Source organism: Alexandromys fortis, unplaced genomic scaffold, assembly GCF_014885135.2.
Source record: "Alexandromys fortis isolate MF-2015 unplaced genomic scaffold, M_Fortis_MF-2015_v1.1 scaffold_139, whole genome shotgun sequence".
NCBI classification, from domain to species: Eukaryota; Metazoa; Chordata; class Mammalia; order Rodentia; family Cricetidae; genus Alexandromys; species Alexandromys fortis.
The window spans coordinates 1,267,538-1,337,442 of NW_026068020.1; the positions used below are offsets into that span (position 1 = coordinate 1,267,538).

General features: G+C 48.3%; 3 protein-coding genes across 3 annotated transcripts; 1 reads left to right on the top strand and 2 right to left on the bottom strand.

Annotated features, from left to right (window-relative positions):
- The first annotated feature begins 17,881 nt into the window (after window positions 1–17,881).
- Window positions 17,882–44,335, top strand: Ilkap (ILK associated serine/threonine phosphatase). The gene is made up of 12 exons (XM_050163058.1): window positions 17,882–18,065; window positions 27,116–27,181; window positions 27,643–27,699; window positions 29,925–30,044; window positions 31,062–31,188; window positions 33,943–34,049; window positions 34,588–34,681; window positions 36,007–36,094; window positions 36,994–37,115; window positions 41,880–41,999; window positions 43,821–43,902; window positions 44,089–44,335. The coding sequence occupies exons 1-12, from the start codon at window positions 18,011–18,013 to the stop codon at window positions 44,227–44,229; spliced, it is 1,179 nt and encodes a 392-aa protein (XP_050019015.1). The 5' UTR covers window positions 17,882–18,010; the 3' UTR covers window positions 44,230–44,335.
- A 962-nt stretch (window positions 44,336–45,297) lies between these two features.
- On the bottom strand, window positions 45,298–53,196 carry Erfe (erythroferrone). The gene is made up of 8 exons (XM_050163089.1): window positions 53,035–53,196; window positions 51,028–51,150; window positions 50,025–50,127; window positions 49,147–49,409; window positions 48,968–49,076; window positions 48,791–48,881; window positions 47,973–48,051; window positions 45,298–47,044 (listed from the first exon to the last, which is right to left on the bottom strand). Exons 1-8 carry the CDS (start codon window positions 53,194–53,196, stop codon window positions 46,946–46,948), a joined length of 1,029 nt encoding a protein of 342 aa, XP_050019046.1. The 3' UTR covers window positions 45,298–46,945.
- Window positions 53,197–57,772: 4,576 nt separating this feature from the next.
- Klhl30 (kelch like family member 30) lies at window positions 57,773–67,281 on the bottom strand. Its single transcript, XM_050163099.1, has 8 exons — window positions 67,197–67,281; window positions 64,692–65,537; window positions 63,285–63,420; window positions 61,209–61,295; window positions 60,741–60,896; window positions 59,633–59,821; window positions 59,129–59,274; window positions 57,773–58,206 (listed from the first exon to the last, which is right to left on the bottom strand). The coding sequence occupies exons 2-8, from the start codon at window positions 65,463–65,465 to the stop codon at window positions 57,949–57,951; spliced, it is 1,746 nt and encodes a 581-aa protein (XP_050019056.1). The 5' UTR covers window positions 65,466–65,537; window positions 67,197–67,281; the 3' UTR covers window positions 57,773–57,948.
- Between the last annotated feature and the right edge of the window lie 2,624 nt (window positions 67,282–69,905).

Below are 69,905 nucleotides of genomic sequence, written 5' to 3' on the forward strand. Positions count from 1 at the left end.
CCTCTTCCTCCCAGCATTCTCTTCTGTTTACTCCACCCACCTATGTTCTAACCAATAAAATGGGCCAAGCCAGTTTCTTTATTAGCCAATGACCTTCCTCCATCACCCCTGGACAAGGGAAGGGCCTTACTCCGTTTGCAAGGTGACCTCGGATAAATGTGCCACTGGGCCTGGGACCTGCTCAAGGTCAGAAGCCACCTAAGCATAGGGCTGTGAAATCCTCAGGCACAATCTCTTTCTCAGAAGCAGAAACTGCCGGGCCCCTAGGCTTCTTCACAGGCATCCTGCTAAGGCATTTGATGGCCTGGTTTCCCCATCTCTGGAAATTGCCACCATAACCCAAATCTCTGATTCTGTATTTTCTATAACAGCCAAACAAGTGACCATGAACTTGGTGGCTTAAAAGAGCACACGTTACCAAGCATTTCCAGAGGTTGGGAGTCCAAAGCAAGATTCATGGAACTAACACCAAGGTCTCAACAGACTGGGCTGTGTGCCTTGTGATGGTTATTCTTGGTTGCCAACTTGACTACATCTGCATTTAACTAAAACACCTGTAAGGGATTTTTCTTTTCTAGCGATCTTTAAAAAAATTATGTATACTTTTTATATATGATGGCTCTGTCTGCATGTATGCCTGGATGCCAAAAGGTGGCACCAGATCTCATTATAGATGGTTTGTGAACAGCCATGTGGTTTCTGGGATTGAACTCAGGACCTCTGGAAGAGCAGTCAGTGCTCTTAACCACTGAGTCATTTCTATAACCACCTGGGATTTTTTTTCTTCCCTCATCTTCTCTACTGGTTTCTTTCTTTCGTTCTTTCTTTCTTTCTTTCTTTCTTTCTTTCTTTCTTTCTTTCTTTCTAAATGTTCATTGGTGTTTTGCCTGCATGTATGTATGTTGGTCAGTTTGTGTGAGGATCTTAGAGTTACAGACAGTTGTGGGCTGCCATGTGGATGCTAGGAATTGAACCCAGGTACTCTGAAAGAGCAGTCAGTGCTCTTAACCACTGAGCCTGCGAGCCATCTCTCCAGCCCCAGGATTTTTTTCTTAATTAAATCAATTGAAGTGAAAAGACTCAATTTTCACGCAGGTCTTTTAGAGTAGGAAGATACACATTTAGTCTGAACCGCATTTCCTGCTGGCAGCCTATTTAAGGACATGGAAGAAGGAAGCTTGCTTGCTGTGCCTGCTTGCTCTCGCACTCATTGGTAAGTCCACTCCTTCACTGGCACTAGAACCTACTTCTTCAGGATTCCAGTGTATACTGAAGACCAACCGAAACATCCAGCCTCTTGGACTGAACAATTACTGGATTCTTGGACCTTCCATTGGTAGACAGCCATTGTTGGACTAGCTGGACCACAGCATGTAATATATTTTTTAAAAATCCCCTTTAAATATCTATATCAATTTATATAGACACAGATTCATTCTATAAATTTTGTTCCTCTAAGCCGGGCGGTGGTGGCGCACGCCTTTAACCCCAGCACTAGGGAGGCAGAGGCAGGCGGATCTCTGTGAGTTCGAGGCCAGCCTGTTCTACAAGAGCTAATTCCAGGACAGGAACCAAAAGCTACCGAGAAACCCTGTCTCGAAAAAAAAAAAAAAAACTTGTTCCTCTAGAGAGCCCTGTTTAATACAGATTTTGGTACCAGAAGTGGTTATGGAGCAGCAGAAGTATAAGGCTGAATTCTTTAAGTCTCTGGAACAGGGTTTTCCGATTTGCCAACAGATATAGTTACCAACGCCTCTCTAGCTACCAATGCCTCTCCCAGCAGCTTGGAGAGCACTGAAAGCCCATGGTGGGTGTAACCTATTTTACTAAATTAATGAGACAAATGTATTTGATTATCCTGACTGACCAGTTATGAGAGGCAACAGATTTGGTAAGTCTGTATATAAAATTTTGACCAATTTGTGAAAAAAAAGGAAAATGATGATGTTGTTCGATTGTTCCGAGCATCTTTGGATAAACTGACCAAAAAGGAGTGGGTTCTGTGATAGGATTAACCACGTCTACCATCTCCTGCCTAGCTATTGACCGTTAAGCTTTTTATTAAGCCAATCAGGTGCCTCAGGCAGGCGAGGTGAAACAAAGGCAACATGTCTTTACATAATTAAACAAATGCAGCAGAAACAAATGTAACACAGCTTCACACAGTTAAAGTAATATTCCACAGTATAACCAAATGTAAAACGCCTTTACCTAGCTAAAGTAATAGTCCACAACAAATGGGCTTTAAGGGTGTGTGATAATGGTGGAGGGAACATTAGAAACTAGACCAAACTGAGCTTACTGATATGGCCCCACTGAATGGAGAGTCTAGGTTTAATATGGAATTTTGCACAGTTAAAAAAAGGTGTCAAGTTTTTGTTTGAATAGTTGGCTGAAGTATTTGTCAAAAAGATGACCTACAGAAAAGGAATTGGAGATGCTTGGTACTCTTGACCTGGTGTTGATAAAATTATTTGAAGGCTCAGGAAAATCGTAATACTAGATTAGGGACACTGTGTAAAACCTGATCCTCCACAATGGGTCCAGAAGAGCCCTTCACTAACCACATAAAACAGAAAATGGTGAGTGGGGCACCGGTACACTAGGGGATCTTTGCTGTCGCCCTTTTCCTTGTGGCAGACCTTAGGGTTGAAGATGCCGCTGCTCAGTTGGGTGGATTAAATGCAATGAGTTTAATTGGGCCCCAAAATAGCAGGGGCTAGGGGCCAGCACTGAATCACCAAAGGCAAAGCCATTGTAGTCACCATAATGGGCGACAGAGACAAAGCAATGTCCATAATAGCTTGACCTGGTCAGCACAGGCAAAGTGATTTTTATGGTGGCATGATTCATATGGATCTTTTGTTCTGGCTGATCAATCATGGTGTAGATAAGAAGGCTGCTGTATTTTCTTTGACCTATAAAAACTCTTGGACAAATGAAAGGAAGGCTCCATTGGATCATAGCAACAGGTAATCTTGGCCGGTGAACCAGTTTCCAGACTTGAGCCAGTCTGAAGATGGAGAACCCCTTGAATGAAGGGGTGGCTCTGGCCAGGTTCCCCTGAGGAAAGACCTTGATGAAATTCTTAAAATGTTTTTACTGTTAGTCTTTTCTCCAATCCTTCCCCAGAGGGACCTATCACTTTTTACAAGAATAGTTGTACACTAGGAGAAAGAAAACCACCAGACTTTCCGGAGCCTATTGGTGCTAAATTGACACTGATTCTGGGTGATTCCAAGAAACATTGTGGCTCTCCAGTTAAATAAGTGGCTTATGTCAGGTGATTAATGGCATTTTGGCTGAAATCTGACTCACAGTAGGTCCCGTGGGTCCCCAAACTGATCCTGTGACTATTTCCCCAGTCCCAGAATGTATAATTGGGATAGAGATACATCTCCCATTGGTTCTCTTACCTGTGAAGTAAGCGCTATTATGGTTGGAAAGGGTAAATGTGGCATTTGCCACAGAAAATGGTGAATCAAAAATAGTATTGCTTCCCCGGAGTAACTGCAGAAATTAGTGCCACCATCAAGGACTTGAAAGATGTAGGAGCAAGCCAGTGGTGCTGGCACAGGCCTCTTAGTCCCAGCACTCAGGTGAAAGGAGCAGGTGGATCTCTGAGTTCAAGGCCAGCCTGGTCTACAGATCGAGTTCCAGGACAGCCAGGGCTGCACAGAGAAACCCTGTCTTGAAAACAAGCAAACAAAAGGAAACCTAAAAGATGCCGTGGTGATGGTTTCCCACCATATCTCTCTTTAACTCGCCTTCTGGCAAGGGCAGAAGACAGATGGATCATGAAGAATGGCAGCTGACTATCAAAAACTCAAATCATGATTTCAGTTGCAGCTGCTGTACCAAATGTGGTTTCCATATTAATACATCTCCTGGCACATGATATACAGCTATTGATCTAGAAAAAGTCTTTTCCTTGGTACCTGTCTGTAATGACCACGAGAAGCAGTTTGCTTTCAGTTGGCAAGGCCAGAAGTTTACCTTTACAGTTTTACATCAAGGATATATTAACACCACAGCCCTGTGCTGTATCTTAGTTCGAAGTGGGAGACTTCAACAATCAAGTAGATAGGACGACCTGGGGGACAACCAGCCTCTTTCCCCAGCCATTCTGGTCATTGCCCAATGGGCCCATGAACAAAGTGGCCATGGAAGCAGAGATGGAGGTTATCCGTGGACCTGACCACGTGGACTGTCACTCACCACGGCTGACCTTTCTAAAGCTGCCACTAAGTGCCAGATCTTCCAACAGCAGACACAAACGCTGAGCACCAGATATGTCGCCAATCCCTGCGGGTGACCTGCCAGTGACCTGGTGGCAGGCTAACTACATTGGAAAGGACAGCACTTTGTCCTTCCTGCAGTAGTTAGCTCTTCTGGTTATGGATGGGCTTCTCCTGCACGTAATGCTTCTGCCAAGGCTTCCATTCATGGGCTTCCAGAATGTCTTAGCCACCATCATGGTCTTCTACACAGTATTGCTTCTGACCAGGGAACTCAGTTCACAGGTGGAGAAGTATGACAGTAGACCCACGATCATAGAATCCACTGGTCTCACCATGGTCCCCACCGTCCTGAAGCATCTGGCCTGAAGAAAGATGGAATGGTCTTTTGAAGGCACTATTTTAGCACCAATTACGTGGCAGCAGCTTGGAGGGCTAGGGCAGGGTTTTCCAGAAGGCAGTATATGCACTGAATCGGTGTCCAATATATACTACAATTTCTCCCATAGCAGGATCCATGGGTCCACCCACTATCACCTCTAGTAAAATCCACTCAGAAAATGTTTGCTCCTTGTGCCACAACCTTAGATGCTACAGGCCTAGAAGTTTTGCTTGCAGTTGAAGGAGCCATCCTTCCAGGAGCCACAATGGACATTCCATTGAACTGGAAGCTCAGACTTCCCCTTGAACGCTTTGGGCTTCTGATGCCCTTAAGGTCACAGACTAAGAAAGAATAACCATGTTAGGAGTGACTGATCTAGATCACCAGGGAAAACTGGACTGCTTCTCCACAATGGAGGTAAGACAGTTTTTGCAGTTAAAAGCTTTTTCTGAGAAAGACTGGATGTTAGGGATACCAGTGTGGTCACTAGGAGCTAATAAAGACTTTCTTCTATGTATGTATGTATGTATATATGTATGTATGTATGTATGTATCTATCTATCTATCTATCTATCTATCTATCTATCTATCTATCTATCTATCTATCTATCTATCTATTATGTGCACACTTGTCTGTGTGAGGGTGTCAGATCTCCTGGAACTGGAGTTACAGACAGTTGTGAACTGTCATGGGGGTGCTGGGGTTTGAATCCTGGTCCTCTGGAACAGCAGTCAGTGCTCTTAAACACTGAGCCATCTCCCCAGCCCAATAAAGACTTTCTACTGGCTTACACCCACATCTGACTGGTTTCTCTGGTGGATACCTCACGATATTCTCTTGTAGGGAATGTGAGTGTTACAGTTCTGGCGTTGCAAAGATATCCTGACTTATCGGGAAGACAGGCTATAATTGAAGCTGCAATAGGACAACCCTGGAGGCTGGAGTCACAATAGGACAGCTCAGCCCTGGAGGAAAAGGTGTCCTGACTTGTCAGGAAGCCAGGCTACCTGAAGCTGGGGTCAGGTGGGGAATGGTCTCCCCACAGAATATAGCAATCCTGCTCTTCTTCTGGAGAGCCACTACAGCTGAGCTCTGCTCTGTTATCTTAAGGGAACACCCTAGCAGAGTTATTCGCTGCTTCTTCTACTGCCCAAGATGTTATTTCTGTTGCTAATACTCTTGGAAACCGGGAAGCCCCTGCAGAAATATAGCAATCTCCTCCAGCTCCACGAAAAGTTGTTACTTTTTCTGCTCAGCCTTGCTAAGCACCACTTTAGGGAGTATCCCAGCAAGGTTCTTCTGTTCTGCTCAGCCTCTCTCAGCCCCCCTATGGGAGCAGCTCAGCGAGGTTTTTCAGTTCTATCCCCTAAGGGACGTCCCAGCCAGGTTCTTCTATTCTGCACCAGCGAATAAAGATTGTCACCCAAGACTCTTTTGAAAAAGGGATTTATTTGGGAAGGAGGAGTCCAGGAGAGTGGCTGCCTCTGCGGAGGGGTGGGAGGTTGGGGTGGGGGGTGGCGGGGTAAAGGACACCCTCCCTCCAACAAACAGGCAGAGAAGCCTACATAGGGCTTCATAGAGGTGGAGCTTTCCCAGGGAGAAGAGGGATTGGTTAGTTTTCCCTGCTCAGGGATTGGTTAATTTAGTTGGTGGGGCAGAGATGGCTCTGATTTCAGGCTCAATCTGTGTTTCTTTCACTGGTTCTTTTTTTAGCCTTTTTTTTTTCTTTTAATTTATTTTTCGAGACAGGGTTTCTCCGTAGCTTTTTTTAGCCTTTTGACTCTAATCTTAGGACCAAGGGATATTTCTTTTACTGGCTCTGTTTCTAGGGACAAAGTGTTGGACCGACCCTGGAGTCCAATCATGGAGGAGGAGTCGTCCCAAGAGACCGCAGTTGATGTAAAAGCATGAGAATTTTTATTAACTCAGTTGCGAGAGGGTCTTTCAGCATTTGGGAAGCCAGAAAGAAGGCAAATAGCTGGTGCAGGCTACTTTTAAAGCAAAAAGTCACAGAAACAAGGGGGGAGTCTGGGGATTGTTCTTTAACTATTATGATTGGCTTATTTAAAGGGCTATTACCAATAATTGGCTGGAGAGAAGTTGCCAGATCAGGTGAGGTAAGAGGGAACATTTGAGGGTCACTTTGCCCCTTTCCCAGGGACTGAGTCAAAACATCTGTGGACATCTGTGGGTTATTTTGTCCTAATTTCAAGAACAGAGCTCTATTTGGAGAACACTCACAAGGACTCAGGGAGTTTTCAACAGTTCAGTACATGCATGTATAGTTGCTAAGTCCTTGGTTCCCAGGGGAGGGGGGAACATTACTACTGAGAGGCCTCATCTTAAAGTTCTACAAAAGTGTATTTCTTTGGCACTGGTTTCAGAGTCAGGGCATATTTCTTTGGTCTTGGATTCAGGGATAAAGACGTTTCTTTTCAGATCTCCTGAGTAAATTGGAAGCATGGGGATCTTGGGAGAGGGTTGAAGGGGAGGGGAGAGGCAGGGAGGAGAGCAGAGAAAAATGTAGAGCTCAATAAAAATCAATTAAAAAGGGGGAGATGTTTCTTTTCCTGGCTCAGGTCTCAGATCCAGGGTGTGTTTCTTTTACTGACTCTTAGTTCAGAGTAGGGTGCTCAGTGATTGGTTGGTTTCTTGTTCCAGGTGGTCCTTTTACCCTACATCTCTGACCTTCATCATTGACTCTTCGGACTCTCCACTACTTTCTACTTTTCAGAACTCTTGTAAATGCCTTGGGACCATCTGGATAATCTCCCTAATTTTTAGTATTTGACTTAATCTATAATTGTAGTAACCAGTATCAGCTAAGAACCCCCAAGACCAAGTTCTTAACACAAAGGAGATTTGTTTGCCCCAGAGGGATAAAGGGCAGGGAATAAGAGACCAAGACAGGAAATAGAGGAGAAGAGAAGGGGCGAGGGAACAAGGGAGAGGGGGAAGGGAGACAAAGGACTGCCTCTGGATAGAGAGGAGACAGATGTGACAGTTTGTAAAGGTAAAGGGGGAAACCAGTGTTAGGATGAGTTGGTTAATTTTACTTGGGCATGTTAATTAAGGTGGCTTAAAGGGGGCTTTTGATTGCTGGACTTCAATGCTTTGATAGTTGGACCTTGGTAGTCAGCCTCAGGAGGAGGCAATGGCCAAATGGGGGAACAGACCTAGGTGGCTAGCTTCACGAATGGAGCAAGGCAGAGGGAGTGGGAGAGAAGGGCAAGGCCTGCAAAGCCATGCTTGCCGTGCTCCAGCCTGTGTTTACCTTACTCAGGCTGGCCAGTGTCCCTTCAGTAGTCACATCTGCACACCTGCACTCTTTTCTTTTTTCCAAAGACAGAGATGGAACCCTGGGCTTTGGTGATGCAGGGTGAGTGATCTATGATCAGGCTCCAGTCCCAGCCTTTGCACAGTCTTCTTTTGCCATGTGAAGTAACAGATTCATGAGTTCTGGGGATGAGGGTGGGAGCACATACTCCACCTACATCTTGGTTCAGGTACTCTTACTTCCATGCTGAAGTACTGTGGCACCAACTTCTCACAGGGACACTGGGCCTTGTCCCCTCATTCGTGCATTTTACATGGCATAATTTCCCCTTTCTGGATTGTTCCTCTTACTGACATCTGGAAGAAGAGTAAATAAAAATTCCTGGACACACTATCCCTTGCTGGTCTTGACTTTTCTGGCATAGGAGAAGCAAACTTCCCTGAAAGAGGCTCCTTTGCATCTGCCACTGGCATTTCTGAAACCAAGACTTCTCCACTCCTTCACTGACAGCACTGTCATGATCCCCAGAGGATGGTGACGTGGCTCAGAGGTTAAGAGCACCGGCTGCTCTTTCAGACTCTCCTGAGTTCAATTCCCACAACCACATGGTGGCTCACAACCATCTATAATGAGATCTGGTGCCCTCTTCTGGCCTGCAGGCATGCATGCAGGAAGAACACTGTATACATAATAAGGAAATAAATCTTTTTAAAAATTAAAATAGAAAAGATCTCCAGAGAAAACTGTTTCTCTCATTTAATTTAAGAAAACAAAATGGAATGTTTCACAAGATGGAGGCACTTCTGCTCAAACTCCTGATATCGGGATGTGCTGAAAGCAGAATCAGCACCTGGTTGTGACCAGCAACACCCTGGCAGCAGACAGCTTCCACCAACCAGGAGGAGCCGGAGCCAACATGTTTGCAGGGACAAAACAAGCCTCAGAAGGGTCATTATGGTCAGGCTCTAGGCTTCTCAGCAGAGGATGGTCTCCAACATACCTCACCACACACAAGCCACATATGCAAGCATCAAGGGACTTTTCCAGTGACCATGCCTCCCACCAGGATCTTCTGCCTCTGGCTTGGCTCTGACCTTGGTGACCATTGAGTATCTGGCACCCTGGTTGAGCTGGCTAAGCAGAACTGAGTCAGTGACTAGCTCGCCACCATTCTTCTCAAGGAACATGCACTGCAGAGTCAGCACCAACTCACTGCCCTTCCCAGGATTTGTTGGGCACTGGACATGCAGAATTGCAATCTGATTTGTGCAGCCTCTGCTCTACTCTCTGTGAGCGAATCCTGCCTCCAGGGAGGAGAGAATTGACTCCACAAAGTTGTTCTTTGACTTCTACAAGTGTGCTATGGCATATGCACCACCCACAACTTGTCAATCATATATATATATATATATATATATATATGATGTAGGATTCCCCTCTGTATGCTTTAATTACCATTACTGAATAAAGAAAACTTGTCTTAGGCCTGCGCAGGGAATAGAGGTAGGAGGGGAAAACTAAACTGAATGCTGGGAGAAAGAAGGAGGAGTTAGAGAGAAGCCATGGAGCCGCCGGAGACAGACATGCTGAAACTTTGCTGGTAGGCCACAACCTCGTGGTGATGCACAGATTAATGGAGATGGGTTAAATTAAGATGTAAGAAGGTAGAGCTAATGGGCCAAGCAGTGATTTAAATAATACAGTTTCTGTGTGATTATTTTGGGGTTAAGCAGCCGGGAACTAACAAGCGCCCCCCTCCTCATCCAATATATAAGCCAGGGATAGTAACACATGCCTTTAATCCCAGCACTGGAGGGGGAGAAGGGAGAAACTCAAGTTGTGTGAGTTAAAGGCCAGCTTGTTCTACACAGAGTTCTAGGACATCTAGGGCTAAATAGAGAGCAGACTGTTTCAAAAGCAAACAAACAAACAAATAAATAAAAACAAAATAATCTTAAGAGGCTGGAGAGATAGCTCAATGGTTAAGAATACTGGTTGCTCTTGCAGAAGACCCCCAATTCGGTTCCCAGCATCCACAAAGCTGCCCACAAATATCTCTAACTCCAGTTACAGGGAATCGGATACCTTCTTCTGGACTCTGACAGCACCAAGCATGCACCAGGCATGCAAATGGTGTGCAAACATGCAGGCAAACACATTCAATATGTATAATAAAATAAATAATACTTTTAAGCTAAAATAAAAATTAGTCAGGCAGTGGTGGTTTACGCCTTTAATCCCAGAACTTAGGAGGCAGAGGTAGGAGGATCTCTGTGAGTTTGAGGCCCTACCGGCTATGGGACTCCGTGAAGGTCCCTCTCGAGCCATATCTTACAGCTGTCACCCGTGATTTCCTTCTTTTCCTGTCATCCCACTTCCCATTAGTGCACCATTAGTAAATTCACATCCACTGTGGTGTTCCTTGCCACTGGGAGAGCCTGTCTTTGGGAACCCGGAGGACCTTCATAATCACTGTGCCAGAGCCTAAGTCTTGGCGGGAGGGGCAGCCGCGCGCGGGGCCTCCTGGGAGATGCAGTTCCCGTGCGCTCCCAGAGGCCTGCGCGCGAGCAGGTGCCAACGGTGCCAACGACGCCAACAGTGCCAACGACGCCAACAGTGCCAACGACGCCCGAGGGGTTGGCAACCAAAAGAGGAGCTGCATCCTGCTGAGCTGCCAAAGGATCATCAGGCTAGTCTGTGGCGGGGCGCAAGGCACTGTGTTTCCAGAGCCCCTGGCCACCATGGCAGTGGTTTACCGTTGGTGAGTGCCCCTCTCGTCTCCAACCCCAACCTCCTTGACCTCCAACCATCTTAGCTATGCCTGTAGCTGCCTAGGTTTGTAGCCACACGGTGCACCTTCCCCATGCTACACCAGAAGCCCCAGCTTTCTCTCCTACGCCCCCACCTAGAAAGCTTATTCCCAAGCCTCCTCAACCCTGCTTGCCCTCCAGCGCACCATTCCCCACCCCCACCCCTGCAGTGGGAGCCTAGTGCAGGTAACTTCCCCTTGTCCTTCCGTTGCAGGATCTGAGCTGCCACTCACTGGACAACACCTTAGTTGCTGTATTCACCATGCTGAGGGAGGCTGGGGACATCCTGCCCGGAGAAGCAGGATGCCCACAGGAGCATGCCACCTTCACCATGGTGAGTGCTCTGTGGGAGGGGGGCCAGGCTGAAAAACCTGGGAATGGGAGGCCAAATGCCCTTCCTTCCGTCTCTTACCCCAGTGCTCCCAGACAGCTTCTGTTGGTCTTAACTGGTAGCTGGAGAGAAGCCACCCAGTTTGCAGAACTGAGAGCCAGCCCCAGGGCACCGCTCTTACTGAGGGATATGGTGATGCTGGACAAAGTAGGGGGAGAGAAATACCATTGCCTTTGTGATGGAATGTAAAAGCTTCAGGGCTGGCAGTTGAGCCCAAACTCTTATTTGTTTTTTAGCTAAGGATGCGGTGGCAATGTGAAATCTGAGACTTCCAGAAGATCCTGGCTACCAGCTGATGCCTCACCCAGAAACCCCCCAGGTCTTGCCAGCACCCGACCTTGTTTTTTTTCTCCTGTAGCTAGGCCTTGGCCCGAGACCCATCCGCACCAGTGCTCTGGTCCCTGGGAGCTCTTTTGGAGGCCTGGCTGTCCCTGTGCTCTGCAAGAGCAGACAATATATGAGTCTTGCTGGGTCCCGGTCAGTCCTGAACTGGGAGGAGAAGACTGTGGAGTCTGGACATCCAACTTTAAGGGTGCCGTGAAAAATCACTGGGGAACAGCCTGTGTCCCTTTGTGACCAGGAGGAGTTTCAGCAGGAAATTCAGCCTTGTCCTGGGGCCCACAGCCTCTGACTTAAGAATGTAATTCAAAGGTGATGATCTCAAGTGTCAGGGTGTCAGACACAAGGCAAGGACGAAGGTATGAGCCTGATTTGAGGAAAAGCTGAGATGCCCTGAGGAAGGATGCCTGAAGGAGGTAGCCATGAGCCCTACAGGACAGGGAAGTCTCAAGGGTGGTGGAGGACTCAAGGGTGGTGCAGGACTGGATTTGCCTTTCAGAACCCAATGGTCTGATTTTCACAGAATATTGCTATAGTAATTTGATCCCTGAGATAAAGCTCCTGTACTCCAAACATGGACAGGATGAGATGCGGGAAGGGTAGCACAAAGCTCCTCCTCGAAGGGGGTTGTGCCAGTAGGGCTCCGCGAATGCTGTCTTCCTTCTGTGGTTCCACTGGCTCTCCTCGCCTCCCTTCCTCCTGGGTGCCGAGCCTGTGCGTCCTGCACCTCGATCCTCTAAGGCTTCCTGGCAGCAGCTTCCTCAGAACTGGAGGGTTAGGCATCCCATCCAGTCACGCTCCCTACTGTCCCTTGGTGAGGGTGCCAGGGGACAGCACCAGAGCAAAGGTGGAATGTGGTGCTTGCACACCATCCAGGGTTCACCCTGTGTGTAAGAAAATCAGCCAACGATGTCTGTTGCTGTGTAACAAACTACCCCACAATTTAGCAGCTCAAACATATTACAGGTTCGGTGGTTTAGGAGTCCAAGTGGTTCATGGTATCTCTGCCTGTGTGTGCCTAAGTTGTGGTTTCAGGTGAAGCCCAGCCAAAAGGAGATGCTGTCACTCACAAGTGCAGTTGACAAGATTCAGCTTGTCTCTGATAAACTGACAAAGGGTCTCATTTTCTGCTTTTTGGCTGGAGGTCTCACTTAGTCGCTAGCATGGGCTTATTGACAGTATATATCTCCAGTGCATTGCCCAGTGTGCCAGGTGCTTCTCACCTGACCAAAGCAAGGGAGAGCAAATGAGGAAATGACCTCTTTGTCATCCGGTTTGTGAAATTCTGGGATGTTTTGCTCTTTGTGAGAGTTCAAGCCCATACTTAAAAGGGAGCAGGTCCATACTGAGATGTATATACCAGGAAGGGAGCCATTGAGGGTCACCTCATGGTTCATCTGATATCAAACTCTTTTGGTGTCCTCGGCTGCCTTGTAGACACAATACTGTATTCAGTGTCTTGTTACCCTAGTGTCTGCCTTTTTAAATACTGGAGTCCTTTTACACACACCCTGAGAAATGCCCAGAGAGCCATAGGCACATGCATGTTAGAGCTGTCTCTGGTCTCATTGACCCCTTTCCAAGTCAGCTACTTTTCTTGAATTTCCTTATGACATAGAGTATCTAAAGCTGGGTTGCCAGGCTGCCTCCTCAAAGAGTAAGCTTAGGCCCTCAGTTGATGCTTCAGAGGTCCCTTAGGAGTAGACTAGGGGAAATGATGAATATGCACGGGGAGAAGTCTGCCTTGGTGCCCTCGCCTGTATCCACAGGGGCCACACAGATAAGGAGGCTTGAATCACAGCAGAGCCCATTAGGAGAGCACCTTTCAGTCCTCCTAGACAAGACCAGGCCCACTCACCTCCCTGTGGCCCTTCGCGGCTCTCTCTGGCCTTGATGAGCTCCACACTTCCTCTGCAAGTGCCCTGGAGTCACCATTTCTGTAACAGGGTGTTCCATCATATCATGGCAATCCCTGAGTTTAGCGTTTCCTGCCTCCAGGTCCATGAAGAGCTGGCACCCTTGGCTATTTCTACAGAAGTAATAAACTCTACCGTTTGTAGCGGGATGGAATCTAGGTTGTTAGACGTGAGAAACAGTACCCACTGTCACCTTGTTATGACCCCACTGTGGGCTCATATCTTTCCTAGTGAATCTCAGCCCCCCACCCCTGATCTGTGCTTGACGAAATGGAAAAGTGGAGCAGTGAGAGGAATAAGAGGACCTTGGTTTTTAAAGTTAAACCGTGTTTTCTCTTCCTGCTTCTTTGACTATTTGAACCAGAATCATCCTGGTCATCTATAGGCATAAAGGAGCTTTCTTGGGACCTGGCCAGCTTCCCCAATAGGTCATTTCATACGACCATGGGACTGTCTTCTGTTCCTCGTGTGCACAACAAAGTTGACATTACCTGTATGTATATAACAGAATGTACCATTCTGTGTTTTCAAAAACTAGCCGCTCATATATGTCTTGGTCAGCCCAAGCACTGAAAAACACAGTAATCACTTGTTGCTAGAAATGTAAAATAGAATAGCTATTGTGGGAGATTTCGTGGTTTCTCAGGACACAGAATTACCATGTGCTTTTGTATGGCATGAGAGCTGTAGCACGGACAGTGCAGCAGCTGTGTCCGCAAGTGGACCTGACAGCATCCCAAAGGTGGGAGCAGCTTGAGTGTGAACCCTCAACAGGTGACCCCTCAAAGCAAAGACCCTCAAAGCAAACATGGCCAACCAATGCAAGGGGACATTCATTCATGGTAGAGAATGAAGTTCAGACATATGTGCACATAACTCTTGAAAAAAAAAAAAAAGCACCGGGACTGGAGAGATGGCTCAGTGGTTAAGAGCACTGCCTGCTCTTCCAAAGGTCCTGAGTTCAATTCCCAGCAACCACATGGTGGCTCACAACCATCTGTAGTGAGATCTGGTGCCCTCTTCTGGACTGCAGGCATACATGCAGACAGAATACTGAGAATATTGTATACATAATTTTTTTTAAAAAAAGTGAAATGCAGAATCATGTGCCCAAAAGGCAAATTCATAGAAACAGGGAAAACTGTCATAACTCAGTGTGTGAATATGACCGAAATACATTCTATGCATATCTGAAATCTCAAAAATAAAAGGAAAATTATGAAGACAGTTTTGGAATTGGATGGCAATGTGTTACCACTCTAGAGGTAGTGTGACCCAGGAGACCAGCTGATAAATGAGGCAGACCAAAATCTCATGCACTAACCAACTTCATTCATAGAATCAGACAATTTATTCCGAGGATTAAGGGTCACATGTGTAAAGTGTACAATCAAGGACAAGCTGCACTTGGCAAAAACGTGTTTTTCCATAGAGGCATATAAGCATTTAATTGAATAACAGCAAGAAATGAGTAATCTGAAGTAAACTATTAGTATACCTGGGAGGTGTTATCAAAATATATTCCAAGGCTTGTGTTTAAAGTCCTCAGAATTGTCGCAGAACTCCATTCCACCATGTTCCTCCTGTGATGTCTGAGACAAAAGTGTGCTTAGCACCATGATCCACATTTGTAACCTTTTGGGGGTTTTCAGTCTTCAAGACAGGGTTTTTCTGTGTAGCTCTGACCATTCTAAAACTCGCTTTGTAACCAGGCTGGCCTCAGAGATCTGCCTGTCTCTGCCAAGTGCTGGGACTAAAGTAATGTGCCACCACCGCCAGCTGAATTTGTAACTTTCTATGGTGTGTATTTGATCACTGTTCACCAGTTGAGATGGTGGCACATCTGTAATCCCAACACTTGAAAGACTGGGACAGGAGGATCACTCCAGCTTTCAGGCCACGCTGGTCTTCATGGTAAATTTTGACCTGGCTTACAGAGCAGGACTCAGCAAAATAGAGTATTGAGTTAAGATAGCTCGATATTGTTATAAAGATAGCTTTTGACCCAATAATACAATCTTTGGGCATTTCCCAGAAGAAAGGAAAATCTGTGTTCACCAGATGGATAGAAATGTTCATAGCATTGTGGGCAACAGCTCCAGACAAGTCTGAACCTACATATTCACTAAGAGCAGTTAGACAGGAGAGGTATTTAAACGACTAGTCTAAACAATGCAGATAAAAGTCACACAGATGACTGAGAACATGCTGTGTGTCTTCTGTCTTATATTATCCCACCCATGCAGTTCAAAGCCCAGAAAATTCCAAGGCAGCCTGCTAGCCGTGATCTCCCTCCGAGGTCATGACTGAAATGGCTGCTGTATGTGCAAATGCTCTGCATTTCTTTCTGGATCTTTGTTATATGGCTGTGTGTGGCCTAGGAAAGTTATTCAGCTTTGTGATTACGATTCATGCACTTTTCTGTATTAGAGTTCAACTTTAGAGCTTACTGACCACACACCTGTTAGAATGGTTAAATTCCAGAATACCAAGAACAAATGCTGACACGGATATGGAGAGCGTGAACTCCCATTCTCTGATGGTGGGAATGTAAAATGCAACAGTCATGTTGGGACACACTTCCAAAACTAGGTATATTTTCATTGTATAACCCAACAAATGCACTCTTGTCTGAACCAAAGAGAAAGAAAACTTAAGTCCACATAAATGTCTGAACATGGACGTTATGATGGTTGACATTGGGGGTCAACTTGACTGGGTTAAGAGATGTCCACAAAATTAATAAATCACATGTTCTGAAGCAGATCATGAGGCTCTGATCTAATGAATGATTTAACTCATTGGCAGACTTAACATTTTAATAGATTGTTGGCAGGGAGTGGGAAGTGGAGAAAGTAGGCCACTGGGGGCTTGCCCTTTGGGATTATATCTTTCCATGACTCCTGTTTCTGTTCTACTCTGCTTGTTCACCGTGAAGAGCCTCCTCTACCACATACTCCCATTGCCATGACTTTCTTCTGCCCAAACATGTTAGCCCAAGTAACAGACTAAAGGAAAACTATGTAGTAGAGAAAATGGAATCTGTCAGGGACTTGTGGTGCTCTGATCACCCATAACTATTCTAGGAACTTACTGGAGCCCAGAGATCTAGAGATGGTAGGAAAATCAACACGTCATGTCCAAAGGAGTAGTAATCCAAGACCAACGGATGTGGATGAGATTATGAAGGGAAAAAGAATAGAGAATTTAAGATCAAATCAAGGCTGGGCGGTGGTGGTGCATGCCCTTAGTCCCAGCACTTGGGAGGCAGAGGTAGCTGAATCGCTGTGAGTTTGAGACCTGTCTGGCCTACAAGAGCTAGTTCCAGTCTCGAAAAACAAAAGTCAGAATTCCAGTTACCAGGAGTAGTGACACAGACCTATAATCCTACCACTGGGGAAGTAGAGGCATTGTGAGTTCAAGACCAGTCTGGTCTACCTAGCAGGTTCTTGTCTATACAGAAGGAGATAATTCCATCAAATAACAGAAGTTGAGTCTGTAAAGAGATGGAGTAGTGAATAGGAGGAAAACCTGAAGAGACATCCATACGTAAAAGGGAAAGACAGGCCAAGTGGCAAACACTGCCAGAATTCATGTGGAACGACGTCTGTTCACAGGAGAGGGCAAGTCACCAGCAAGCTTAGCAAGAGCTGCTTTGGAGACATAGTGGGTGATGTCGAGTTGGGGTGGCCCGAGAAGTGGGTGAGAGATGAGGACAGAAGACACAGTGCTGTTATTTCAAAACCCTGCAGCTGTCATAGAGGAGGTGGTTCTGAGAGCAGTGAAGACGAAAGTGGCCCAGAGGCCTGCTGGGCAGATCTACACACGACAGTCAGAGAACACCCGGAACAGATTTGCAGTGGAGTCATGATTTATGTTGCCTGCTGCACCAAGGGAATCCACACAACACGAGAAACACAGGTAAGGGGTTGTTGGAAATGACTGGTAGGATCTGGGTGTGTGGCTAATTGATTTGAGGGTGCGTTTAAGGAAGTGAGGTCTTTTGTGGGTTGTATGTCAGGAAGAGGCGGCAATTCTATGACTGGATCTTTTCCGAAACCAGAGAAAATACACAGAGGACACACATAATTGGTAAAGCAGCAGCAGTGTTCGATGGCTGAGATGAGGGATGCTTGCTATTTTTGTGGCTTGGCTGTGTTGGTGTCTTCTCTGGTCTCTATCCCAGTGGAATAGCGGAGACTCTTCCTGCTCCCGGTCGGTCAGAGGTTGCTTTGCCTGCTCAATCACACTAGGAACAGCGGACAGGTGCGGGCCTGCCTCCCTTCGTCCTGCATCTTCCAGGGTTCACTGCTGACGCCCCGGCCGCAGCACACGAGACGGCGCGAGTGCAAGGATGACTGCCATTGTCATGTGGGACCAAAAGCGGGTCTGAACGTCAGGCTGGGCTCCACTCCGCAGCTCCTCCCGGGAAACACCAAATCAACTGTCAAGGGGATCAGACGCCCAGGCCAGAAGCGCTTTTGCGCTTGCGCAGTCCAACCACGCCCCCCGCGCGTAGCACTCTGGGGCGGCGGCTGCGCGGCGCGCGTTTGGCAGGGTCTAGCGCGGTGACTGACGGCGCCGCCGTCGCCGCCGCCGCCACCGCCGCCCAGGGTAGCGCGGAGCCTCCGCTCCACCGCTCCGCCGCCCGCCGCCATGGACCTGTTCGGGGATCTGCCGGAGCCCGAGCGCGCGCCGCGCCCGCCTGCCGGTAAGCGGCGTGGGGAAGAGGGCGGCGCCGGGGTGCGCGGCCTCCGCCATCTTCGCGCCACTGCCGCCTCAGCCTCGGCCTGTGCCTCCCGGGGCCGCAGCGACCGCGCGGTTGTCGGGTCCTGGCCTCGCGTGGCCCATGCACGAAGCCCCGCACCGAAAGATCGGGGCACCCTGAGTTGAATTTGACCACAGCAAGACCCAGCCGGGTTATCTGGTCCCGGGCCTAACTGCGTGCTGTAAACCCCGAGAACTTAGAGAACAAGTTTCGACTCCGATTCCCTCGGTGCGGGACTTGCACGGTCAGTGCAGGGCGGTGTGGTCGGCCAGCCCGGGAGGCGTGTGCAGCCCACGTTTTGGGAACGTCTTTGGCAGGGAATAGGAAGGTAGTGAGGACCCAACCTTTGCCTCCGGAGCGTTCAGAAACCCTGAGCACCCAGTGGAACGGTACCTGAGGTCTGATCAGAGAGACTGGGGAAGGAGGCGGCTTTTAGGGAGGGCTGCCCGAGATGGAGAGCCTGATGGTTTGCAGAGACTCCAGACAAGGAAACAGTGTGTTCACTAGGGAGGGAGGGCTCACATCGCCAGCTTGCCGGAGCGTGGCCGGCTAGCGTGGGGGAGTGCTGGGGCTTGGGGTCACGAGAAGGTATTGTTCTGTTCTCTTCAGGGCCTGTGTTTTAGCTTCTCACCTGCGCACTCCCAGGCTTTATTGAGATGCTTTGTAGTTAGTGTCCTCTTTTTGCCGTTGCTCCGGGCTAAAAGTACCGTTACTTGCTGCCACCAACCATTCTGATGGTAACAGGCGCTTCTAAGTAACTAGGTCTTGAGTCTGTCAATCTGAATTTGACTCGGCCATTCGTTTTGAAGCTAACCACCGTGAGAGTTGTGAATAAAGCTGGCTTTATACGGGTAGTCTTACATCTGTCATTGGAGTATATATAACTTGTATCTGAATGCACTTTGGGCAGAATTTAGATTACCAGGTGTGCCTGGACATCTCTCATCATGGTAGTTCCTGTTGCTTTTTATCCGAAATTAATTTGGGTCTTTTCCGAGGTCAAGGCTCTCTTGACACAAAACCTTACGACTCCTTATTAAAGCTTGGTATTTAGTAGATGGAGTGCAGAGGGCCCTTCCTGCCTCCCACTGCCCCTTTGCCCTCCCAAGCTCAGCTTTCAGCCCAGGCTGACCTACTTGCATAGAGGTGATGGGGTATTTAAGATCCTTTGTCCCTAGGAGTGCCTTTGGGAAGTGCTTCTTGTTTGCCAGGAGGATGCTCACACTGTAACCGTGTATTCTGAACTTTTAAAAACAAGACAGGTTTTCAGAATTTGTGGCTGCACAGGAAGCTGGGGGCTAAATACTAAAGAGATTGGCAGAATTGAGATTCAAAGTTACTGTGGCAAGTTGCTAAAACAGACTAGATGAACCTAGCCCTGGGTAAAGCATCTGTAACCCCAGTGCTCTGTAGAGGCCCAGATAGGAGGATCTTGAGTTTCAGGCCAGTCTGGACCTCATAATGAGACTTTGTTTAAAAAAAAACAAAAACAAAAACAGCAACAGTACCCACAAAATAGCTACCAAACACTTTAACAAGGGGAGGTTTTGTTTTAATGTGTACAAGTGTTTTGCCTGCATGTATATTTTCACCACCTGTGTGTCTAGTACCTGCAGAGGCCCAGAAGGGAGTAGGAGCCCCTGGAATAGTTAACAGACAGTTGTGAATTGCCATGTAGATGCTGGGAATTGAACCCAGGTCCTCTGAAAGAGCAGCCAGTGCTCATGACTGCTGAGCCATCATGTCTAGCTCCAAAATGGTTTAAATTATTAATATGATTTAAATGGTTTAAAAATTAATTTGCATACCATGCTGTTTATCAGTCTAGCTGGTGGTGGTGGGACCTGGGAAAATGGAGCCAATAAATGAGGCAGACTAAAGTCTCAATTTTGTTCAGCGCACCAGTCAATTTATACTCTGAGGGTTAAGAAGAATCACATGAGTAAAGTGTACAGTCACAAGGACAAACTGAACATGGCAAAAATGTGTTTTCCATAGAGGCATAGAAACATTTGAGTAGTAGCAGCAGGCAGTAATCTGAAGTAAAATCACTCCTGTCTACCACACCTGGAAGGAACATGGAAACACATTCCAAGAACAATTCTGTGTCTTAAAGAAACTGAGGTCACAAGACTCGACTTGTTTTCTTAGAGTGCTTTCTCACAAGCACTCAGAATATTCACAGGGCTCCATTCTGAGACCATGTTCCGACATCATACTTTGCTCCATTAAATCATGTGAGTTGCTAACATCAGAAGGATGAGACTGACCACACATGATCCATTCATCCATAATGGATCAGTGTAATAGTTTTCCAAAATAGTACTGGGATCAAAAAAAAAAATCCACCCATTTTCACGAATTGTGTGGAAGTGGAGCATGACTGTGTCTTCAAATCTGACTTTGCACTACCCTTTTGCCTTCCGGAACTATTGACTTGTGTGTGTGTGTAAGCCTCCTATAGCTATTGTATGGATAAAGTACCAGTACATGGCCCAGGTTGGAGCACATAGTCAGGGTGTTGTAGAAATTGGCTAGTAACATCCATGAGATGTGCACTGTAATAGCAATTTAAAACCAGGTGAAATGATTTTGTAAAAAAAAAAAAAGTGCCAAGTGTATGGTGGAAGATGATGTCACCACTCAGCATATAGGCATGTTATGTTGAATTTTTGGTTTGTTTTTTAGTATCACATCTTATATTCCCACCCACAAGACTTACATTTTTATGACCTGTAAAACATGTAGAAAGTATGTTATATGTTTTCAGTTGTTGCACTAAATTAACAGATTTTGCCCCAGGACTTAAAAAGATTTTGGTAGTTGGATATATCAATTAAAAAAATTTTTTTCCCTAAAAGATGTTGCTTATTCATAACAGTAGTGGAACTTTTCTCTTAGGTTCATAAAATGCTTTCGTGAATTGTTTAGTTATGTAGAGTGGTAAACTTGTTTGGTTATTACACCAGTACATTTAAAACTGCTGGTCAGGATGGAGCTAGAGCACTTGCCTAGTATGTGCGAGTCCCTGGGTTCAGTCAGAATTGGTACCAAAAAGCAAAACCTGATTGTCAGCCTGGGGCTATTGCTCAGTGGTAGAGCACATATTTAGCATGAACAGTCTTGAGTTCCATTCGCAGCTCTTCAAATAAAACTAATGTTTAATTGTTAAGGACTATTTGTTTGACAAGCTAACAAAGTGTGTGTTTTAGGGACTGGTGTAAAGACACATGTCTGTAATCTCAGCAGTGGGGAGGTAGAGAAGGCAGATCTCTGGAGTTCAATTGCTATCAACCTAGTCACATGGATAAGCTCCAAGTTCAATAAGAGACCTGTCCAAAAAAAAAAAAAAAATAAGATAATGCTGGGTGGTGGTGGTGCATGTCTTTAATTATAGCACTTTGGGAGACAGAGACAGGTAGATCTCTATGGGTTTGGGACTAGCCTGGTCTACAGAGTGAGTTCCAAGATAGCTAGGGTAGCACAGAGAAACATCATCATCATCAGATAGCATAGAAGGTCATCGCCTTCTAAGCCTTCACACACACTAGTACACATACTTGCATACACACATGCATACACACCCACAGACAGGTACTTACCTCCATGGGTATTTATTTTAAAAGTATTGGAAATACAAACATAAAGGTTGAAATATCAGAAGTCGTATTACTTCTAAAACTTAGTTCATAAGTAAGAAAAAATGCCAGTCATAGAAAGTTAAAGTGAGAAACTAATAATATTTATTATAAAGGATTAATATATTAATATCTAATGATTGAAAAATTCACAAAGACAACCCCTTAGTGCAACTTTTAATCCCAGCACTTGGAAGGCAGAAGTAATGAACCTCTTTGAGTTCAAGACCAGTCTGTCTGGTCTAGGTCTACAAGTTCCAGGACAGTCTGGGCACATAGTGAGACGCTGTCTCAAAAAAATAAAAAATAAAAAAAAAACAAGACAGAAAAGAAAAGAAGAAAAAGTCTCATCATAATATATAATATCCAGTAGACATAGTGCCATGCCTGGATATAGAGATAATGGGGAGGAGGGAATGAGTGACATTAGCTATGATTGGAAAGGTTCACAGTTCATTCTTTTTTTTTTTTTTAAATTTATTTATTTATTATGTGTACAACATTCTGCCTCCATGTATGCCCACAGGCCAGAAGAGGGCGCCAGATCTCATTACAGATGGTTGTGGACCACCATGTGGTTGCTGGGAATTGAACTCAGGACCTCTGGAAGAGCAGCCAGTGCTCTTAACCTCTGAGCCATCTCTCCAGCCCCTCACAGTTCATTCTTTATTAGTGTTATGGATCAAGGTTGCATCGTGTCTGGTGGAAGCTGACAACTATATCACATACTTTGGATTTCTATTTATTCAAAATAGTGCAAGGTTTTGGCTAATGAAAAGTTCCATAGTATAGTGTTTATGACCTGTATCTCTTCCTGACATTTTATGTAAGCCCAAGTGTGGTGTTTATAACTTACAGTATATTTTAAAGGATTCAAATACAAACATCTGTTTGACCGTATCACTAATATGAAAGATGGCCAAAGAGATCCTCATGAGCCTGGGGTTATGCTGTAGGAGAACTGTAAGGGTATGGATTGGTCTTTGTAAAGTCCAAGGCAGGTGCCCAGCAAGAGCCTACACTGGGAAATTAGCCAGCTAGGTTTGAATCTTCATTATTGGCCTTGGTATCTCAGCTTCCTCTTCATTGAGTAGTATCAGTACCTTATAGTAGAATTATTATAGTGATCAATTGATTTAAAATATTTAGAAACCTTAGTATAGTGCCTTATAAGCAGCGAGTATTTTGTTTTATATCTAATTCTTATTTGTGGGCAATGAAACGTGAGGTAATCTCACCATGTTTAATTGGAGTACTTCTGATGGTATTCTAGAGTGAGAAAGAACAACATACTGTTCTTTGAAGGTGCTGTTTGAACACTCTCAGTGTTATGGCTGAAGAGGGGGACTAGGCTAGCATGAAGCAGTAAATCTGCTGGGAGGAGTGTCTGTAAGGACTGAAAATACACATGTTACCTCTATAAAGACAGCTTTCTCTATTGGACAGTGGTAGTGGAAAGACCATGTTTAGATGAGAAGGGCTGGTTGTCAGGTTGGCCTCTTTGCTGTAATATACATGCCTCTCTTCTTAAGAGACGGCCAAGCTTGGCCTGGTGGCTTGGCCTGCTGGTGTCGTGGCCCGCTGAACAGGGTGTGGTTGTTCTAGATTATCTCATTTTTAAAAGATTTGTGTGTATGGGCGTTTTGCCTGTATGTGTGTACACCACATGTATCTGGTATCCCCAGATGTCAGAGGACAGTGTTGGATTCCCTGGGACTGGAGAGTTATGAATTGTTGTGAGTCACCTTGTGGGTGCTAGGAATTGAACTCAGGTCCTCTGCAAGAGCAAGTGCTCTAACTGCCAAGACATCACACCAGCCCCCTAATCCAATACAGTTTTGAGTGTCAGGAGAATGGGCATTTTGATTGTTGGACCTTTGGAAGTGAGCTGATAGAATATTAGGGGTTTGAAGAGGAATTCTTACATAGAGAAGAACTCTTTAATGCTCTGCTTCTTAGGATAGAATAGCTCTTTGTGTCTGTAATCCATACTTGTCAATTCAATGTAACACAAATTATAACAGGCTTTTTTTAAAGCTGTACTGAACATGTGCAGGCTGGTTTCTCGTTATACTTGCTTAAATGATACAATCTAGGAGCCATTTTTGCAGTATTTATTGTGTTTTAGGTACAGATATTCTAGAGACACTATGAAGTATACCGGGCATTGTTGGTGTGTTTGGGTGAGGTGACATGTATGTATGAAGCAGTCCTTCACTAGTACCAAGGGGGCAGCTTTGCTTTCTGCTTTCTGCTTCCATACACTTTGTGTCTCTTGAGAAAAATGAAATCATTTGTGATTCCTCAGTTTGTTGGGGGAATCCTGACAGAGCATATCTTCTCATTTGTAATATGGGAATAAAGCAAAAGAGATATTGTTAGCTTTAAGGGGGTTGTATATATTAAGGTACTTCTGACCTAAATATCCCCAAGACATTCCTTTCCTTGGAATTGATAAATTCTAATTTTTGTTTTAAAAGAGAAGAATTGGGCTAGGGAGATGGCTTGGTGGATGAAGTGTTTTCCATGCAAGTATAAAGATGAGTTCAGGGCTGGAGAGATGGCTCAGTGGTTAAGAGCATTGCCTGCTCTTCCAAAGGTCCTGAGTTCACTTCCCAGCAACCACATGGTGGCTCACAACCATCTGTAATGAGGTCTGGTGCCCTCTTCTGGCCTGCAGGCATACACACAAAATGAATATTGTATACATAATAAGTAAATAAATAAATTTTTTTTTTTTTTTTGGTTTTTCGAGACAGGGTTTCTCTGTGGTTTTGGAGCCTGTCCTGGAATTAGCTCTTGTAGACCAGGCTGGTCTCGAACTCACAGAGATCCGCCTGCCTCTGCCTCCCGAGTGCTGGGATTAAAGGCGTGCGCCACCACCGCCCGGCCATAAATAAATATTTTTTAAAAAAGATGAGTTCAGATCCCCACTGCCTATGTAATTGCGGGGTGGGCGTGATGGTCCAACTGTAATCCCAACATTGGGGAGGCAGAGATGGATTTCTGAAGCAAAGTGTCTACCTAGATTAGCTAAATGAGCAAGCTCTAGGTTCAAAAGACCCTGTAGAGAGAGATCAAAGAAGACAGCTAGCATCTACCTCTGGCCTCCATGTACACATATGACACTTGAGCACACACACTTAAACACATGTAGTCATAGGGTAAAAAGGAGAATTGATACCCATCTGTCTTAGTTAGGGTTTCTGTTGCTGTGAAGAGATACCATGACCATGGCAATGGCAACTCTTACAAAGGAAAAAAAAATTTAATTGGGGTGGCTTATATTTTCAGAGTTAGGGTTAATTGGGATCCAACATGGTGACATGCAGGCAAAAATGGTGCTATAGAAGTAGCCAAGTGTTCTATATCTTAACTTGCAAGCAACAGGAAGTGGTCTGTCTCACTGGGCATGGCTTGAGCATATATGAAACCTCAAAACCCACCTCCACAAAGGTACACTTCCTCCAATAAGACTGTTCCTACTCAACAAGGCCACACCTTCCTAAAGTGCCACTCCCTGTGGGGGACCATTTTCTTTCAAACTACCATACCATCTCATCTTTATCTGGAGACCAAATCATGATATTGATGAACCTCTTGAATATAAATTTATTTAAGTGAACTGACTTACATGAGGATATTTTTGCATATGGTCTAAGAAACAAGCAATAGAACAAAGGTTTGAGTGTTAGGTCTGTATGTGATGGGAATTGAACCTCTGGAAGGGCACTGTAGGAGGTAAGCATGCTGTATAGTGGTCATCTATACCCAACCATACATTCTAAAAACCCATGTAGATACTAAAAATGTAAAACTCTGTGTTCTCGTTCTTCTCTTTGCATAGTTTTGTGATAAGGCTGAATTTTAAAATGAAACACAGGAAAAGATTGACAGTAACTAATAATAAAATATTCATAATATATCATTAGAAGTATGTGCTTTGGGGGCTTGAGAAACTAGCTCTTGCAAAGGATACAGTTTTCTATTCCCAGCACCTACATGATGGCATGTAACCATCTGCAACTCTAGTTCCAGAGGACTCAATGCCCTCTTTTGACTTCTGGGTACCAGGCATGCACATGGTACACAGATATACATTCAGGCAAAACAGCTAGTACACATAAAATCAAATAAATGTAAAAAAAAAACTTTTTAAAGGATTCTATGCTTTGGGGACATTATTAAGTAAAATAAAAGTTGCTTGAACATAAATGGTGTAATTCTGTGGCTGTCAATCTGATAACTAAAATGGCCACTAATCACTAATGGCTTTTTAGTGGTTAAGTGACAGGCAGCATGGAGAGCAAGGATTCCTGGATGAAGGGATACACAGTGGGTGAGGCTGAGGGCAGCACAAGGGTTCATAATGCTAACTTAGAGTAATTTGCAGTTGAAAACGAGCTGTTTTGGGAGTTTCCCACAGAGTGTAGTCAGGGTCTGCTCACCCCACTCCACCAGCATGTTCTCCCCAGATTTTTGTCTTAGTTCATATGTTTAGTAGTTTAAGAATTTTGGAATACTTTTAGAAGCTGGGGAGTAAGTGGTTACATTTTATGTGAAAATGGTAATGGGACATAGATATTTAGAATTTAAATCTTCAGATTCATAGATTGATAAAACAAACAAACAAAAAACCCAAACCAAAAACATTCCTTGACTTTTTTGGAGGCCTGTCCATCTTCAGCTGTCTGAAACTTCTGTTTTCTCCACTGATTCACTTTGCTGGTGACACCAAGTTATAGTAGGTTCTCCTATTGCAGAAGTCACCAAAATAGCATTCAGTAATTGGGGGCTCCCTCTGCTTCTCAGCTCCACATTGAGGTACAAAAATTGTCTTCTCTTTTAAGAGAAGATTTTAGGAACAAGGGTACATTATGTATAGTTTAGTGGTAGAACACACTCTTAGCATGCATTCCATCCTTAGTGCTGGGGTGGGAGGAAAAAGGGAAGAGCTAGGAGTGGTGGCACTCACACACTTTTAACTCCAGCACTCAGGATGCAGAGGCAGGAGCTCTGTGAATTTAAGGTTAGCTTGATCTACATGGAGAGTTTCAGGTCAGGGCTATATGTTAAGACCCTGCCTCTCCCTCCTACTCCCCCCCCCCAAAAGAAAAAAAATTAATTTGACACTTACTAGGGTGCCATTTCATTGTTTTTATGTTTACTGTGATTGTTGGAAACTGGCCCTTCCATAGTAAATAGCTATCCAAAGGAGATTTTTTAAAATGTCTGTTTAACCGAAAGGAGAAAGTCTGACTCATAGTAATCAAACTCAAAGCAGGGAGGGCACAGTGTTCCTGTAGAAGTTTGTCCTGGATAACCGTCTGCTCTCTAACACGTCTTCTCTTTTAGGGGTAGAAGCACAGGAAGGATCCATGCTCTCGGAGGACCTGCCCCCAGCCGGCAGTACTGATTCAGGTACAGTCTTCAGGCTTTCCCAGGTGTGTGTCAACATCTACTCATCCTGGGATTGTAGTTGTTTCAATCTTTCTCCCTTTCCCCCATTTTTAACACACAGATGTTTTAGGTGTTGGCTGTCTTTAAGTTTTGAACCCATGGCCTCAGGTAAGGCAGAAAGACCTGCAGTAGCTAACCCTGAGAAGTGCTGCACAGACATGATGAGCAGTTTGCTCTGTTCAGTTCAGTATTTTACTAGTTGAGTAAAATTCAGCTCTTTAAGACAGAGTTTCTATTCCTTTGAAATTATAGGACTTTAAAATAGGTTCCGGATATTATTCCCTGCAGAATGAGTTGCACTGGATTGACACAAGTATTGAGTTTGTCTCAATAACCTGTTGCATAGGTGTCCTGGTGGGATGGATTCTGAAACTGAAGCCTGGTTGTTCATTTTGGACTCACTCAGGGTTCTTCTGTTTCAGGATCTGGGGGACCTTTACTATTCGATGACCTCCCACCTGCTGGCAGTGGTGATCCAGGTAGGCAAACAGATTCCAAGGTATGGATGGAGATAATCCTTCCTTTGTGGCTGTGTAAACCTGAAGGTTTCAGCAGGAATTTGAATGACTTTGAAATATAGAATAGGTAAGGTCTTTTAAAAGTAAACAGGCACCCTCAGGTAGAGGCAAAGATTAGAGACCTCAGCACTGCATTGCTATATTGTTTCTTGTCTTTAACTTTGGCTTCACCTGCTAGGTTGACTTTTAGAAATTGAGATCCAGGCATTGAGATACCTGCCTGGAATCTCAGCATTCAGAAGGCTAAAGCAGAAGAAACTTGAATTCCAGACTAGCCTGGGCTGCATAGTGAGCCTGTAGATGATGATGGTGGTGATGAAAAAGGTCAGAAATTCACTCTGAACTTTGATATTAACCTTTAAATTTTTAAAAAATATTTATTTATTATGTATACAATATTCTGTTTGTGTATATGCCTTCAGGCTAGAAGAGGGCACCAGACCCCATTACAAATGGTTGTGAGCCACCATGTGGTTGCCAGGGATTGAACTCAGGACCTTTGGAAGAGCAGGCAATGCTCTTAACCACTGAGCCATCTCTCCAGCCCCCCCCCCCCTGCAAAAAAATTTTTTTTTAAATCTATCTTTTGTTCTCCACAGACAGATACACGACAGTGTTCTGGTCTTTTTGTGTCCTGTTAGGGAGGAAGGAAGAATGATGGGTATACTGTTAGGTTATAGACAAAGACTGGTTATTCCATCTAGTTGACAGCCTCTTGCTTGGAGTTGTTGTCGTATAGATTGGGGAGAGACTACGGGTGATGCTGTTTTGTGGATAAAAGTTCCATTTGTTGCCGAATAGAAAGAACACTTGTTACTTTTTCAAATAAGTTTTTGTTTCACAGGTTTATCCCTGTAAAATCAGTAGGCTCACTTAGAAAAAGCATTTAATTGTCTTATATAAAAATGCCAAAGTTCTCAGGGCTGTAGACTCATACCAAAAAGTTATAGCATGTTTGTATTAGTCAGCCTTGAAAACTTCCTACAAACTCAGTGCTGTTAATTATATAAGGGTTAATATGCAAAACAAGTGTTTTATAGATTTAATTTAAAGATGATTTAAGAATACTAATGTCTTAGTTATTCATGGGACAGAAAACAGTACCAACTAGAAGAGTTGCACAGCACTGTTTTGCATATATAATCTGTGCCAAATTTTTGGATTGCTTGGAAGACTGCTCAAGTGGGCAGAAAGCATTTGTGGGAGTTGACCATGTGCTAGACTGTAAGGTAAGTCCTAGTGAAGAGTTTTCCTGTACAGACATGTCCTGTGGTGCAGTGGACTTCACCTGGAGGTCAGTAACAGCAGCGTAAGGTAGAAAGGATGCAGAAAGGAAAACTGGGGCTCAGAAAGGGAGCAGCATGATGCTGATGGAGAGACATTGGGAAACTCTTGTAAACCGCCATGACATTTTCTCATTAAGGTGCTCTTTTATGCAGGGTGTCATGTATTTTGTAATACCATTGTGGAAATACGCTCTTTTTGAAAGTCGTTGAATCTTAGCACAGAGCTTTTTCATTTTTGGTGAAAAGTAGGTTGAATGAATGGCCATAGAGAACACTTAACAGACATTTGACATAACAGACACCACAATAGATGGTTTGTTTCTAGTCCCTATTGACATTCACGTAGTTCCTGAAGATGGTATACTCTCACCATGTTGTGGATGAAGAAACTGTGGCTAGAAGATTGGGAACTGAAGCTAGACCATATGTATTCCAAACACATGAGCACTGCAGGGGCAGTTAGGTATGGCCTGAGTAGAGAGGTAGGGACAGCTCTAGGAACACTCTGCCTTTTAACCTCATTTTGAGCCTCCTAGGAACCTGTTACTTGTTTGGGAACATAAGAGTTTGCATACAGCTTTTGGAAATTTCCCTATCAGTCTCTAAGGGTCTGTGGATGTAACACATCATGAATCTGCTACAGGCTAAAAGTTTAAGTTTGTATACAAAGTTCTGCTGCAGAGAAGTCTCTGGGACAGAGATTCTCAGGTTCTTCATTCTGCATGGATGTGCCCTGTCTTCTACCTCCCCAACCAGAAGCCCTAGGCCTAGGCACTGTATGTGCTGGTCCTTGTCTAAATGCCTTGGTGTGTCTAGGGCTTGACTGGATGAAGCCTGGTCTGCTGGTGACTCTTTCTGCAGTCTATAGCTGTTTCTGTCTGGCTTTTACTTCATTTCTAGGTTCTCTTGCCACATCGGTTTCCCAGGTGGTGAAGAGTGAGGGGAAAGGAGCAAAGAGGAAAACTCCGGAGGAAGAGAAGAATGGCGGTGAAGAGCTTGTGGAAAAGAAAGTTTGTAAAGGTTTTCAGACAGTTTGAAAACAAATGTATTAGATTTCATACCTTAAACATCCCAGAGCAAAACAGTCCCGGCTTCCTAACTGTAGTACTTGTCTGAGTTTAAGAAGTGGGCTCAACCTCCTTTTGCAAATAATTTCTAAGACTGCCTTTGCTTTTCATGTACTTGCCTGACCTGACAGGAAACCAACAACATTGCTCCTCAGAGCAATGTTTTCTCCCCTTATTTTTCTTCAGAAATGACTGACTTTTGACCATCCATTCTGACTACCAGTCTTTGTTTTAAAACTCTTGATTAGCTTTGTATGAGAGAAATGGTTGTGGACTTTCTCTTCTCGTGCTGACTGAGAAATGGCTGTGGATTTTCTCTTCTTTCACTCTGTCATTCGCCACAAGTCACCCCAGTGAGAGTGTAGTAGTGTGGTAGCAGTGGCCAAGAGCATCTCTTCTAGAAGTGCTCCAGGTATCAGCAGAGAACTTAAACTAGCCGGAGTCTGCATTTGATACCTTCCATACTACAGCAGACTCCCTGCCCCTTCACTTCCTCAGGTGGAATAAAGTGACTGTTACACTGTTGGCATCCTAGAGCATACAGATGTACGTTTTCAGGATCTCCAGCAGAGTATTTGGCAACTCCACTGATTTGAATTTCTTAGAAATGGGAGTTTTCTGTCCTCATTAAATTGTCACCAGATTAGATTTACACTTAGGGATCTTTCCCTGGTCCTCAGTCCCACTTCTGCATGAGGCAGCACTTCTTTGACTCTCACCGCCTTAGGTGGAGCTCTTCTATGCTCGCTACTGACTTCACATGTCTGCCACAGCTCCTTGCTTTCTGGCAGAACCTTGGTTGTAGCTTCTGACTTATAACTAGGGAGATGCCCTGAGGTCTATTGCTTATTTGTACCACCCTTGATGTTGCTGAGCAAGGCCACCATAGGACCTCTTATTTGCTCTGGGACTAGGGCTTCTAAAGGGTAAGGCACAGTTTTGTATTGGCTTTTTGTTTTTCTTTCCTCAGCCTCTTCAGTGATCTTTGGTCTGAAAGGCTATGTGGCAGAGCGGAAGGGTGAGAGGGAGGAGATGCAGGATGCCCATGTCATCCTGAATGACATCACTGAGGAGTGTAGGCCTCCATCATCCCTTATGTGAGTATTTGCATTCCCACAAACCTGGTTGACATTTGTTTCTCCTCTGTTCTACTAAGCTTTGAACTGGGTAAAGGTGGTTCTCCAAGAAAGACTGATGCAGTGAAGGCTTGCTTTTTGCATTAGAGGATCTTAGATGGAAGAACTTATTTTGAGGTATTTGTTAACATCTTAGGATATTTTTGTTGTCACAATGGAACAGGCAGTTGCTATTGGTATTTGGTGGGTAGAGACCATTGCTAAGCTTGGGACTGCCCCTCAACAAAGATTTGTGCAGCCTGAACTTTCAGCAGAACTGTACCTGAGTGGTAAGTGGGGCTTACTCCCTGCTGTGGACTCCATGATGTTGTACTCTCACAGTGACTGGTCAGCCCTGGCAGAGAGCTCTTACTCTGTGTCCTAGATGGATTGGAAATTGCTGAGTAAGGTCTGCAGGAAATGTGGGTGTGCTGCTACATGCTTGTCATCCTATCTTGAAATCCCAGTACTCAGTGGATGTCAAGTTCCTAGCAAGCCTACAACTACAAACTGAGGGTCTGCCTCAAAACAAGAAAACAAACCCAGCAGAGTCTGATGGCGTTGGGAGAGGCTGTACAGATAGATAATAAGGGCCCGGAAAGACCAAAAAGACCAGAATGGCCTGGAAGAGAGAAAGCGGTGGTTTTGCAACTGCACACAGGGAACTGAAGCCTCTGATCAGTTCTCAGACCCGGAAAAAACAAGCAGACAGTTGCACATTGCATGACTTCTGTTATATATATATATATTATCATGGCTTGAATAATTAGATAATTTATCTGTAATTTCTATAATTGAGAATTACATAGTGTACATACTGTGTATTTCCCTGACTCTAGTTGATCATTAATATTCAGTGTGCTAACAGCTGTTGTCCAGCTCATCACTATGGTGATCATGACAGAGATAACATAGTTTCAGCACCAGGAAAGCACCTTGGGGAATGATGATGGCAGATAGGAACATAGTGATTTCAAAGCCGGAATAGGGCTTTGGGGAAGTCTCCCCAGATAATACCCAGCTGTACAAAGACAGGTTGCAAGTTTGTAAGGCAGATAAGGCTTGTTTTCTCATGGAGCATGTCTTACATTACAAAGGAATTCAAAAGAGTTTGAAAGAAAGGGTGATCTTTTTTTTTTTTTTTAATTTTTATTGCGCTATATATTTTTCTCTGCTCCCCTTCCTTCCTCTGCTCACCTCTCTCTGCTCTCTCCCGTGAACCGCATGCTCCCAGTTTACTCAGCAGATCTTGTGTTTTTCTCCTTCCTATTTAGATTCATGTATGTCTCTCTTAGGGTCCTCTTTGTAAGAAAAGGTGATCTTAACACTAAAATCATTTCTCATAGGCAGTTTTCTTTCTGTTGTTTTTTAAATTAATTTTTATTATTGTGTATGTTTATGACATGGGCAGAGGGTTTATACATGACATGGTTCCTGTGTGGAGGTCAATGGGCAATTTTGTTAGGTTGGTTTTCTCTATCCATTGGTTCCAGGAATTGAACTCAGGTTGTCAGGCTTTTGAGGTAAACTCTTTACCCAGTAAGCCAACTAGTTGGCCCCTGAACTAAGTTTTTATATTTTGGAGACATGGTCATACTATGTAACCTTGGCTAACTCAATATGTAGATCAGGCTGGACTTGAACTCACAGAGATCTGCCTGTCTCTGCCTTCCTAGTGCTGTGATTAAAGGCATGTGATACCACACCTGACTCCTAAGTAGCTTTTTTTTTTTAATGGTTTTTACTATATATGGGTTTTCTGACAAAAGTTGAATAGGAAATAGGAATAAGACTATCACCATAACCTTTGAAGTTAGATATTATTCAACATTTAAGTAACAATCCTGGAACTTCTCTCTTTGCTATTACAGACATTTTTGACCAGAGTTTTGGATGAGTAATTTTGTTTTCTTGTTAAACAAATACTGTGTATTTCCCTGACTCTAGTTGATCATTAATATTCAGTGTGCTAACAGCTGTTGTCCAGCTCATCACTATTTAAATGGGATAAAAGTTCTGAATTCTAATTTCACTGTCTGAAAAATCATATAGTTTAGTTTTTAAACTTTTATTTATGAAAATATATATGTATATATGCACCGCGAACATGCCCAGTGCCCACAGAGGGCTTTGAGTCTCTGTAATTAGAGTTATGGGTGGTTTGTAAACTACCATCTGGTGATGGGAACTGAACCTGGGCCTTGTGCAAGAGCAACAAGTGCCCTTAACTGCTGAGCCATCTCTCCAGCTTAGCTTACTTTTAGAAACAAATGGCATTTTGTTTTGTGTTTTGAGACAGACTCTCACTCTGTAGGCCAGACTGGTCTTGGAACTCACAGTGTAGCCTAGGCCAGCTTCAAACTCTTAGCAGTTCTGCTCCAGCCTTCGTGTTTTGGGATTACAGGTGTGAACTGCTATACCAGACTCAAATTTGAGTTTCTAACAATTAAAATGCATGAAAGTTACTTAAATATTTCTCTCTTAAATGTTACTGCCTTTTCTCCCATTGCATGTCATTGTCACTGGTATCTCAACAGTGTGACTTGCTCTCTCTGGATGTTCATTGTTTGATGTGGTGACGCCTACGTGTAATTCGAACACTCTAAGGCAATTGTAGTTGGATGTAGAATGGGCTAAATAAGGAGCTCCTGTCTCAGAATTAAACAAAACAAGCTTCAGTGAAGAGGTGTGATCATTGCTTTAAGAATGTAATTGATTTTTAATTCATTCTTCCAGTACTCGGGTTTCATACTTTGCTGTTTTTGATGGACATGGAGGAATTCGGGCCTCAAAATTTGCTGCACAGAATTTGCACCAGAACTTAATCAGGAAATTTCCTAAAGGTGAGACTGAGAACTGAGTGAACATTTGACTTTTCTCTGCTGTTGCTTAGCAGAGTCTGTCAAGTAGCTTGTTGTGCTTTGGCAACGCACTGATGGGCCTGGAGTATAGCACAGTGGGTTGTTTACTTGCTTAGCATCCATGAAGTCCTAGACTCTCTCCTCAGGACCACATATACTGGGTGTGATGGTTCATGAGGCAGGAAATCTCAAATTAAAGGTCATTCTCAGCTACACAGTGAGATCAGCCTAGGCTACATGAAAATGTGTCTTAACAATAACAAAAAAGTCATTGGCTTTTAAGGAGTGAACTTAGGGGTCAGAAGTAAGGGGCTGTGGGGATAGAGCATCGTTTCTTGGCTTCTTGTCAAGTATCTGGGATGCAGTTAGTGTCTCGTCTGATTCTACACTGGGAAAAGGGGAAACAGTGTTGATAAGGACATGCTTTAGGAATAAGATTCTATGTAAATGACTAACAGAACCACAGTGGGCAGCAGTCTTCCGTCTTGAGAGGTTACTCTGTTTGATCCTTCTCTACCAGGAGATGTGATCAGTGTGGAGAAAACTGTGAAGAGATGCCTACTAGATACGTTTAAGCACACCGATGAAGAGTTCCTGAAGCAGGCTTCAAGCCAGTGAGTATAAGTCCATGCAGAATGTTAAGTGTGTGGTATTTTCCTGAACACTGTCCAGGGCTTGTGATGCTATTTAGCACAGTGCTTCCTGTCTCAAAAGTACCTAGTATCATGTATGCTCTTAAAACCGTTAGCTAAAAGAATGTGGAGTCAGTGAGATGGCTCAGTGAGTCAAGGTGCTTGCCATTAATTTCATGACCTGAGTTCAGTCCCTGGAACCCACATGATAAAAGGAGATACTCTCCCAAAAGTTGGCCTTGCCCTTCACACACATGCGCACACACATACATACAATAATAATGTGCACACCATTCACATACATACAATAATACATACAATAATAGGTTTTTTTTTTTAAATCTAATAAAGAAAACCAGGAAAAGAAAATGCTTTTTAAACAATGTATGTTGGGGTTGCAAAGATGGCCCAGTGGTTAGAAGCACTGGCTGTTCTTTCAGAGGGCTCAGGTTCAGTTTCCAGCACCCACACGTCACAGCCATGTGATGATACACAGATTACTAGAAATGGGTTAAATTAATATGTAAGAATTAGTTAATAAGAAGCTAGAGCTAATGGGCCAAGCAGTGATTTAACTAATACAGTTTCTGTGTGTTTTGTTCCTGAGCAGCCAGGAACAAAACAAGCGGCCTCCTTACTACAAATATGGTGACTCAAAACTATGTAACTCCAGTACCAAGGGATTCACTGCCCTCTTCTGGTCTCTAGGAGCCCCAGGTGTGCACTTGTACATGTGCAGGCAAGACACTCATACATATAAAGTAAAAACATTTTTTTTAAAAAATGTATTTCTGCATAATAATAATGAAAGATTAGACTTAGGCTATGTTAGAAAGAATTATTTGGCATTTGTTTTTATTCTTGAGAGAGGATTTTACTGTGTGTCCCTGACCAGCCTGGATCTCAGAGCACTGCCTGCCTCTGTCTCCTGCTTCCGGAGTACTGGAACTGAAGGCGCACTCCAAGCCCACTCTGGACTTCAGACACAGCATAGGGCAACCCGATTAGTTCAGCCCTTTGACTCAAGAGTCAAGGAAAACAGCTAGAGCCCCCACAGTTCCCTTCAAGGGCACACCTGCAGCAAGATTCCACATCCCCTTTGAGGTCCACATCACTTCCTAATAGTGTTGCCATGGAATTCCCAACCTTTGACACAGAGGGGCAGGGAACTCTACCCATAAACAAACTGTGAAGTAGTTTAGAGGATACAGTCTGTTTTAGTCTGACAGGCTTGCTGCTTGGCTCTGGAAGTTAGTTTCTGGACATTTGCCAATAGTAGTGACTATGTTTCTGATGTGTTTCCCCAGGAAGCCTGCCTGGAAGGACGGATCCACTGCCACATGTGTCTTGGCCGTGGACAACATCCTATATATTGCCAACCTTGGAGATAGTCGGGTATGTGGCTCTGTACCACGTGCTTAGGTGACAGCATGTCTTAAGGAGAGAACCTCAGCAAGTGTTGTGACTGGTTGGGCTTTCTAATGGGGTTGCTGTAAGGAGTGATCCAGTGTGCACTTGGAAGGAATCAACAGCTGAGCCAAAGGCCAGTCTGTTCTCCCATAAAACCCTGAGCTATCTGTTTTAACAGCCTCTCCACACCCCCCACCTCCATCCCGTGTATGCATACTGTTAAGTGACGCTATGGTTTAGAGTGAAAAATCAGTATACAAGTAGCTTAGATCCTCATTTTTCTGATCTTAGTTGGTATTAAATGAAGGATTAACACTGTCTTTCAAAACATTGTGACTACAGAGTAACTTGAACACGTGAGTGGGAAGTAAAAAGTCAAGCCCATTGCAGAGCCCAGGGAGAAAGCCCAGGGTAGTGTAGGAAATGGCCTTGTGCAGTGGCATGCTGCTTTTCCATCCAGCCCTGGGGCCCTTCAGTTGTCGTGCTCACACTTAAGCAGCCTCTACAGCCCCCTCTCCTCTGATGCTTGGGGTGCAGCTTTGAACTTCAGGTGACAGCCTGTCCTCGTGGAGCTTATGTTTTGAGAGTCTCAGTAGAGTAGTTTTAATATCTCAGTGTTTAGAACAATGACCCCACCAGAACGGGCGGGAAAATGTGCCCTCAAATCCAGACCCAGTCTGAGCCCGGATTCTCCCGGGATTTATGCCAGAATTAACACCAGAACTGGGGATTTCTCACCCACAATGTGTTTCAACAACTTCCCTATCTAGTGTCTCTCTGATGCTGGATTCTGATTGAGTGTGAAGTCATTGTTAGTCTCTCCCTTCAACTCGTTCCTAAAACTGCTCACTGGATTTTATGGCTTGTGATCTCTACCTTCCCAGGCAATCTTATGTCGATATAATGAGGAAAGTCAAAAACATGCAGCCTTAAGCCTCAGCAAAGAGCACAACCCAACTCAGTATGAAGAACGCATGAGGATACAGAAGGCCGGAGGGAATGTCAGGTATCCAGGGGAATTACGGGAGCCCAAGGAACTTGAGGACTGAACATGCATCATACACAGAAGTCAACATTTTGAGGCAGTGTATATGGACGACCTGTAGGAGTTCATTTGTATCTTAGGAGAGGCACAGAATGAGCAAGAAATAATGTCTCCCTAACTGATCAGAACTGTCTCAGGTCAGTAATGACCACTTACTATTTTCAGTTTGTCTGAGAAACTGCTTAAATACTGTCCTTGTTTGTTTGGTTGCTCTTGGTTTTTTATACAGGGTCTCATGTAGCCCAGGCTGGCCTTGAACTCAGTCTGTAGCCAAAGCTTGACTTTAAACTCCTGATCTTCCTGATCTCCAATTCCTCACTGCTGGAATTCCTGTCCTGCCTTACTGTGCCTAGCTTAAATACTGCCCTTTGTTGCACTGAATAAATTATTTTCACCAGGGAGAAAAATCCCAAGTAGTTAGATAAACAGATTCAGAGCTAGGTGTGGTGGTACCTGTAGTCTCAGGGAGGCTGGGACAGTAATAGTTGAGTTAAGTTCAAGACCAACCTAGGCAATGTGGTGGGTGCTGCTTCAAAAATTAGTTAATAAAGTGATGTCTTTGGGCTGTGTTGTTGCTGACTTGGGATTCTCTGACACAGAGGACTATGTCTGGCCTGGTCTGTCCTCAACAGTTCATCCACCACTGTCATCAAAGGCCATGTAACTGCTCTAGTTGATCACTTGTGTCCCCGGAGCCTAAATGGGTACTTCAGTCTTGCCTGCACGGATATTCTACCACAAGGACAACACCTTCTGAATATGACCATAAATGTTTTCTGGTTCTTTCTACAATTTGTATTTTATTTATTTTATTTTTTATTCTGTTGGAGATAAATGTTCAGAAGACTGGTTTTAGGTAAACTTCTGGGATGTTTTGAAATTGAAAGTCCTGTGGCTGAGAGCCTCTCTGTGTTGGGTTAACTTCACAGTCTCCACTTCATTCAGAGCCTTGTTGAGGGGCCTCAGTGGATGGGGCTTGAACAAGCTGTTCCTTTGAGAAAACTGGGATGAGAGGCCAGAGACTGGCAGAGCCTTTGTCCCTGAGCAGTGGTTTGCTCTCCTGCCCAAAGCTAGAACTGGTTCTCTCCTTCTTCCCGAGTTTTATTAAAATTTTCAAACATACAGAAAAATCACTTTAAAATAGTAAAGCAAATTTTATGACTTCCCGCTGGTTAGCAACTGCTATGTTGCTTTTTGTGAGTGTAGGGCTGGAGTAGACATTTGCTGTTGATGTGTGGACACCTGACATCTATGCATGCCATAACTGGGAATTTCATACTTGTGTGCTACATATTTTGTTTTATGCACCCTCCATCTCCTTTTGAACCCTCTTTAATATGTCCTTTCCAAGTTGCATGTTCTCCCACCCTTTTATTTTCAAACTTGAATTTCATATTAGGCTTTGAACTATATTAGTCTAGTCTAACAGGTATTAAAGCCACCCACATTCTGAATTATAGAGTTAAAGCCTTCTTTTGATTCAGGTTGTTGGAGCTGGAGAGGTGGCTTAAAGTTAAGAGTGCTTTCTGCTCTTACTGAGGACTTGGTTCAGTTCATAGCTCTCATACACTCAAAAACACCATAACTTCAGTTCCAGGGGCTACAACACCCTCTTTTGGCCTTTATAGACATGTACATGCACACAAACACACACGAGTACATACACCGTAATTAAAAAAAAAAAATCATGTTTAGATTCAGATTTTTTTTTTTTTTTGGCCTGGCATGTACCTTCATAGCTACCCTGTTACCATGAACGCCCAGGGTTTGATTGACAGTGCTGAAAATAAAGCTATGGAGCTGCCCTGTCCTGCAGGAGACTGCTGTCCTGAGTCTCAGTACTCAGCTCTGTGCTCATGGCACTGCATTGTACCCCCTGTGTAAGCAGAGGGGCTGTGGAGGCATGTCCATTGTGGTTCCTGTCAGCAGCCGTCCTCCCTCTGTATCCGCAGGTGCTCTATCCGCATCCGTCCTCCCTCTATCCGTAGGTGCTCTGTGAGGAAAGGCTCTCATGAGTACAGTGGCAGGATTTCTTCTGAAAAGTAGGGGAAATGGCTTAAGTGTTTGTTCAGAGTCTGAAAAGAGGTCCTGGCCTGGGGTGGGGTAAGGGTTCTGTCTTTTTTCTGCTCCCCACTGTGTGTCTTGTCTATGAGCTGCTGTGTGAATTGTGCTTTATGGGTGTGCTAGGCTGTTGCAGGCACAGCTGCTGGAAGCTCCTTTGGGTGTCTTCACTATCCTGCCCATACTTGCCGCCAGCTTTAAGAACCAGATCCTGTGCTGAGTGCTCATCTCATTGGGGCATTAATTCGTTCTGAGTTGGTTCAGGGGCAAAGTTAAAATACACTATACACATAAAATTACATGCTAGATAGCTATTTCTTAACCCAAATTTCTCATTACAGCACTTTTTCTTCTTTGATTTAATATTTGTAGTTATTTCCTATTGAAAACCTGGTTTGTAATAAAAGTGTATGTTTTTGTCTAAATAGCTTCAAAATCATAGTACAAAGTTAGCGCTGTTTAAGAATGTACATGTTCCTTGTTCTGTCGCACTGTAGATGTGCTGTCACAGTGCTGGGTGCAGCAGTGTCCGCCTGCTCCGGGGATCCTATCAGTGCTGTGCACAGGGGAAGGGACTGTTGAGTGTGCTTTTGTTACTACCTTACCTTACGTTCAGTTTTCAGCTTTTTTTCCCCTATAAGTTGCATCAAAGATTGTGATCTTTCTGCATTGTTGGTGGGGATGGAGAATGATGCAGCCACTGTGGAGACTGCAGTTCCCCCAGGTCACATGGGCTCACACAGGACTCAGCAGCAAGGCCTGTACACCAGGGGTTCTCAATCTGTGGGTCACTGCCCCACAATTTAGGAAGGGTGAGAACCACTGTTACTCAGTGTTCTCAGCCACAAGAGGGCAGCAGTGTGGTATCCATTGACAGGACGGGAGAATGAACCTGTATTTATAAAGAACTGAGTATTACTAGCCTTCAGCAGGCGTGAAGGCCTCATAGAGGCCGCATGGATGAATCTTAAGGACAGTGTATGGAGTGACTAAGCCAATCACAAAGAACAGACACTATGATTCTCCCTGTTGAGGACCCAGAGTCCTAGAGCTTGGGATTAGAATGAGCCTTCTTGGTGGGAAGGGGATGAGTTAGTGTTTCTCTTAACTGGGAACAGAGATTTATTTAGTTTGGGCAGAGAGAACAGTCTAGGGGTGGACAGTGGTGATGGCTGTGTGCCCACATGAATGTCTATAATGCCACCAACAGTTTAAAATAGTTAATGTGGTTGTGTATCTCTTATTCCCTTACCACATAGTTCAAAACAAATCGAATGAAGGACATTTAGAGAGGCATGTTTTCATCCCTGTTTACAATTTTTTTTTCTGGTGTTTCTTTAAAAAATAAACAACTTTGTACGTGATCATTACAATGAAGGCAGTGTGCTGCAGGGGTTCCTCTGAGAGCACAAAGAGAAGTTATTTTACAGGGCAAGATCTAGCCAGACAGGGAGAGAGAGGCTTTCCAAGACACTGACATAGCAGTCCATCAGTGCAGTGCTCCTGGGCCTGGGCTGAGTGCTAGTCTCATGCCCTCAGAGACCAGAGCGTATGTATAGTCATGCTCATGTTCCCACTGGCTTTGCACATGCTAGAGAAGTCAGCAGTCTCCTACTCTTTTCAGTAGCCAGCTGAGCCCCAAATCCATGAAGAGCAGCAGTCTTAGCTTGGGAGAACTAGAGTAGGAAGGCTCTGCACACGGCTGTGGTCTGAGGGCTGCAGAGGAGGTGCTCTTAAGTGTGGAGCTGCTTCCTAAGCTGAGCACCCCTACTCCCAGGTACTCTGTTCCAATTCAGGCTAATAATATATGTTCTAGAATGCTCTGCTTTTCCCAGGTGCCAGCAGAAGTCTTTAGGGATTAAAAACATTTAGGCTGGTGGAAGTGAGTCGCTGTGGGTGACAGGCTGGACTCCAGGACTATAGTACCAGCCCAGTAAGGACTCCTGTCCCACTTGTCTGCCTGTACAGCGTCTCAATTATGACGTAGGAACCTCAGTGATACTGAGCTACCACACTGCTTTGGCATTTACTAAGTCTTACAAATGGTGGCCTGAGGGCCCATGTGGTCACAGTGAGAGCCTGGGCTAGGTTGATTCTTGGGGGCAGTGGTACTCCACACTGGTTCTCTTGGTTCATGGTGTCCGCCTGAGGTGCCTTTTCCTGTTTACATGTCATCTCCTGTTTCTTCCCTGCCCCTCACCAAAAAGTCTGGGTGAAAATATGTGAGTGTGATTGTAACACTGCTGATGTGAAGAAAGCATCTAGGGCCATAGCCTCAGCGGTCCTTTGAGCCTAACCTAGTTCATTAGAGTGCAAACCATGCTCTTTCCTGGCCACCTTAACACAGGCTGCATGCTCAGTCATTTAAGGAGGGGCTTAGGACTCACCCCATCCTGTCAAGATAACTGAGCCTAGGAAATTGGGGAAGGGGTGTACTACTGAGATTGTACTGAGGTTCACTGTTGAGCCCACCAGCGATGAGGATGGATGGTGCCAGTTGTCACAAGTGTACAGCTATGTGAGTTTCCAGCCCCTAGGGGAACAGGATCTTGTCTTGAAAAACAAAAAGAAATATCAGGTCCAGCTACCATGATCTCCGAGTTACTGCTTTGGGGGACCTTTGGCCTGTCAAATGAGAGTCTGACATTGTTCCCCTCATTTTAGAGATGGGCGTGTCTTGGGCGTGCTGGAGGTATCCCGTTCCATTGGAGATGGGCAGTACAAGCGCTGTGGGGTCACATCTGTGCCTGATATCAGACGCTGTCAGCTGACCCCCAATGACAGGTAAAAGCAAATGATCACCAAAAGCGTTGGTGTACATGCACAGGGCCTTGTTTCTCTTGCTGTCTTTGCTGGAGGAGTTTGGGGTGGGTAGGCAATGCACCTGACCCTGGGGTGCAAAGCCAGACCATGGTCTCTGGTTTCATAGGATCCATGGTGGTCAGGGAACAAATGAGATGAATGCTTGGTTTATCGCAGGAGTATGGAAGTTGTGCATCCTAGGAGGCTTTAGCAGTAGGGGAAGGGGCATCCAGACTCATCAGCCCGCTCAAGTGACTAGCCAGGTCTGTGCTAGTAATGGTGGCTCCGGACTTGATGGATTGCAGGGGGCGGGAGTGGAAAGCATTCTGGGGACAGATTGAGCAGGATCTTGGGTTTTAGCTCATAAATGTAGAGTTACAGGGGCAGAGGCTGAGACAGACTTCCTGTTCAGGTGTTGCCTGTTGCAGGTAGATCAGGCACAGGCTTGTGAGGGCAGCTCAGGGAGGACCAGGCTACAGAGCAGGGAGCTCTCCTGACTCTTAGCAGGATGGTGAAGGCTGAGCCAAACTGAACAGGAAGGAGTGGAAGGAGCTCAGAAAACAGGACTGAGCTGAAGCAGGGTGGGTGGCAGAGAATAGTAGCCATATGGCAGCCTCATGGCACAGCTCCCAGGCCTGCCAGGAAGTGCCCTGCTCTGACACCTGCCTGCCTGTACCATGTTGTTAGCCATCCTGGGGTTTTGGGGTATGTTTCTAGAGGCCGCTTGTAGGATTTTCTTGATAGCTTTCTCTGCCCTGGGGCTCTACTTTGCTTTCATAACTCCTTGACTGTGTTATAAGTACATGTTGTATGATTGATTACTCTGAATATGACTGAAAACACTGGGAAGAGTAGCCTGCTTATCTTGTTTCCACTGTGTCCCAACCTCGGGCTGTGTGCTCAGAAAACATGGCTGGGCACATGCCCTGACAGAAGAGGGAAACTGTGTACAGGATAGGAAGCAAAGGCAGCTAACTACCTTAAAGCCAGGCCAGGACAACAGTAGCTGCCACAGTGAAACATGGCTGCTCAGAGGCTTCCTCTGGTCATCATGGGGAGCCTGAGCTGTGTTCAGACTAGAAAGTGGGGTATACTTTTGAATCTTGGGCCCTCAGGAATGAAGCACCACCCAAGGATGCCTCTCTTAGCTTGCCCTTAGCTCTCTATCCTTGGGCCTGTGGTGGCTGATCACAGGGTATGTTCACTACATAGCTGCTGCTGTTTGTCCCTGAAGTGCCAGAATGCAGCATCTCATGTTAAGGTCTCTGATTCTATTTATGGGTTGGGAAAATATACTCCCTTTGTAGTGGACAGCATCCCACCCACAGCTCAAAAAAGGACTTATTTCTTTTGCCTTAAAATTTTTTTGGCTGCTGTGTTGTTGGATAGATACAAAGTTACTGGTTTGGTTTGATATTTTTTTGCTTTGTTTTTTTGAGACAGAATATCATTGTGTAGACCAAGCTAGACTTGAAATCCACCTACCTCTGTCTTCTGAGTGCTGGGATTAAAGGCGTGTACTACCAATCTCAGTTGATTTTGGTCTTTTGAGACAAGGTCTTTTGTAGCCTACCTGGTGTCAGACCTGCTCTGTAGCCAGAATGACCCCTTCTCTACCTCTAGACAACCAAGATCACATATGTATGTGCCACTATCCTTTTATTTTTGTTTTTAGGGTACTGAGTATGGAACCAGGGCCTTCCTTACGTTAGGCAGCCAGCCACTCTTCCACTGAACTGTCCCTTAAACCACCTGTTCAAGAGCTTGTGGCTGAAACCCCCTTGTTTCTTCCTAATATTGTAGGTTCATTTTGCTGGCCTGTGATGGGCTCTTCAAGGTCTTTACCCCAGAGGAAGCTGTGAACTTCATCTTGTCCTGCCTTGAGGTGAGACATCTTAGAGGGTGTACCACTTGTCTCCACTGCTCGCTCCATAGCCCCTGTGTTAGGAGTAATCCTTGTAGCCTTTCAACATAAACCCTATTGGGGGCTTTTGTTAGGGACAGAGCAGGCCCTTCCCTGGTTGTAGTGTCTTGAGATGTCCTGGTCACTCAGATTCCATCCCTTTGGTAGGATGAAAAGATCCAGACCCGAGAAGGGAAACCTGCTGTTGATGCCCGCTATGAAGCTGCATGCAACAGGCTGGCCAACAAGGCAGTGCAGCGGGGCTCGGCAGACAACGTGACGGTGATGGTGGTGAGGATAGGACACTGAGGGCCAGCACATGCACTCTTGACTTGCAGGTTCATTTTGTTTGTGCACAGTGTGTGTACTCCTGTGGGACTTCTATGGTTGTAAATAAAGGTTTCTTTTTTTCCTAGTCATTTGAGTTCCTTTAATTTGCTTTGAGTGACTGGTCCTGGGTTAACTGTTGACTTTAGAATATGCTCTGGGTCTGTCCTTGTCAGAACCATCCCGGCCATCTTGGACAGGCCCATGATGACTGTCATGTAGGTCACATGCTCTCACCCTCATTAGAACTGCGTTGGGGAGTGGGACCTTGCAGTGGGATGATGGGTGGCAGTCAGGCTTTGTTCGGTTTTCTGTACAGAACACATGTTGAGTAGTTCCAGCAGGAACCCAGGTGCGGCTGGAAAGGAGCCCATAGGTAAAGGTACCTCATGGAGTGCCAGTCCCATAGGCCTCCTAAACAGCTACATTCAGCTCACTCTCATTCCCTTAAAGGACTGTTCTGGCTTTCACCCAGAAGTCACCACCCACCATAGCATTAGACTCACTGTTAGTCTCAGGACTTATATTGGGGGCCTAGTAAGGTACTGCTGCATAAAACAAGGTGCAAGGAACAAGACTTCTGGCCTCTGCATTCACATGCTCACACATGAATGTATGCCTGCACATACTACGTACAAAAAGGAATTATTTTTAAAATAACCGAATGTGGGACCAGTGCACTGGCTCAGCTGGTAAAGATGCTTCCTGCCAAGCTTGGGAACCTAAATTCAATCTCCACAAAGTGGAAGGAGAGACCCACTATCGTAGGCTGTCTCATCTGACCTCCATCTCCACACCATGGTATGCATATTTCAACCTCCCAAATAAATGCAATTCAAGAAAAATGTAACTTAAAGAGCATCAGTGCTACCCCTTCTCCGGAGAATGAGACAGCAATCCTGCTCGGAGACTAGGACCAGGACAGCCTGGCATACGGAACAGAACGCCACCTCATCAGAAAGCAGAACACTTTTAATTCAGTAAACTCTGTAGTAATGCAGGAATCATTCAGTGCCTCAGAGGTTATGACCCTTGTCCCTAAGTGCCACTGTCTGCTGAAAGACACCTGTAGCCTTCCTCGTTAGTAAAAGCCTCCCCTGCCACCTTCAAGAGGAGCCCCAAGACTGGAGGCATCTCTCCCTCTCTTTCCAGATCTCACCCCTCACAGTCTTTGGTGAGGTAGGCTGGAAAAAGGTAATGAGCCTCAGGTCTGTCCTTCATTGTCACAGCTTTGTGTGATTCAGTACATAAATACATTCTTCCAGGCAGTAGGACACAATAAATACTTTTAAGTTGCTGTGTAACACAGTGTTAAGATATGTGCTTAATGTGGCTTTCTCAAGGGTAGAAGATAACTTCTCTAACATGTCTGTGCCTACTGGATACAAAGTGAAGTCCAGAGAAGGGTGTGCCTACCCCATGCACTTATCAAAGTGCCAGGGAGTCAGGACCCAGGCCAGTACAGTGCTTCCTGGTAGGGTGGGTACTAGCCCTACTGAGAATCGGGCCAGGCCCGCTCATGGACAGAGCCCTCCATTCCCTTGTTGTGTGTTGGCAGCCTGCTTCAGGGGAGAAGTCTGATTATAGAAGGGCATTAGGGTTGATGTAGTAACCTCATCCTGAGGTCAGCTAAAAGACGAAACGACTGGTAATTACTACTCTCTTGCCCCTCATCCCAGGCTTGAACACTCTTGCTAGGCCAAGAGATACCGAAGCATCTGGTGGGGATGGATATGCTGGTGTTAGCTCTTCATCAGCAAGCTATGGGACCTCGGAGGTCCCAGTCCTCTCCACTGCCTGTGTGGGGCAGTCCCACATTTTGTTAGAAATGAGACTGCATTGAGACAAGCTGGAAGGCAGCCCTGCACCTTCTCATGGGAAGAGTCCTCAACTAGCTTCTTCACCACCAGACCACCCGCTCAGCCAGACCACGCTCTGCAGCAGGAGTGGGTCTCAGGAGGGATGCTTGTGAGCCAGAGCTTCAGAAGGGTTGGGGAAGGGTAGCCTTTGTAGGGGTGAAGATGGCTTGTCTATGAAAGGGATGGCAGAGAAGTACAGATCACATATGTTTAGGGTACCCACTAAGGGGCCTGTAATTCATCTTGCTTACCCTAGAAGTAGAAACTGCTGCCAGGCCCAGGCTCACTGGCCTGAGTCCCTAGGTCCTTGAGGTTACACTGCAGGCAGAGGCATGTAACAGTGGCTGTATATGGACCCAGGAATCTGTAGACAGGGTGTGTAGTCCAAGAAGGCCTGGGCCCCCCTACTAAGCACTAAGGACCTACAATCATTTCCCCATAGCCTGTCTTGTACAGGTACCTGTTCCAGGTAGTGGCCTAGCTATATTTCCATACAAAGTACTGAAGATGCTGGGCCACAGGAAGGAATTTGAGGCTGTATGGAGACACAAGGGTGCCAGCTCTGCAGCTGGGGGTACAGCAAGTGCTACCAAATATGCAAAATGGTCCCAGAAGAGCCAAGCTGGGGCTTATGATACCCACAATTTGCTGTTGGTTTTGGGAGAGCCTGCTTCCTTCCATTACCTCATCAGGAATGTGCAGGGTCGCTGTGCTGAGAGGTCATGCAGTGCCCAGTGTAGAGGTCCAGTGGGCTTTCTCTTGCACAGAGCCATTGTCATTTGACACTGTAGAAATCAGACCACTGTGCTTGGTGAGGGTAAGAGCCCCCACAGCAGCCCTCACAGGCCCAGGAGGATGGCACTGAAGTGGGAGCCGCTGCGTACCGTGAGGGAGGAGCCGCTGGCATTGTCCAAGAAGACGGAGGTGTAATGTCCTGTCTGCAGGGAAGGGCACGTGTCAGCAGAGGCCCTGGGCAGCCTGCAGTGTTCATCGCGGGTCATTGTCCACACTGTGACCTACTCTGCCCCACATGGGAGGAGGGACAGACCTAAATCCAGAGCCCATGTTGACTAGTCTCGTGCTCAAAACTAGTAAGTACATCTGGCTCTTACTCTTACTCTCTAGTGTTCCATATCTTGGTGTATGGGAGCAAGCTCCTACCTGGGGCCCCGCTGGGGTTAAGGAGGCTAGCAGGGTCCTCTGCTGCATAGCTTGTCTCCCAGGCCTGCCATGACTGCAGTCATTGTAAGCAATGCCCCAACCTTGCTGCCCCAGCGTGGTCCACGCATCAGTAGCCTAACACTACCTGCCATGGTAAGGATTTGAGATCCACCCAGGGTAGTTGCGCCTGAGGTCCCACATGGCGCATGCACCCTTAGAATTCAGCAGAATTCATGCTTCCAGCACTACAACTGGCTTGAGCCAAACCCCAATCCTGGAGCTAACAGAGCTCCCTCATACGTGAACACTCATTCCACACACTTTCCTTTTTAGTAAATCTGTTTTGACATCTGCATCCCTACCACTAGGCAGATCACAGTGGCAAGAGGCTGTCACTGAGGTTCCGTGTAGGAAATAACTGTCCTGGGCCTCCCATAGTCCCAGAGGGCTCAGGCATCAAATTCTGTGACCACCCTCCTGGCCTCCTGGGAGGGCCTGGGTGGCTGGAAGCACCTATCACATCATCAGATTCTTGTACGGGCTGAAAGTGAGATTTGTCCCCCAACACAGATCACGGGACCTAAAGCCTGGCTCTTCTTAAGCTAGCACCAGCACTTCAGTATGTCTGAGGGTGCTATGCCCAGTGACCCTGAACACCTGCCAACCCCCCAATACCTCCTGCATGGTCGGCACAGCCCCACACACCTGCAGATACAGGACACCATTCACTGAGATGGTGAAGACCTCGCTGCTGTGCTCCATCCCCATGACGGTCTCCAGGGAGCTGCACCCAAGACAGAAAGATGGTCAGCCTGTCCCCAGGCCTCACCAGCTTCACGCACAGTACCCGCAGCAGCAGCATTCAGCAATCGAGCAGCAGCATTCAGCAATCGAGACCATGTACAGTGAGGCGCTAGGTACAGAGCCATCATCCCTAGGAGAGGGCTGTTTGAATCGGGTCATCAGAGGGAGGAAAGACAGGAGAGACGAACAGTGCAAAGAGCACCAAGTCCTGGCTCTCCTATGGGAAACAAGTACAAGTCAAGATGGGAGGCAGCAGACAACACAGAAAGCCCAAAGCCAGATTAAATCTGAGACATTTCATTCACGCACCCTCCATCCAGCTCTGCAGAGCACCTGCCCTCTGCCTGGCCCCCATTCCAGGTGCCAGGCAGAGTGGGCCACAGTCCCTGTTCTCATGGACCAGATGAGGCCCACAGGGTGGACACCGCCAGCCATGAGCAATTTAAATCATGGGGAAATTTCATAGGTGAGGTGCGGAAGAGTGACCAGTGAGGGACCTCATGGAATTCCCCCCAAAGCCCTTCCAGATATGGCACTCCCTCTGTCCTGAGTGAGTGTTCTGGTGTCAGGAAGAGACAGAAAGGAGGCAGAACAGAGAAGGTCCTGGGAAAGAGTTAGGCAGGATGGGGTCAGGGTCCCCCACGCCCTAGTGGTAGTAGGAATAGAGGAGGCTCCTCTACACTGGCATGGGCCAGGCTGCAGCGCCCACTCCCACTCACGCATTGTGCTGACAAAGAGACTGGATGCAGATCAGCAGCCGCAGACGGTCCCGAGGTCTTGGCGGTCCTCTTCGCGGCTGCTCTGTGAGCGCTGCAGGGATCACAAGCCAAGGTGGTCACATGAGTGCTGTCAGGACCAGGGCAGCAGGCGCCCCACCACCATGCCCCGGGCCTCACCCACGTGCAGAGTGGCGGCGAGAGCATAGAAGCCAGACACTGGTGCGGTGTACTGGCCACTGGTCAGGTTCAAGCCTGGGCCTCTGCTGAAGGCTCCCTCGACGTTGGGCTAAGGAGCACACAGGCGAGGTCACCTGGGGTCCGACCCTGCTCCACCCTGCCAGCTGCGCCCCACTCACCAGGTAGTAGACTCCGAGCTCATGAAGCACGCGCCGCTCCACTTGTGCATCCCGGCGCAGGCGACAGTGGAACGCGGCCTCTACGTGTGGTGCCCTTGCGCCCTGGGCCAGGGCCGCAGCCAGCACCGCCAACAGGGCACCTGGGTCCTGGTTGTGGTCATGCTCCTGGGTGGGCGGGACCGGGGAGGGGCTGCCCGAGGCTGGTGTGGTGAAGTCGCTGGTGCAGTGCTTGGGCTCCGAGCTCTCCCTCTTCAGCACTGCACCTGACACAGAGCGGTCAGTGGACCACCCTGCCCGCCGGCCCATAACCCTGGAATGTGGGGACTGAGGCTGGCCGCCCCGTGAGTCCTGGGGACACTCCTCCCTGACCCTGCAGCTGCCAGTTTCCCTCCATGCTGTCTGCTTTAAGCTCCAGCAGGGGCATAGCCAGAACCCAGCACCCTCGTCCTTTAGTTTCCTCAATCGGCCACACCCATATTTTTGGAAAAGTTGTATATAAATACCTATTGTGGCTACAGTGGAGATAACACAAAGGCTCTTCACCTGCTGGAAATGTATTTAAACAAGCTGCGGGATGGAAGCAGTTCTCCCTGGTACAGCCAACTCCAGAAGATAGGGAAAGCCGCTCCCCACCCCTGGACTGGTCTATCTTGGAGATGGGGGTGCTGGTCCCCAGTGAAGAACAGTAAAAGGCAATCTGCATTCCTCCATGAGCCCTCTGCCTACCTCATTTCTCCCACCCCCAACCCACCCCATGGCAGGTAGGACTGTCAACTGGAGAGCAACTTAGCGGGTGCTTGCTGGGTGCTGAAGTCTGCCCAGTAGAGATGCTCTTCTGGCTTACCACAGAGCATGTGCCCACAGGGTGGCACCCTTACCTTTCAGCAATAGCTGGAACTCCTTCAGAAGAACTTCAGATGGGATAAGAGGGCCTGGGGGGCCCTGAGGACCTGGTGGCCCTGGGGGTCCTGGCAGGCCAAGCTGGAAGGAAAGGTGGGTGGTGAGAACATTTGAGGGGAGGACATGGGTGATCCCTACTGCCGGGTCCTGCTAGAGAGAGGCAGGCAGGAGAGTTCCCACAGTGGCTGTGGCCTCTTCCCTTCTTGGTGGAGGTCCTTTGGGCTCTCATATTCCTTTGTCATCAAGCAGGGAGTGAAAGCCACAGGCCAGGGAGTGTGCAGATGGGTTTGTGCCCATATGAAGCTCACTAGGGCAGGCACAGGGCAGGGCAGGTTCTGTATGCGGAAGAACATTGCAGCTGCCTCTCCTGGTGTGATTTCCAGAGAAAGGACCATTCCAGGCTGCTTCTGAGGACTTGCACCTCATTCTGACATGCGACACACAAGCAAGTCTTCACTGCACTTGGTTCTGGGGCCCCTGAAGGAGTTTGTACTGGTTTGGGTCAGAACCTAAGAGAGGGGAGGCACATTCCTGCATAGAGAAGCCTGGGCAAGGTCAGGTGGCTAAGGGTGCAGGGCCAACCCAGCACCTCTCAGGCAGCCAAGGCTGACCTCGATAGAGAGGACCGACTCACAGTAAGGCCCAGCCTTGATCCAGAGTCACTTTGAAGAGCTCAATGCATGAGTCACCAAGTGCCAGCTTTCCTGCCCAGGCCAGGACCATACTGAGAGGGCCTCCTGTATCAGTCTGAAGGTACTCTGATTCCCAAACACATGTTGGGCATGTGTTTTCTCTCTCTGGGCATGAGTGAAAAGCTAGGGAGGACCTGGCATCCTAAGGGTATAAGGTGAATGACTGGAACCAGGCTTCTAACTCCAGGCTTGCTGGACCCTGGCTTCATATGTGATTCTTTCTGTGGCATTTGCTGTTGGGGACAAGGGTGCAAAGGGGCTGGTGAGGGTGGTAGCACAAGATGCTTACCTTCAGCCTCCTGGCCTTGGTCCTGCTCCTCCTCTTACTGTTGATGCCCTTGTCACTCTGCCTAACGAAGAGCATCCAGGCATCCCGGGGATCCACACTGTGTGCGTGCGCCATGGTTGGCTCCTAGAACACAGATGGCCACGGGCTGGTTGGTTTGCTCTATGGTGTTGCTTGGCAGCAGTCTGAACCTTATTACTTGTGTTTTCAGAGGTAGCATCGTTGGTGTCATCGTTATCGTCATCGTCATCTCCCTCCCACCCCCTGCCCATCCCCAGCCCATGGAGGACGAAACCTCACTGCACTCCTGAGAGAGCCCAGGCTGCAGGAAGGTGGGAGGTGGGACTCTGTGGCAGGTGCTCTGAGACACATCTTCCTGCTCTTCCTCGAGATAGACTAGGACAACATCACCACCCTTGAGAGCCACCACCACCCACAGGTGCTCGGGAGGTGACTGTGAATCATGGCTGACAGCAGGTTCTCTTTTCCCTCCCCACAGTCAGAAACAGCAAAGAGACCAGCCTTGGGGCCACTGTGGGTGCTCATAGGCCATGGTGAGCAGAGGGGCCAGGTGAGAGGCCATGATTCAAGGCCACGACATAGGACTCCCCCCCCCCTCCCCGACAGGGTTTCTCTGTAGCTTTGGAGCCTGTCCTGGAACTTGCTCTCGTAGACCAGGCTGCTCTCGAACTCAGAGATCTGCCTGCCTCTGCTTCCAGAGTGCTGGGATTAAAGGCATGCGCCACCACCACCCAGCATTCTTAACACTTATAAAACACTGGCCCAAGTAGCCTAGATCTGAAAGGAGCCTCATTTCCTGGCAGAGGACTTTGGCAAATCAGTGAGCCTCAAGCAGTCTGGGTCCCACACAGGGCTGCCAACTGGGGAGGCAATGATTCAAGGGACCTTAGAAGAAGTCATAGGCACAGACTCCAGTGTCTGATATAATGACCCAGGAACTCAGAATGACCCAAACCTGTGCCTTGTGGGTCACTGGCCAGGCTGCTATGCTGGCAAGATGGAGGCTTCTGTGCTTCCTCCTGGACTGGCACCCTCATTGAAAATGTATGATACACTGCTTCCCATTATAGGTCACGACCCTTCCAGGGGGACCCGTGAGCTGTGTATGGGCTCAGACCCGTTAGCCATGATGGTCTGGGGTCCTAGGAGTTGGCTTGGGGCTGGGCAGCTGCCCTGGCCAGTCATGTTCCAGCTATAAGGAAGCTGGTGACGGCCTGACACTCCAAAGAGGGTTAAAGACCAAAACCCCACTGGTAAATTCCAGCCCACTCCTGCTTCCCGTTGGTTAGGTCTGTGGGGGAGTGGGGAATACTGACCCAGAGAGGCGACTGGGTGAGGCGGGATGAGATGGTGGAAGGGACCTTGGAATACCTTGCAGAGGAAGCCCAGGGTTGTAAACATCTCCAGCTGTCTTAGTGAATGTTTTGTTGGCCTCTGGGGTGCCGAGGACAGAACTCTGGCCTGGGGTCTCCTTGTGACTGGCCCACAGGGACTCTTCCATGAGCCCTTGCTTCCAGGGTTGAGTGGCTCCAGTGAGGGCTGCCAATTGGCACTCTGCAGCCCTTTGGTCACACCCACCCCAGCCTGCATTCCCCCCCATCACACACACACAACCCCCCACCCCAGCATTTCAGGTGGAGATCTTGGGAGAGAAGGGAGGGGCAGAGCCTGGTTACATCAGTCCTTTCTAACACCTAACACCTAAGTTAGAAAGTCGCCTAACAAAAAGGAGCTGGGTCTGAGAGCCCCTCTCTTCTGCTACTCTTCCAGTTTTGCTACGAGCAAGTTATCTGCTTCTCACACCTTCCTCAGCTTCTCCTACTGGCTTAGTAGAATTCTGCCGCCAAAGCCACCACACCGTGCTGACGGCGCAACCACACAACCCTTGGTCTCACTGAGCCCCTGTCCGGGGCATTTGGGGTGCTGGACACCTTCCTGCAGTCTCTGGTCCCCTGGGACAGAGCGGTCTGGGGCGCGGGAGCGTCTTACCGGTAGGCTGTCGGCAGGCGAGGTGGGCAGCTCGTTCCCGGGCAGCCGCGGATGTGCCTGGTTACCCCCGGGCGCGGCGGGCTCCGGGAGGCCCATGGCGGCGATCAGGCTGGCGCAGGTGAGCAGCAGGAGAGCTCCGGCGGGGCTGTGAGCGGAGGCCATGCCGGCGGCGGCGACAGCGGCGAGCGAGCGCGTCGGGTCAGGTCCGCGCCTTATAACGCGCTTGAATCCCCCGCCTCGCGCACGCCGCCCTCTCTGCCGTCGCCCCCTTGCGGCTCGGGCGCGCTCAGCAGGCACCGGGGACCCCGAGAGAAGGCGGGCGCTGGTGGAAGTCCACGTCCACTTAAGGCTAACCTCTGTCCCGCTGCAGTCCTGGGCCAACGTGTCGTCTCCTAACCCTGCACCTTCAGCTCTGTAAGACCCCCTTCTCTCCAAGGACACTCAAGAACCCCACTCCACCATTCTGCGTGTCCTCTGAGTGCCCCAAGCTCCCTTCCATTTCTCCCGATGCCCTGCAAGTCCTAGGCCTTGATGACTTGGAGTATGGAGACCCTCATGGCTCCTCCCTTTCAAGCTTGGGAACCCGGAACTCTTGTGAGGTGCTCCTGCTCTTTCCCACGCTGCCACTAGATGTATCTTCAATATTGGAGCCTCTCCGACTCCGACAATACTAACAGCTCCAGGCCTGATCTGGGAGAAGATCAGGTGGCCTCCTCCAAATAGGCAGGCCCACTCTGCCTTGGGCAGCTGTCATTGCACTGGCTTGACATAAGCCAGCACACCTGGCTTTCTTTGGGTTTATTTATTTATTTAGTTTTAATCTTAAATTCTGTGTGTGTGTGTGCTCGCTCGCGCACACGCACACGTGCACACACATGCACATGTGAGCGCATGTGCCCTTAAAGGCCAAAAGAGGGAATCTGATGAGGGGGCTTGATTTAGGGAGCATGACCCTAAGATGTCAAGCGGCCTTACTTTCATCACAGTGAGGGCCCCAGCGGCAGGGCTGACATCAGGATCTGCTACCATGTGAAAATAATTATTTTTCCAGTAGACTGTCCTAGTGACGTCATGGGTTCTTCCAGAGGGCCCAGATCCAATCGGTTCTGGTGCTGGCATGGCTTCCTGGGCCCTAGCTCAAGGTAATGACGCAGCCCAGGCCAAGCCCATGGCCCTGGGACTCTGGGCTTTCAGGAAAGGCTCCTAATTGTTTGTAGGGTCCCATTTGAACACAAGTCCCTCTGGAGGACAGTGCACAACGAAGCTCACGGGGCATTAGAAATGGGGTCCAGAACCCACAGTACTGATGGAACTATTATTCAGAAGTGGAACCCTTGAGGGTGGTGCCTGCATCTGGGTAGAGCTGCTGAAGGAGTGGCCATAGGACAGGGCAGGCAGAACTTGGAGTGACCTCCCCATGTGCCTTCTCGCCTGGCAGAAATCTAATCCTCATTCTTGTGCCCTCATGTCATGGCCTTGTCCAGGCTTCCTGGCAGTTCAGCGAGCCAAGCTTTCCCAGGGTCCCACTTCCTCCAAAGGAAGGCTGTTGGCTGATGAGGTCATTGGGATGCAATCTCTGTTAACTCAAAGGCAACGGGAGCCTGCCCGAAGCCGCCTACCTGTGTGGCCTCTAGAGCACAGGCAGATAGCTATGGCGTCACCTGGTCTGCCTACCACATGAATGGACCATCCGTGCTCAGATCACATGACTGTCCCCATCACAAAAATGAAGAAAATGGAGAACGGAGCTGGCGAGTGTCAGGGAGTTACCAAAAGAAAGCACATCCATGCCCAGTTACCATGCCTTACAGTCAGTGGCTCTGTGGGCTCCGAGTGCTCCTTTGGGCTCTGAGTGCTTCTGCTTGATCTAAGTGCTCCTGAAGACTCTGAGTGCTCCCAGGACGTGGTGGTTTTGAATAAGAATGGCCCCCATAGGCTCATATGTTTGAATACTTGGCCACCAGGAATTGGAACTGTTGGAAAAGATTAGAAAAATTAGGAGGTGTGGCCTTATTGGAGAAAGTGGGTCACTGAGGGTGGGCTTGGAGGTCTCCAAAGCCCATGCGAGGCCCTGACTCTCTCAGCCTGTAGATCACAATGGTGCACTCAGCTATTTCTCCAGCCCCTTGCAGGCCACTATGCTCCCTGTCATGATGATAATGGACTAAAACTCTGAAACTGTAAGCAAGCCCCCCTTAAATGCTGTTCCTTTGCAGGAGTTGCCTTGGTCATGCTGTCTCTTCACAGCAATAGAATAGTAATGAAGGCACTGGGTCTCCGAGTGTTCTTGAGGCCTCTAGGGCTCCGAGGGCTTCTGTAGCCTTCATGAGCTCCTGAGGACTCTATGTCCTCACTAGAAGCCTCATTAGCTTCAAACATCTAGTCCTTGTTTCCCTTGGGACCCTGAGAAAGGATTCTTTGGCTGCCTGTGGCCTTCCCCTGCATTACATGTGGGTCTGTCTACAGAAGGATCTCATGAGTGACCAGCGTGCCCGAGTTTCTGTGTGGTGTGCTGGTGAGTGTCCCCTTTCCACCCATCTGTGTCCTTAGGGTGGCTTTAGTGGACTGTGCCAGCACCCTCTTTCCCCTCCCTAGGTTCTGGTTGGTTTGGCCAAGGGGCAGCACTAGCAAGAGACGGGGACAGGAGAGTTAGGGACATCTCTCCTGCACAGCAGGCACTGTGGCTATAGCGGTGCTCCCTGGCAGTTCTATCAGCAGCACCCACTGTCTTCCTGTGTCCCCAGAAGCAGGTGGTCAGGGTACCCTGTGTTGCTAGCTCTTGGCATTTCCACAGCTCTGCCTGGACTCCCTTGCAGCTGGCCCCCAGCTGGAGACGCCCCTTAGACTCTCAGCTCCCTAGCTGGAGGAACTTTCCACTTGGAACACTGAGCATGCCACTGATCTAAACAGGCCTGATGAGGCACAACTCAGCAAAGCTGAGGACCATGCCCTGGACAGCATGTGTTCCCACGCCAGGACTTCCCGCTCACTCTTTCTTTCTTTTTGTGGGTTTTTTTTTTTTTTTTTTTTTTGAGACAGGGTTTCTCTATGTAACAGCCCTGGCTGTCCTGGAACTCAATCTGTAAACCAGGCTGGCCTCGAACTCCCAAGAGATCCGCCTGACTTTGCCTCCCTAGTGCTGAGATTAAAGGCGAGTGCCACCACTGCCTGGTCCAACTCCCCATTTCTGATTAGAGTCAGCTGCACTCTTTCAGCCTTTACCTTTGAACAGCCCTGGGATGGCAGGCTTAGAAAACACAGTAGGCCATTTGCCGTGGGCAGAGCCCTGGGATGGAATGCTTGGAAAACACAGTAGGACATTTGGGGGGGGGGGGCAGAGCCCTGGGATGGCTCACTTGGGAGCCATTCTTTCTAATCCTTCTAATCCTTTCAAACAGTTCCACTCCTGATGACTAAGCATTGAAATGCCTATGGGAGCCATTCTTACTCAAACTACCATACCCTGGGAGCACTCAACCCAAGTCTGGATTCCCTTCTGTTAGAAGCCAACACCCATATACCCTGCCCTTTTTGATCTCTGAGTTAGTCTAGGAGCAAAGTGAATCTGGACTTGCAAAAGCAGGATGGAGCTGAGTTCTGTCCTCAGAACCCAGGGGTGTCAGGGGCCACTCTAGTCCCCTGGGCTGGGCCTGAAGAAGTCCACATGCAGTGGGAGCTGGGGCCACTCAAGGCCTCAGTGGGTAGTAGCTGGTGTTGGCCCAATCAATTCCCAACCTACAGTCTAGGTCCTCACTAGACTCTAACAGACAGACCATGCCACTCACACACAGTGAGAGTCCTTTATTGTTTGGTTACAAATCTAGTACCTTGTTCTGGAGGAGAAGAAGAGAGAGAAGAAACAAAGGAAGTAAAGATGGGAGGGAGGAAAAAAACCAGAGAATAGGTGGAGACTGAGCCACACACAACCTCAGTAAGACTAAAGTCTCAGCCAGTCCAAATCACATCCCGAACAACAGACGAGCCCATCAGATATTAGCCCCACCCCATCCAGCAGATCACTGGGAGCAAACTTCTGACACAGCCAGGGGCCATCTCCAGAAGTCCCTGAAGACTAGGGTGAGGGGTCGCATATCAGCTATTTACATTATAATTTATAACAGTAGCAAAATTACAGTTATGAAGAAACAACAAAACAATTTTATGGTGTGTGTGTGGGAGGGGGGTCAGCACAACATGAGGAACGTATTAAAAGGTCTCCGCATTAGGAAGGTTGAGAGCCACTTTCTAAGGAGATCCTCCACTGTCTTACTCTCCTGCCCCGTATCACATTCTGGTGTCTCTTCAGTGGCTGCCTTCTGGTGTCAGAGGTACCCCTGGTGGGGCAGGAGCCACCTTCATCCCAGAAGCAGATCTGTAAACATGGTACCAACATGTAGAAGCCAGGGATGGGGAGAACCTGGCCTTTATCTAGCCACCCCATGGGGGGGGGTGAATGTGGAATCTGAGGAAAGAGGGGAGAGAGGAACCTGTGGACATGGTCAAAGAGCTGCGGTGAGCACCCAAGCTTGAGGACCTGGCTCAGAGTTCTGGGTACCCAAATGAACCCCTAATTTGTGCAGCTTTCCCCCCAAAACCATGGATGGGTAGAGCAAGAAGAGCTGACACTTTGGAGCCTGTTTGCCTGGTGAGTGTAGTCCAGGACCCCTCAGCTTCCTTCTCGGAGGTCTTCAGAGCTCTCTCCCCTACCAAACGTTAGCGTCAGGGTCTCACTCTCATTGCTGGTCACAAAGTTTGGTAGCACCGGAGACCAGAGCTGTGTCCTCAGCTGTGACATCTGATATTGAGCCAAGCCCAAGCCCTGGAGGGGGCAGCAGCTCACAATGAATGGAAGACAGGCACAAAAGGAGCCATTCTGCACAGCAATGTAGAACTGACCCAGGAGCTCCTCCCTCCCTAGTGCTCCTGACCGGCACTGGGGCTGAAGGGCTGCGTCCACTTCGAGATGTCCAGAAAGATGGTAGAGGCCCCGTGGTAGAGCCAGAGACGGGGTAGGGAGCCGTGGCGGGCCCAGGAATCCCTCACAGTGTCATAGGCCTCCATCTCCACGTGGTAGTCGCCGTCCATGCCCTGCCAGCGGCCACCTGTCACATACAGCGCGTCACCCAGAGAGACCAGGGCGCCGTTCTCGTGTAGGCTGTGCTGAGACTGCACCTGTGAATGGCAGCTGTCAGGGACCAGTGGGCAACTGGAGGGGGGAAACAAGGATGCTCTTGGTGGGGCTGGGGACAGACAGCTGACCCTGAATCCCTGAGCTCATCCACTGCCCACTGTGCTTATACCAAAGACTTTATTTACCTGTGAGGCTATGGTCTCTCACCAACCTACGTCTAACAGGCTGTCTCTCTCCTTCAGGCTCTGGTGTCAAGGATCGAAATGGGGTGCTGAGGTCTGAGCCCAGAGCTGCCTGGCAGGGCTTGCTCTCTACCTCTTCTGCTACCGTAATGGGGCCTCCAGTCAGGGAACACTGAAACCAGAGGGCAACTGTGGGCAGTGGGACTCAGTGGGCACTCTGTCCTCAGGCTGGCTCATCAGGGTCCTGGGACTGGGAACTGAGAGGTAGGTGGACTGGTCCAGAACATCAGCCTGAAACTGAGGAGAAAGGCCAGACTCTGGTTCCTTATGAGGGAGTCTGGACACGCTCACCTCCTACCCCTTCCTGGGCCTAGTGGCTAAAAAAGAGGGGCAAGTTGAGATGGCACCCCCAACTCTCTTAGCTCAGGATCCACCTGCTTTTGGACTCCCATGGGGTGGGATGCTCACTGCCCCACGGCTAACAGATGATTCTTCCTTTCTATCTCTGGCTGCGCCAGAGACACTCACCCTGAACATGGATCTGATCCCTGAGAAAGAATCACAAGAATTCAGAGGAAAGGGACTTGACAGCGACCAGCAGCTATGGCCTGTGTCTCCATAGTCCCTGGTACTGTGGGACCACCCTATTTTCTAGAGAGAGCCTGGAGGCCTGTCCTGCATCTCTGTTGGCATCTGGGGCATTCCTCCACACCTCCATTCTGTTGCATCTCTGGGGTATCAGGAATTCAAGACTCCATGAGGGAGGCATGGGGAGACTCACCTTCTGCCACAGGTTGGCCCCGGGGTCATACACGTAGACTTTCTTGGTGTTGTCACCAATGAGATAGAGGGCTCCATTCAGGGCAGCACAGCGTGGAGAGGACAGGTACTTGGGCAGGAAAGGTGAGGCGATCACACTCCACGCATCTGCCGGGCACATGGATGGGCAACTTCACCAGGAGGAGGGGGCAGCTCCTCACTGGGGAAGGTCATGAGGGCTCCACCTGAGGGTTCCAGAGCTCCAGCACCCTCAATGCCTATGGAACAAACCTGGACCAGTGGACTGTGAGGCCTTGACTGCCTCTCACTGGGCCATGAGGGGTGCAGGAGGGGGTTGACCTGGCCGCCCTCCCGCCTCGTTCCCACAGGCTTCGGGGAGTCCCTGGGGCTCTGCATCTATCCAACCCACACCTCCCCACGTGGCTGTCCTGCCAGATTCAGAAACTACAAGCCCCGCTCGGACCTGTTCCCTTGGGAATACAGGCCATCAGGGAGGCCTGCCCACCTGTCACGGGGGTGTAGCACTGGAGAGCCAGCCTGTTGTACTTGCAGGCGCTGGAGCCCACTAGGTAGAGGCGGCCCTGGCAGCTGGCAGCCGAGAAGTTGCTGACATACTTGAGGGCCGGGCTGACGGGAGTCCAGCTGTCCGTGTAGGGGTCATACCGCTCCACCTCTACCGCATCCAGGGCGGTGCCTAAGGAAGGATGTCCTTAGATGGGTAGGAGCTGGGCACTGGGGTCTAGACATAGGAAAGGGTCCTGGAAATGTAGGGTGGCAGAGATGGCTCCAGGAAGGGAAGGTGAACGATGGAGGTAGAACCTGGGGAGGGAGTGAACTGGGCCCCCTCATAGGCAGGGCCTTCCCAAGACCACACCAAGAAGTGGTATGGGGGTGGGATGATGGGCACTGGTCCCTAGGGCAAGTCCTGGGAGAAAAGGTTGTAAGGCATAAAACTATGGCAACAGCCCCCAGTGGAGTGGATGTGCCAATTGTAATAACTTATTATAGGTACATGCATCTGTGAGACCCCAAAACATGAGTCTCTGGGCACCCCAAGGTGCCTGGGTCTCAGGTCTATGGATGCTCTTTATTTCCTAGCCAGGAACACAGCAATTATTAGAGAAAAAGGCAGTCCCCTATACAGGTATTAGAAATGGCTTCAATCCACTGTTGCCTGCGGCTCTTTGGAGCCACCTCTGGGTCTTATTTTAATATTCATCTAGCCAGTATGCTCTCCAGAGAAAGTCTTTGCTGTAACCCTGGGGCGTCTGGGTGACAAGGTGGTCCCTGTGTCAGGCTGATAGCGGCATGGAGGTCACTGTGGGTCATTCACCCTCAAGACTTCCCAGTGACTCTGAGCTGAGGTTTGAGTCCCTGTTTCTGGGGTGTGTCTGATCATTCCTGCTGGTTCTGGGTCTCTGAGTTCTCCAGGACAGGAAAACAGGGGCTGCCTGTCCAAGATGGCCCAGACAAGGGGTCTAAGGACAACCTGCATGGGGTTCACTGACCCCAGAAGGCAGAGAGCTCTCCCGAGCAACATCCCCAGTGAAGGATGGGGTGGGGACCACTGGCTCTAGGAATGAGGGGCATGGTGATGGGGAGGGAGACCTCACCACCTATGGCATAGATCTCTCCGTTCAGGGCTGTACTGGCGTGGTTCGTGCGGGCCTTCAGCATGGGTGCCACAGGTTTCCAGACAGCTTCCTTCAGCGGGAAGCACCAGGCTTGGGTGGTTGACCAGGTGTCTGTTTTGGTGCCCCGTGAGCCACCTGCCAGAGAGAGGTTCAGTACACACAGTGGTGGCTCCTAGCACCTGTCAGAATTTTTATTCCTTTGCTTTAGACTTGTTTTGGTTTTTGCGTGTTTGCGGCAGGCTGGCCTCAAGCTTGCTGTGTAGCCAAGGATGACCTCGAGTTTCTGCCCCATCTCTACCTCTGGAAATCCCTCACTTTCAGATGTGTAGAAAGGTCTGGAAGGTCTTAGTAGACTTTCCAGGTTCCTATTGGGCAGGAGAGTTGGTTGGAGAGGCCGGTGCAGTACCAAGTTGTTCAGGGGATCCTTAGGAGCTCTGGGCCACCCACCTGTGACATAGACATCACTGTTGAGCGCAGCCAGGGAGAAGCCCCACTTGTGGTAATCGGGGAAGTCCGGGAGTGCCATCCACTGCCCTGGTGGGAGAGGAGCAGAAGGTCAGAGTGGCAGTGTTTCTGCAGGTCCTCTGCTCCCCCGACTGCCCTGGCTCCATTTTCAGAAACTGAGTGCAGGAACACCCCCCCCCCCCCCACACACACTAGTGATGAAGAAAACAGGGTCAGAGACAGCCTGGGGTGTCCCAGCTCATCGCTTTCCCCATGACACCCCTTAGAGCCTGGGCACAGACTGGACGAGAGTGGAACAAGGGTATAAAAGATCTGCAGGCTGATGGCACCCTGGCCTGAAGCCCACCCTGCTGACCCTAAATGGACCTAGTCCGCCTCTGTCACAGAGGGTATCGACCGTGTGTGGGCATTACGCATCCATTTATCCATCCATCCCGAGCCTCTCTCCAGTTACAAGGCAGACAAGATATCCAGAGAATGAGACACCAGCCTTGCAGCAGGCAGAACGGAGTCCAAGTCCTGGCTTGCATGCACCCGTTGTGTGACCTTAGACACGGCCCAGCCTCGGCTTCCCTGTCTATAGAATGGGGGTGAACTGGATCTGAGAGATGGCCCAGTCAGTAAAGATGGCTCTTGTCATCAAGGCTGATGATCTGAGTTTGATCCCTAGATGTCACATGACAGAAGAAGATAACCAATTCCCACAAGTTGTTTCCACCTGCGCACCATGGCGCGTGCACACCCCATAGATAGATAGATAGATAGATAGATAGATAGATAGATAGATGATAGATAGATAGATAATAGATGATAGATAGATTGATAGGTAGATAGATAGATGATAGACAAATAGAAAGATGGATAGATGATGGATGGATAGAAGATAGATATAGATAGATAATAGATAGATAAATGATAGATGATAGATAGATAGATAGATAGATAGATTTTAAAAGGTGTGATAAGAGATATGGGATTCTTGGAAAGTGCCCACCAGTGGAGGCTGTTAGGTTGCTGTTGCTGTTGTGAGGGGCAGAGCGATGAGGAGAGCTTTGAAAGAAACCATCATGAGNTGCTGTTGCTGTTGTGAGGGGCAGAGTGATGAGGAGAGCTTTGAAAGAAACCATCATGAGATCATAGGCGTGGGAAAGTCAAATCCTATGAATGGACTCGTTGCAAGTGTTTGTGGGAGACCAGGCCTTGGGGAAGTCCCCTGGAATACTGTTGACTGTTTATGACAGTTTGGGAACATGTAGAATTCTAGGACTCATGGCAAGCCGGGCCTGGCGCCCTGGATGGGAACGGAGTGTCCCCTGATTCATGTCTGTGTCACCCCAGGGTGAGGATGGCCCAACAATCAGCAAACCGTTGTTGCCAGCCAGCTGCTCTCTCCTGACGTCAACCCCAAATCCCTACTCGTCAGTCTCTGACCTAGTCTGCTGGCTTTGGGCTTCCTCCAGCCAGCCAGAGCTACTGCAGTGGGTGCTAGCGACCTACTTTAGTCCTGAAGCCAGCCAGCCCACATCAGCTCTTTCCCAAGAGCCCTCCTGGGCAGATGGCCGGTGGGGTGCCCTACTACCCTTCCCCAGGCCTCTTTACAACCATGGGAACCCATTTCACAGATGAGAAAAATCAAGACACACCCAGGGAGGTTAAATGACCTGTCCTAGGGTCAGATTGGATTCCAGTTTGGGCTGACGCAGAAGCTGAACTTTAACTCCTGGGCTGTCTGCGCCCTCTTTGCTCCCATTTCCCCGCTAGAGCATTGGTTCCCACACTGGGTGCACAGGGCAGGGAAACCTAGGGCAACTAATGGGCTAAGACACCCACCAATCAGAGCCTAATAAAAACCAGAGGTGGGGCTTCTGCCAGAGGGAGAACAAACTAAAAGTATTACCCAGCTCCTCATAGCCTCTAGGCTCCCCTGCTAGCCTGGTAAGGTCTGACAACCTTCTGCAGGTAGGGCTTTGTCAGGTCCCCCCTTCTCTGGATACCTCACTGGCTCTACCCCAAGGTGGTGCATGGATCATGTCCAAGACAAGCATGGCAGGTACTTACTGGCCTTGGTGTTGTAGAAAGCAAAGTTCCCAGTGTGGTGGCTAGGTTCTTCACCACCCTCCTCGTCCTCCTCCAGTGCCCGCCCTCCTACGACCACCAGTACCTCCTGCATCTTCTGTGGGTGGCCAGGAAGTTCCTGTGGGTGGGAGCCAGGTCAGAGTGGCCAGCTACTGTCTGTCCAGCGCAAGGGCCCATGGGTGTTGATCTGTCAGTGTCTGTGCTTGAGGTTAGGTGGGCCTTAGTGTGTGCGTATGCATCTGTGAGCCCCTGTGCCTGCATGTTTGCATGAACTGGGCATGGTGGTGCACAACCCTGCACTGTGAACACCCCTACCCCATGGCTACCCCTACTCTATCCACACACCCTTACCCAGGGCATACCCCCAACCTGTCCATACCCTTATCCCCTGCACGCCCTAACCCATCTATACCCTTACCTAGGGTACACCCCCTGACACCCCTACCCTATCCACACTCTTACCCCGTGCACACACCCACCCCATCCACATACCCTTACCCAGTGCACACCTCCAAACCATCCACACCCTTACCCCCTACATACCCTAACCCATCTACGCCCTTACCCAGTGCACACCCCTAACCCATCCATACCCTTACCCCCTGCACACCCCAACCCATCCATGCCCTTACCCAGTGCACACCCCCAATGCATCCATACTCTTACCCCCTGGACACCTCAACCCATCCACGCCCTTACCCAGGGCACACCACCTGCACACCCCACACTATCCACACTCTTACCCAGGGCACACGCCCACCCCCACCCTGTGAAGAGCCGTGTCTCTCAAAAGTCACAAAGGGCTTTCCCAGGCACTCCCGATTACCCTTGGGGCAACCACAGCTAGGCCCGTCACTCTGTCAGGTCCCGCCTGATGCCACCTCACTGCCAGCCTGAGCAGGACTGGAACTCCATACAGGTTCAGCCGGAGCCTAGTTACAGGCCCAACAGTGCCCCTGGGCCATTGTCCTGGACAGTTTTCCCTCGTCATCCTCCCATCCAACTCCTGTGTTTCCCTCCTGTTCACCTTGTGCCCAGCTCTGATGCTGAGTCCTCTAGGGAATTCTTCCTGACTGTCTGTCCTCACCAAGAGGCCCCTAGACCCCCCCAGTGCTGCCCTTTCCACTGTGCATTAGATCCATATTTAGACTCATCCTCACTCAGCAGTAGGCTTCTTAAAAATAGAGACAGGTCTAGGTTCTTCCCCTGGTACTCAGAGCGAGGCACACCTGATAGATGAACCGTGATGCTCTCTCGGGGGACCAGTCTTAGCAGGGAGCCATACTCAGTCGGGCACTATGAGAGTGCCCACTCTTTTCTCCCCATGCGGGTGGGACCTCTAGGCTCCTCCTCCACACCTTGGCTGGAAGTCCCCTGCCCCTCACTCACCCCACTGTGGCCCTGAGACAGGGCCTCCTGGCATGCCTCTGACTCCTGAATCAGCGGCTCTGTGGCCAGCAACTGCTGTACGCAGGGCCTCGGGACAGCATCCAGATGCACCAGGCTAAGGAGCTCGGGCAGATGGGCAGACCGGTTCTGAGGGTCATGGCGCACCCAGCGCAGCAGGGCCTCGAGCCGACTCTGCTCCGGTTGTACCTGCAGCAGGTCACTGGCCAGACAGGTGGCCAGCCGGTCTCTAGGCAGCTGCAAAAACTCATCCTCCTGGGCCACCGCCTCGAAGTTCTCCCGCAGGAAGGCCCAGGCTTTGGCCGCCACACCTAATAGCCCCTGCTGCTCCCCAAACTCGCAGATGCCCAGACAGTTGGTGGCGTCTAACTGCTGCTGGAGGTATCGGCCACAGACCTTCTGCACAGTGGGGAAGTGAAGGCGTGAGGCAGTGCGGGTCAGCACCTCCACGTTATTCTGGGTGATGGTCAGCCGGCCTGTGTACACAAAGTCCACCAGCTGTGCCACTGCAACCGGCTCTACGTCGCGCAGCTCCACACGGGCCGAAAAGCTCTCAGCGAAGTCTCCGCCAAACATGGCGTGGAAGTAGGGGCTGCTCAGAGCCAGAAGGCTGCGGTGGCAGGGAAGCTCCTGGTTACCAACCAGGAGTGTGACATCGGCCAGCTTGGGCAGGGAACGCAGACGCTGAAGGCCGTCCAGCATGTCTTGGGCATGAGAAGGCAGATGGAAGTCCAGGTTGTCGAGATTTCTCACCATGATGAGTGCCCACAGAGACTTTCGTGGCCTACCCTCTACCCCAGAAGTAGAACCTGGGGCTCGCCTGAGCACCTAAGTAGGAAAACAGGGTCAGATATGAGAGCTACCATCTCATTCACCTGTGACTCATTGTATGACTGTCTGGGCACCAGCCATCCCTACTCCTGGCAAGTGCCCTTTTACTGCATGTTGCCAGTGTGGGGGCATTTTGGGCATCTCACATCCTGCTCTCTCCTAGGTCCTCAGCCCCATGGGCAAGCAGACTGCTGCTTCCACTTTATAGGGAGGGAAAGGAGGGTTAGATCTACTAGTTAGATCTACTAGTTATGGTTAGCCAACTAGTTAGGGTAATACTGAACCATGTAGAGAACACAAGCGCCAGGCCTCCTATCTTCCATATCACAGACCTCTTGGGCTAGGAAACCTCTCTGCTCCAAGCACCCAAAAGGCTTCCTCTCTCCGGCTCCATGTTGCTGGGTAAGCCACTGGAGGTGTTTTTAGGTTTCGCCCCACACCATTGGTTTTCACAGCCTGTCTGCATGACCTTGCTGGGTGACTTGGTTGAGCCACATCCTCTCTGGTCCTGTTTCCTTGACTTCTGATGGAGAGACTGAAGGTGAAAGGGCTTTGGGTCACCCTCTGGGACAGTCCCTAGACACAGCCACTTCCTGTGCTCACATTTGGCCCCGCGGTCATGCTATCATTTTACAGAGACACTGACTGTGTTATCTGCTCAAGACCACAGAGCTGGGAAGCGGGGCAGCCAGCAATGGAATTCAGAACCAGGCTTGCCCCTGGGAACTCAGTTTTAACTCTGACAACTTTCCCATCACGTTGTGTACGTGGCCCTGTCAGCAGACCAACTTCTAGACTTAACTATTTTCATGTCTGGTATTTCGCCCGAAGGAAACCACCAAAGAAATAAATAGTCATTGGTCATAGCAGGGCAGGCCTGCAATCCCCACCCTCAGAAAGCTGAGCCACGTGGGGTTACCAGCAAGCTCCAGGCCTGCTTGGATTACATAGTGAGAACTTGCCAAAAATATTCTTTTAGAAAGAAAGAAGGGACGGGAAAATGAGAAAATCAAGGGACAAGTCCTATCCAGGGAACTGGCAAACCACAGAATCTGTGACTGGGGTGGGCTCGGAACTTGAGGCCTATGTCCCAATCCCTGATGCAATCTCCTTCCTACAGCACAGGGACCTACCTGAGGACTTCTTCAGGACCAGGCCTGCAAAGGGAGGCTCAGGGACTGGTGACTTCAAGGCCCCCATACCCACCAGGAATCTATCCTGTTTAACTTCTTGAGGAGACCTCTGACTGGGGTTACAATGTATCAGCTGGGACCTATGTAGGGCCGGCTGGCTATGCCCAAGCCAACGCCCACAGTTCTTGCATTTCGGTCATTGCTGGGCTCTTTGGCTACGGACTAGGGCTACAGTGGTGCAATCAGGCCTGTGCGCTCAGCACCTCTCCAAGGGGCCTCAGAGATACCTGCTGCCACCGACTGCAGTCCACAGAGGCTGGAGGGTAGAGGGGAGTTTAGAGTCTTACGAGGACTGCCCATGGGTGAGAAGGCAGAAGGGCAAAGGCTTTAATCTAGCCTGGCTAATGTGTCTCTGGCTGCATTCCTAGGGTCCAGCTTCCCTCTTGGAACCCATCGGACCCCCAGGAACTCCTTGTCTGTAGAGGACTCTGCTAAGCTTCTCCTGTAGATCCCGTGATCTTACCTGATAGTAGACTTCCTTAGGGTCCCTTGCTGAGATCGTAGACCAAAGGACAAGACTTAGGCTGAAGTGTGGCCCACAAAGGAGGCCTGCCGGGCTGGGCTGGGCAGGCCACGTGGGAACTTAGGGGTATTTTTAGCCTCTGTATGGAGGGAGGGGGAGACTGGAGGGGGAGAGCGTGAGGTCACAGCTCTTCAAAGACTGTCTCCTTTGAAAGCCCACATTGTCAGCATCACACAGGAGACGTCTGGGTACCCGAGTGCTAGGATGGACAGGAGGAAGCCTTTCGGGCAAGCAGGTGCTTTGATTCATGTCCCAGGCAATCAGGTTGAGCTGAGGAAGCTGAGAACATGAGACGGAGACATGGCAGGGTGGAGACGTCAGGATTCTGCCTGCACCTGGGGCCTGTGGGACCCATAGAAAACTGCTCAGGGCTGACACTAAGGACCTTCATCATTGTACAGATGGGGGCCCAGGTAGCCACAGTCCCTCTGTGGAGTGGGATGGTCACATCACAAGTAAGCACAGGTTGGTCAGCCTTGTCTCCAAGTTTGAAGTCCACAGTGGTGGCTGGGGAGGCTTCAGCGGCAAAGTTGGTGCTCGGGATAGTGACAAGGCTCCCTGACATCCGGGTGCATGGGTGGGAGAGACCGGGATTCTCCCCACATGATAAACAAAGCCTTGGTCTTGGGCTGCCCCGGTGTTTCCCTCTATCCTGAGTGCTTCAGGCAGCTAAGAAATGGGGGAGGGGGGTCATCTAAAAACAAAACAGCCAAGGTTTGCAACCTTCCATGTAATGCTTGGTTCATGGGAAACACTTCACAGAAAGAGTCTAGGATGCTTATATCAGTCAAGGTCATCTTGGGTCAGGGACCCGAGGAAGGTCAAGTTTACCAGGTAAGGGGCTTCAGTGCAGGGTGGGTGACCAGCCAGGGCCTCACCACCCAGTCCCTCCTTCCTTCTCACACGTGGGCTTTAGTAACATGGTCATTGGTGTGCTGCTTTCGGAGGTCCCTAGGGATGGAACTGACGCTCTCATAGACAGGGTCCCAGATGGCTTTGAGTGACGTGACAGCCCTCCTGGCAAATTAGATATTAGAGTGCAGGGGACGCGTGGTACCTACTTGGCCAGCAACAGCTGGAGAAGTTCATGAGCAGACCCTATAGCCTTGCGCCCAGGAGAAACAAGAGCACCACCAGGGGAGCCCCAGAAGGCCTAACCAACTCCTCACATTGGCAGATTCCATGTGCAGTGGATCCCTGGCGCTTGGCCCTAGAGCTTTCTCCTTCGTCCTGCTTCTGTGGCACAGAGTCTCTCTCTCTCTCTCTCTCTCTCTCTCTCTCTCTCTCTCTCTCTCTCTCTCTCTCTCCTTCTCTGGTATTTAACTTCACATGGTATAGGGGACCCTCATGGGTGTCCTTGTCTGCTGTGCATTTGAGGCCACCAAGGAGAAGACACCAAAGCGAGGTGAAGGCTTTCTCACCGCCCCGTGTACACAGTCAGCGCTTGCCTGCTCCGTCTGGAGGGAATGAGGAGCAGGAACTATAACACAGGCTGTCACAGGGAGCTGGCTGTGCTAAGTGAGCAGGCTTCCCAGCAGACTGCACGGGCCTTGGAGGCCCAACAGATCACTGGATGACAGACCTGGCAGAAGACACAACACTGGGGGCTCTAAACGACAGACTGCTTCCAGGAACTGGGACTTTAAAGTAGGCCCATGGTGATAAAAATCACACACGTTTTTAAAAAGTATAAAGATATAAAGCAGAACTCTCTAATAGCAAATGACAACAGCCCTCACGGACAGTCAGCCATGAATCTGGATGTGCGCACATGGCTGGCTGGCTGGCTAACTGGACATGTGCATGTCACTGCCTTGATCACTTGGTGCTGAATCATGGGTTTTGTGGAGATTGGTTTGAAAACACGGGTTTAAATTTCATCTTGACAGAGAGATGTCTTCTTCCCAAAGCTAGATGTGACCCCAGGCACAGCTCCTATTCATGGACTTTTGGGTCATCTTCCATTTTGGACACTATGATGAAGAGTATGAGCTATGCAGGTAGAGATATTTCCCCAGAATAGATGCTGAGTGTCAGTTCACCAAACTAAAATGCGCCACTAAAATCTTCAAAAATTTCGAGTCACACCAGAGGGACCAGGTCTGGAAGAGGCACGCTTGCTTTTGCGGGGTGTGTGGATATTCCAGTGGCTGTGAGGCCAACCCAGGGCAGGGTCCCACAAGTCAGACTGCCTCCTACACTTCAGGGTTTATGTTCTGGCTGGCACACAGTCTTTGGGTGCATGTGAGAATGACTTGGGGAGGGGGTTGCTGTAAACGCATTCTCTTCTCTTTCACCAGTTAGCCGCTGTTCTCCGTGCCATGACTGGCCCTTCTTCAGTCCCTGGAGAGCGGCTGCAGTACTTTTCTCTCAAGCCGTGCTTTGCATGTGTGAACAGACAGGCTTCTCTGTTCTTGGGTCAGAACCACCTTGCTGGATGGATACTGCTTTATATTAAGGACACCTCAGGTCAGAATCAACGTCCTTTCCTATGCTCCCCTGCTGTATCTGTCAGCTATCGCTGTGGAACAAGTTGTCCCCAAATCTAGTGTCTCAAAAGAGCAATGCCACACAAGTACCATTTTGAGGTGGTCCTTTCAGAATGTCCCATCAGGCGCCACTAGAGAACCTTTAAGCCTTGGTCATCTA

What these genes read in the sequence shown, in the direction of transcription:
- Klhl30 (XM_050163099.1), bottom strand. Translation starts at nt 65,465, where the DNA reads ATGGTGAGAAATCTCGACAACCTGGACTTCCATCTGCCTTCTCATGCC. An exon ending in CAGTGATGTCTATGTCACAG is followed by an intron (nt 60,897 to 61,208) that starts GTGGGTGGCCCA and finishes TCTCTCTGGCAG; the next exon opens with GTGGCTCACGGGGCACCAAA. An exon ending in GTGCTACACCCCCGTGACAG is followed by an intron (nt 59,275 to 59,632) that starts GTGGGCAGGCCT and finishes TGTGCCCGGCAG; the next exon opens with ATGCGTGGAGTGTGATCGCC.
- Ilkap (XM_050163058.1), top strand. Translation starts at nt 18,011, where the DNA reads ATGGACCTGTTCGGGGATCTGCCGGAGCCCGAGCGCGCGCCGCGCCCG. An exon ending in AAGGCCGGAGGGAATGTCAG is followed by an intron (nt 37,116 to 41,879) that starts GTATCCAGGGGA and finishes CCCTCATTTTAG; the next exon opens with AGATGGGCGTGTCTTGGGCG. An exon ending in CAGCTGACCCCCAATGACAG is followed by an intron (nt 42,000 to 43,820) that starts GTAAAAGCAAAT and finishes CTAATATTGTAG; the next exon opens with GTTCATTTTGCTGGCCTGTG.
- Erfe (XM_050163089.1), bottom strand. Translation starts at nt 53,196, where the DNA reads ATGGCCTCCGCTCACAGCCCCGCCGGAGCTCTCCTGCTGCTCACCTGC. An exon ending in CGCCGCCACTCTGCACGTGG is followed by an intron (nt 48,882 to 48,967) that starts GTGAGGCCCGGG and finishes TGATCCCTGCAG; the next exon opens with CGCTCACAGAGCAGCCGCGA. An exon ending in ATGGTGTCCTGTATCTGCAG is followed by an intron (nt 47,045 to 47,972) that starts GTGTGTGGGGCT and finishes CCTTCCCTGCAG; the next exon opens with ACAGGACATTACACCTCCGT.